At 38.1% G+C, this 72,089-nt stretch overlaps 2 protein-coding genes and 1 long non-coding RNA gene across 3 annotated transcripts; 2 read left to right on the top strand and 1 right to left on the bottom strand.

The window, feature by feature from the left end:
* Nucleotides 1-32,329: 32,329 nt before the first annotated feature.
* On the bottom strand, nt 32,330-33,374 carry LOC118486680. The gene is made up of 3 exons (XR_004879476.1): nt 33,173-33,374; nt 32,767-33,051; nt 32,330-32,434 (listed from the first exon to the last, which is right to left on the bottom strand). It is a non-coding gene; the product is annotated as an uncharacterized LOC118486680 (long non-coding RNA).
* A 3,935-nt stretch (nt 33,375-37,309) lies between these two features.
* LOC110886815 (hydroxyproline O-galactosyltransferase GALT3) lies at nt 37,310-42,156 on the top strand. The gene is made up of 7 exons (XM_022134668.2): nt 37,310-38,436; nt 39,010-39,209; nt 39,622-39,906; nt 40,473-40,601; nt 40,688-40,864; nt 40,949-41,056; nt 41,797-42,156. The coding sequence occupies exons 1-7, from the start codon at nt 37,680-37,682 to the stop codon at nt 42,001-42,003; spliced, it is 1,863 nt and encodes a 620-aa protein (XP_021990360.1). The 5' UTR covers nt 37,310-37,679; the 3' UTR covers nt 42,004-42,156.
* Nucleotides 42,157-51,634: 9,478 nt separating this feature from the next.
* On the top strand, nt 51,635-53,002 carry LOC110883669 (mediator of RNA polymerase II transcription subunit 28). Its single transcript, XM_022131370.1, has 3 exons — nt 51,635-51,822; nt 52,593-52,709; nt 52,811-53,002. The coding sequence occupies exons 1-3, from the start codon at nt 51,642-51,644 to the stop codon at nt 52,849-52,851; spliced, it is 339 nt and encodes a 112-aa protein (XP_021987062.1). The 5' UTR covers nt 51,635-51,641; the 3' UTR covers nt 52,852-53,002.
* Nucleotides 53,003-72,089: the final 19,087 nt, after the last annotated feature.

Genomic DNA, 72,089 nt, shown 5'->3' with positions numbered 1-72,089 from the left:
TTCCCTAAAGGAAGAAACAATCCACTCGAAAGGACCAGCCGATCGAGCCTACCGGCCGATCGAATGGGACTGTTCAAACGGACTTTCAAACCGAACGAACCGCCCGTTCGATCGAACCTGTTGTCCGATCGACCGGACTGATCGACCCAATATCACTCGTTTGCATTTCCGCGTTACTCATCGTATTACTATCGAACTACTCAGGCTAACCTACTCTCAGCGCTCCCTTCAATCCACAACCAATCACTGTGAGTATACTCGATCCCTTTTTGCTCTTAGCACTTTTGGGTGTTACATACGTTACCTATCAAATCACAATCAAACACAAACTATTTGAACGCTAACCGATTGCATGTGCTAATTGACTAAATGAATGCTGTTTATTATGTTTACACGTGGAGTGCTATCTACCTGCCTTAGCAACATAGTACTATAGTTTGGACTCAGCGCCCGTTCACACGGGGGTTGTTAAGGACAATTACTTGCATGGATTACGGTGGTATTCATGTATTGCGAACTGTCTCGGAGAGTCAACCCGCAGTCGTTGGTACCGATGGTCCCATGTCGATAATTAACATGCATCGTTTTCCTCTGTGTACGTGCCTGGTTATGCGTAAACTATTCAAACTTATTATGCTATTATCAAACTTGTGTGCTCACCTTTACATTATATGTATTGACTTTATTTTAACGTATGTGACAGGTGTTTAAGGTGTTAGCTTGCTAGGAAAGCGAGGCAATAACAAAGCTTTAGAGCCCAACAAATAGTTGTAGGTTACCTAGGGTTCTCTAAAAGCAAATAAACAACTGCCATGGAGCCGTTGGAGTTGTCTGATTAGGAGACTATGGCATTAGTTGTCTGTAGATCTTGTCCAGACGAGTCTTAATGACTCTAAAATAGTACTCTATTCATTTGGTTTGTAATAATTAAACCTGAGTTGTCGAAACAGTATTATTTGTTTAGTTGTTATCTATGATAACTTGTTTATTTATTTGGGATACGGTATGGGACGTATCACTTAACTGAATTTGTAATAATAGTTGTTGTGGAAACTTCTGGACAATCTGTTTCGCTCAGTGCCGCGCCCCGATGATTCCGCCATCGGTTGGGGTGTGACATCTGACTTGTCCTTGGCTTACCATCTTCGAGTTCAACTCTTTGTAGATCCCTACCCGCAAAATTCTTTTTCCAATCATGCTAATTTGTGTACCGGAACTTGCTGTCTTGAGGTTGATCTTGTATAGACGGTTCTCGGTTCTTGTCACCCTCATCATAAGCTTATCTGTATAATCATGAATGGTTAGCAAATCATGTTTCATGTGAATGTCGCATCCACCTTCCATTGCTTGACCAAGACTTATGATATTGCTTTGCAAACTCGGTATATAGTAAACATCGGTTAACAGGCGCTTCTCCCCCGTTTTCCCTTCAAGTAATACTGATCCCTTTTCCCGTATATCAATACAAGATCCATCTCCAAACTTCACATTTCCTGTGACACGCTCATTAAGTTCAAAGAAATAAGCTCGATTACCCGTCATGTGATTCGATGCTCCGTTGTTGAGATACCAAGTGTCTTTCTCCATTCTTCGTTTAGAAAAACTATCTCTTGATCACATCTCATAATGAATAATGATGGATCAAAATCATCGGATTTAGCTAAGTTAGCTTCATCTTGTTTCTTCATACAATCCGGACATCCTGACGCGAAGTGACCAAATTTATCACAACGGTAACACTGAACCTATGATCTATCTTTCCTTTCCCTTTGGAGATCATTGGTTCTTCTTTGACCCGTCTGCTTTGACCCATGATCTTGACTATCTTGGCTTTGACTTCCATCTTGGTCCTCATCATCCCGGTCTTGATGTCTGCCTCGGTAACTTGAATCGCCTCGCCCATGCCCACGCGTATTTTCATAGGATTTGGATTTCGAGGATGACTCACCATTGGAAAACATTAGATTACCTTGATTTTATGCTAAAGACTCGATGCTTTTAATCCTATCTTCGAACGTCTTCAGTCTACCGATTGCTTCCTGAAACGTCATGGCCTTCAAATCTGCGAATTGTTCAATTGAAGCTACAATTGGAACATACTTTGCTGGAATAGAGCCTAATAACTTTCTGGTTAGCTTTCTGTCTTCGTAATAACTTTCTGGTTAGCTTTCTGTCTTCGTAGGTGGTTCCCAAACTGGCTGCTTTGGTCACCAACTGACTTATTCTGCCCGCGAAAGAATCAATCGTCTCTGTTTCTTTCATCTTCAAGAATTCGAACTCATTTTCTAGTTTCTCGATCTTTGCCTCTTGAACTCGTTCAACCCCAACATACCGTGTCTTCAACGCTTCCCAGATTTCATTTGCAGTCTGAAACTGTGCTACTTGAAGCACAAGCTCTTCGGGTATTACCCGAAGTAGAAGTGCAACCGCCATGTCATTCTTTTTGGCTTCTACCTCTTCTTCACCTTGTTCTAAAGCTTTTTGTATTCCATAAACCTTGAATATCGTTTTGATACGAATCGCCCAAATATTGTAATTAGTTTATGTTATTATTGGACATTGTAAAGTTGTGGTACTTTGATCCTTAACCACAACCGGTGGTGGTCTGTTCCCATCCGCCAACTTACCTCGTCTCTTGTAAGTTAACGGTGTCCGTTGGAACAAATACAAACAAATCAGTCCCGAACAACTTTTCAAAACCGAACCCGCTTGCTTACAAAAACCTGGTCACGAATACCTGTCGAAAACCCGGATAAAACATAAAACCCAATTGTTCAACTCAAATCAACAGTTAACCTAAACTTGTTCAACTGAAAATAACACAACTTTGTATTCTCTTTATTGAGTTTCGATACAACCCAAATAAAATCACAACCTTGTATTTTGTTTATTCTTGTTCTTAGGTCAGCAGCAACAAAATAAAATTAAACACTTTTTTTTTCTTCTTGAATATGATCCCAAAAAGAATCAAGCTACCTTTTTGACTTATTGTTTATTATTATAAAAAGCTGTTACAAAAGACACTAACCCGTAAAACGATTTTTGCTAGTAACGTGAATTCCGTGACCAACGATACACCAAAAGAAATTAAATCAAACTTGTAACACAAGAACCAATATGTATTTAGTGGCGGAGTTTGACCAAATGTTTCGAGTGGGCATAAAGTGATGGGACCCAAATTTTTTTTTCCTATCGTTATGTTTTGGGTCGGGTCGGGTCGGGTCGGGTTGGCTATTCGATTCAAGTCGGGTCAAATAATAATAGTTTCAAATAAAACAAAGTGTATATTTACAAAACCACTCATCATTCATATACAAAGTTTATAAATATTTAAGATATACAATTTAGGAAAAATAATCGGGGGGCCGATCCTATATAATTTTAAAATTTTCAGACGAAAAATCAGAACTTATACACTTTTAACCGAAACATTGGGGTGGGCGGGTGCACCCCCGGGCACCCACAATACTTCGCTACTGTCTGTATTATTCCTTGTTCAATCATGAAAGAACCGGCAACGATAACGCGAATGGCTACGGTGATAACGATTGAACTCGACTTAGTTCAACACAACGTCGTTGACGATGTCGCGATCTTCCGGAAACGACGGCGGAGATGTATTCGGTTAGGGTTCTTGAACTTGGCGGATTCTTAAACTTGGCTCTGATAGCAATTCAAGTCCCAATCGACAATCAAACCGAATAGAAAAGTTGAAGAAAAGAATTTAGATCGAATAATTCTCAATCTTATTAATAAAAAAATACCTCAAAACTGTTTACAGACTCTTAAATCATAACTTGGTTTCTCTCTAGTATTGTCCCTTTTCTCCTAACTTAATAATGCCTAACCCTAACATGGTTTATATAGGCTAACCCTACCATGACATTATCAAATATAATTATAACATAATTAGGAAACTTAACCAATTAACCTACTTGTCAAACTTAGTACCTCAAGTTCACCGACTTGTGACTTGAACTCCTTTGTCACCCTTTCACATCATCGACTTGTGATGAGTCAAGAATTACCGCCAACATAGTTGAAATTGACAAGCTTGAGTACACATGATGTATTTAGGTGGTGTTTTAACTACTCGAGCTCGTCTCGTATTAAACTTGAATTAGCTTGAGCTCATACTAACTCGAGTTCAAGTCTAAGATAAAGTTTATTTAATAAAAGCCATCAAGTCCAAGATTTATATATGAAGTTTCGGTTTTCCTCGTGAGCCTAATTTAACTTATTATATTGATCATTACAAACTATGAAGTCTCCTTACAAAACAATATTCAACTTTGGGTTTCTAATGTGGCATTCACTAACCATTTTCTTCTATTTCTAAACACCACGTGTTATGTTCAGATGTCATATAAAATGGATTTTATCCCATTACTAGGTTAGAGCCCGCGAGCTTCGCGGGTAGGAAAATTCAATTTTAATTAATAGATTTATGTCGTAAAAAATAAAAATATGTTTTTACAAATGTTTTATTGAATTATGTATCATGAAAGACATAACATAAGACGCAAAACCAACAACAAAGGGTTTTTGTTATGGACTGAAAACTTTACCAAGGGTTTTTGTTATGGACTGAAATCACTGCTAGATATGGGACTTGTCCCACATCGGTTGTATGGACGACTAATGTGGGGTTTATATATCAAATGGGCTCTCACCCATATTAGTCTTTTGAATTGGGTTCTCTTGTTTGGTATGTTAAAAGAAAAATACTTATTTTTGAGTTGACGAACATATGATCTTTTACATTTTCTAGGTTAAAAAGAACAATGTCTACAAACAACACCATAATTTAAGTTCAGCATATGTCATTTAGAATGTTTGCATTGCATATTGCAAAACAATAAACAACTATCTTTATCAAGATACACAACCTGCATCCATATTGCAAAACAATAAACAACTAATTTTTTTTTTTAACAAAACCAACTCTTATTAAAATAGCACAAAACAATACAGTTGTTATCCAGCAAGATGTAGACTAAAATATGCATAACCAAGGCCAATATAGACATTTTACTACTTTAAAGTGTTCCAAGGCCAATATAGACATTGTACTTGCTACAAATACTATAGTGTTCCATAACCAAGGTCAATATAGACATTTTACTACTTTAAAGTTTAATCACTGTTTTGCCAAAAGTGAACAACCTGCAGATCTTGTCTTTATAGACACTATTGAACATAAAGGAAACAACCTGCAAATTTTCATAAACACCAATCTTGAACGTAAATTGAACAACCTACAATAAAATTAATTAAGAGAAACGTACCTTTGGGGGCGACGGTGACCAGAGACCAGGAAGGAGATGACGGCGACCGGCAATGGAGGGCAAGTAGGTGACGTATCACATTCCGATTGAAACAGCGAAGGGGATTAGGGACAGCCGGAACTAAAATTAGTAACTTACAAAATCCTAATTTTTGTGTGGTGTGTATACTGATTAGTGTATATATGGGATATATTATCTATATATATATTTTTTATTTTTTTTAAGTTTTCGGATATCGGATAATCCGATTATCCGAATTTTAAAAATAATCACATCCGAATCCGAATCCGAAACTTTGGATTATCCGATTTTCGGATATCCGAATTTTCGGATATCCAAAATTTTGGATATTTCGGATTCGGTTTTGGATTTTTTTGAACACCCCCATGTTTTGGGATATAACCTCACCAAATTTCAGAAAGAGTTGGGCATCTAAGGTGCTAATGGATGAGCAGTTGACGAGATGTGGCGTCTTGAGGTTGGCGTACTCGTCCATGTAGCTCGAGACTTTTGAAGACGGGAGTAGAACGGTGGGACCCATGGGGTTGTGTTTGGGTGCGGTGTAACACCCCGTGTTTTCCAAAAGTCAAAGTCAAATGTTGACTGTTATTGGAATTAAAGTTAATTTAAATTTCTATTTTATTTTATTATCGTATTATGTTGAGTAAGTGTTGTATAATCAAATTAATCGATCGATAATCTAATCGCGAATCAACGACCGACCTTGAATAATAGGAAGTAACAATGCGATAAAGTCAATCAATCAATAACCAAGCTAATCGAATCTATCATCAAGCTCGAATACGGAAATTTTGGTACTTTATACGTGTGTGTGTGCCTTATGTGTTACTTGTGCATGCTTATTTTACGTCGTTCTGTGTGGTGAATCAATCAAATCAAATCAAATCAAAACTCGAAAGATAATCGAACTCAATCGAAATCGAACCCGAATGGTGATGTAAGGATGATTGTATGTTAGATATAGTGGTTAGGATTAAAAGTAATTTGATTAGGAACTCTATCATACTCAAATCATCATTCATCGGAATCAAAATATCAAAAATCGCCGCAAAACACTCAAAAAGGAACATCCTGATCGAACAGGACCTCCGATCGAACAGGCTAGCCGATCGACCAGGCTGTTCGATCGAGCAGCCCATTCGACCAAGACCCTGTTCGAACGGTTGGGCCTTTCCTCTTTTGGAAGCCTATAAATAGGGCTGTCATTGTCACCCTTTCTACTTTTGGAAAGCTCTGACCGACCAGCCCCTTGTTCTTCACTATTTCTCAGATTTCTCTCCGTTTCGGTAAGTTTTCTCTCTAAATCTTGTACATTCTTGTTCATTTATCGATTCTACACCTTTCTATCTTTCAAAACTTGGATTTCAACCAAGAAATCACCAAGATCTAAGTGTTCTTGGGTGATGTCATCATGGTGTTCTTCAAGAACATCAAGTTTTGGCATCATTCCACCATGATTAACTTAGATCTAACCGATTTCCACATAAACAACCTAAAATCTACCAAAGATCTTAACATTTCACGGTGGAAAAGGATTGAAAGACGGATTTTCAACTATCTTTCAACTCTTTTACACTCAATCGGTGAAAACGGAGCTTGAACCGACTTACAAATCATCCTAAACAAACACATGGTTCAAGATTCGGATTCTACCTATGAGGTTCACCGATTCCGGGTTAAACGTTAAGCTAAGTTTCCAAACCGTTCACTGACCGGACTTGGGTGATTCCTGCCCGAACCAGTGAACTAAGTAAGGACTTAGGTTTTGTGGTTCAACTCGTTATCAAGCTACCTCGAGATCACATCAAGTTAACAAAAACAACCAAATGTTAGAAGATAGGCTAACCAGGTCAGAAATGCTGGCCGAACGGTTAGGCTGTTCGATCGAACAGCCCAACCGAACGGACAACCCAGCCGATCGACCGGGCCAGCCGATCGGCTAACACATGGACCCGCAATGCACAAAGTGTAGTATTGACGAAGTGATGTTCGAGCGATTACGCCACTCGATTGTAACATTACTCATCGAATCATGAGATATTACACTTCAACACTTAACCTTTTCGAAACATTGGAATGTCACCCGATCGAGCATGCCACCCGATCGAGTGGCACATTTTGATAACCATGAAGTTGCTAGCCGATCGGTTGGGCTAACCGATCGAACGGTCCGTTCGATCGACCAACTTGAAAGGTAATGCTGCAAAAACTTCAAAAGTACAAGCCATAATACACAAACACATCCTTTCCTAAAGGAAGAAACAATCCACTCGAAAGGACCAGCCGATCGAGCCTGCCGGCCGATCGAATGGGAAATGTTCAAACGGACTTTCAAGCCGAACGAACAGCCCGTCCGATCGAAGCAGCTGTCCGATCGAACGGCCCAATCGATCCATTATCACCTGTTGCATTTCCGCGTTACTCATCGTTATACTATCGAACTATTCAGGCTAACTTACTCTCAGCGCTCCCTTCAATCCATACCAAATCACAGTGAGTATACTCGAACCCTTTTTGCTTTTAACACTTTTGGGTGTTACATACGTTATCTATCAAAATTACAATCAAACATAAACTATTTGAATGCTAACCTAATCGCATGTGCTACTTGACTAAATGATTGTTGTTTATTATGTTTACACGTGGAGTGCTATCTACCTGCTTTAGCAACATAGTACTATAGTTTGAACTCAGCACCCGTTCACACGGGGGTTGCTAAGGACAATTACTTGCATGGATTACGGTGGTAATCATGTATTGCGAACTGTCTCGGACAGTCAACCCGCAGTCGTTGGTACCGATGGTCCCATGTTGATAATTTACATGCATCGTTTTCCTCTGTGTACGTGCCTGGTTATGCGTAAACTATTCGAACTCTATATGCTATATCAAACTTGTGTACTCACCTTTACATTATATGTATTGACTTTATTTTAACGTATGTGACAGGTGTTTAAGGTGTTAGCTTGCTAGGGAAGCGAGGCATAAATAAGTTTCTAGGAGTCCTCCACAGATAGTTGTCGGCCCTGAACAAGCTCCTGGGTCATAGTTATCTGTAGATTTGTCCACTGGCACTACAGCCAGGGGAGTCAACAGAATAGGGGTCTTAGAAACATCGAACTATATTTTATTTGGTTTGTAATATTTGAAATCTGAGTTGTCGGAACAGTGCTACTTGTTTAGTTGCTTTCTGTAATAATTAATTTGAATATTTGGGATACGGTATGGGACGTATCTATAACTAAATATTATAAATAGTTGTTGTGGAAACTTCTGAACAATCTGTTTCGCTCAGTGCCGCGCCCCGATGATTCCGCCATCGGTTGGGGTGTGACAGATTGGTATCAGAGCCATAACTATAGGGAATTAGGTTAGACACGACCTAGTCCGGGTCGCTGTCTTAGAGACCTAGACTATAGCTAAGAACCGAAAGACCAAGTTTAAATGCTTATTCATGCTATTCTCTGCTATCACTGTACTCGAACTCTAAATCAAAGTCTGCAATTTGGACAGGATTAGGTGTGAAAACCGTAAACTCCTGGCTAAGTTGTCTGACTTGTGCCGATTATTTATATGTATCTCATTATTTTCACCAGCAAACAGAGAGAATTATACCAAATCAGGGCTGAAACCCGTATTTTGATGCAAATTTTCCCTGGAATTTTCTTAAAACAAGGAAGAAATTGCTAAGCTAGGGGTGAAACCCTAACCTTGGCGATTGTTCCGAGTATTATTTTATCTCGCCAAGACATTTGACGGACTCCAACGACCTGAACTCATGAGTATGACCTAGGAAATGCGTGCGTAATGCCCGAGAACTGAGGCAGAAACACGATGCCTAGAGTCGAAAGTGACGACAAGTCCACTGTGAATAGTTGAATTGCCTTGGTTAGTCAATGTCTAGTAGCCGCAGACAATCTATCTCTTGATTTTTATGTGTTGCCTTGTTGATTTTATCTGTTTTTGCCTGTTTACGTGTTTATACTTCCGTTGTTTCTTCAATTTTGTTATCAATACCGTGCGACTCGATTTGATCCCCAGTTGACGCAATCTAGACGATACTATTATGCTATACGACTAAGATAGACGACACGATACGATGCTACTCGATATATTATACGAACGACACTCGATTTGGAAGTATAGGTTTCTGTTTTCTGACCGCCTCTGTGTTAATTGCGTATGTGTTTCGGTGTTCTGTGCTCTACTTGCTTATGTGCTTCTGTGATTATGTGCATTCTGTGTTTTGTGCTTAATTGTTATGTGTTATATGTTACGGCGTGATTCTAAGCTTTAGTAATTTAGACGTGTGAGGTGAGATTCGATTTCGTTGTGTTGAGCCCTGTGGCGATGTCTATTGCAGACCATGTCGTCATCATCTATGTCTCGCCAACGTCTTACTCGTCAGGAGAAGAGAGACCGACGTCTTGCTGCGATCATCTCCAAAACTGTAGCGAAAGCTGTAAGTGATGTGTACGAGAACGCAAGCAAATCGTCTGAGGAATCTCGAGCTGATGTTCCCAAAGATTCCAACAAAGCTGCTTTCAGCTTTAAGCAATTCAAAGCGTGTGGGCCAAAGGAGTTCAACGGTGAGGATGGCCCGACAACCATGTTTCACTGGTTTGACTCGGTGGAAGTCACCCTCCGACAAAGCGGATGCCCCGAACATCTCCGCACTCTCAACGCTACTGGCGTCTTCCAGTCTCGTGCTTTGGACTGGTGGACCGCGGAGCGAAACAAGCGCGGAAACGACGCAGCCTACGAGCTGACGTGGGAGGAACTGAAGGCAATCATGATCGACGAGTTCTGTCCTCCTCACGAACGTCAAAAGCTCGAGGATGAATTCTGGGTTATCAAGCAGAAGGAAGGAGACAATGCTGGTCTCACCGCCCGCTTCAAGCAGTTGAGCATCATCTGTCCCGACCAGGTCAAGACTCCTGATATGACCATCAAGAAATACATCCGCGCTCTTCCCGACTGTGTAGCAGATTTTGTTCACGCCTCCAAGCCCGCAACGATCGAGGAAACCTACCTGCTAGCCGCTGAGATTAATGACAAGCGGGTAAAGGCTGGTTTCTGGGATAAGCAAGCCAAGTCTCTGCATCAAGTCACAACAGCATCAACCGACAACACCACTGCTCAAACCTCCAAGTCTTCAAGGAGGAGGAAGAAGAACAAAAGTTGCGTTGCCGCAACCACTACTGCTCCTATTCAGTCTGTACCAGCTCAGCTGCAGCAACCACAGCGTTCAGCTCCAGTGATCAATGCACCGCCAGCGAAGCGTGCATATACCGGCCCCCATCCACTCTGCCCAACATGTTCTTATCACCATCCAGTGAGTGTGGCTTGCCGATTCTGCGCTCACTGCAACCTCTACGGGCATTTCACTGCGAACTGTCGCTATGGTCCCCGTCAAGCTCAAGCTCAAGCCGCTGTCAATCAAGCTCTACTCCCTGCCCCACAAGGTCAACCAGCAGCTCAAGCCCCAGCTGCCAATGTTCGGACCTGCTTTGCATGTGGTGACCCTAACCACTTTGCAAACCGGTGCCCGAACAGGGTAGTTAAGCAAGAGACCCAACAGCCCCAGCAGCAGCAACAACAACAGCAGCCTCAGCAACAACAGCAAGCAGCCCATGCCAGAACCTTCAACATCAACGCACGTCAGGCTCAAGCTGGCAACAACGTGGTCAATGGTACGTTCCTTGTGAATGGTATATATGCATCATGTTTGTTTGATACTGGAGCCGATAACTGCTTTGTGTCGTTTGAATTCGAGAAGCTCCGTAGTCGTAAGCGCTCTTATCTTTCGTCGTCATTCGAAGTCGAAGTCGCTACTGGAAGAACCATCGCTGTTAATTCCGTGCTCCGTGATTGTACTCTTGAACTCAACAATCACATCTTCCCCATCAACCTCATCCCGATGCAACTCGGAAGTTTCGACGTCATAGTAGGCATGGACTTTCTTCGCGAAAACCATGCTGAAGTTGTGTGTTTCGATAAGATGATTCGATTTGTGCTCGCTAGTGGTGATATTCTATGCGTTTATGGTGAAACTGCTACGAAAGGTCTCAAGCTCATGTCGTGTCTCCAAGCCAGCAAGTATCTTCGCAAGGAATATCGAGCCTTCTTGGCTAATATTGTAGTAGCGGAGGAGGGAAAGAAAAAGAAAGTTGAAGTCAAAGATGTTCCAGTGGTCCGAGAGTTTCCTCAGGTGTTCCCTGATGATCTCCCTGGATTACCTCCAAGTCGTGATATCGACTTTCGAATCGACCTTATTCCTGGAGCTAACCCTGTTGCCAAAGCCCCTTACCGACTTGCTCCATCCGAAATGCGCGAATTATCAAACCAACTCTAGGAATTACTTGAAAAAGGCTTTATTCGCCCGAGAACCTCTCCTTGGGGCGCGCCAGTCCTTTTCGTTAAAAAGAAGGATGGGTCGTTCCGGATGTGCATCGACTATCGGGAGCTGAATAAGCTAACCATCAAGAACCGATACCCATTGCCCCGAATCGACGATTTGTTTGATCAGCTGCAAGGTGCTCAGTGTTTCTCCAAGATCGATCTACGCTCAGGCTATCACCAGTTGCGGATTCAGGAGGAATACATACCTAAAACCGCTTTTCGAACCCGTTATGGCCATTACGAATTCGTTGTTATGCCTTTTGGTTTGACGAACGCACCCGCGGTTTTCATGGATCTGATGAATCGCGTGTGTAAGCCCTTCCTAGACCGTTTTGTCATCGTATTCATCGATGATGTCTTGATCTATTCCAAATCGAAGGCCGAACATGCGCAACATCTACATTTGGTACTCGAGTTGCTTCAGGGAAACCAACTCTACGCCAAGTTCTCCAAGTGTGAATTTTGGCTAGAGGAGGTTCAATTTCTGGGTCACATCGTGAATAGTCAGGGCATACACGTCGATCCCGCGAAGATTGAAGCAGTTAAAGGTTGGATTACACCTAAGAACCCGTCCGAAGTTCGCTCTTTTCTCGGATTAGCGGGTTACTATCGACGATTTATCGAAGGATTCTCCAAAATCGCTGTGCCGCTTACCACTCTCACTCATAAAGACAAGCCTTTTGTGTGGGGAACCGCGCAGGAGACTGCCTTTCAAACCCTCAAACATATGCTGTGCAATGCACCAATTCTTACACTGCCCGACGGAAGCAATGACTTCGTTGTCTACTGTGATGCTTCAAACCTTGGCCTTGGCTGTGTTCTCATGCGACGAGACAAGGTTATAGCTTACGCATCTCGACAGCTCAAAATCCACGAGAAGAACTATACAACCCATGACCTCGAGCTAGGCGCAGTTGTCTTTGCATTGAAGATTTGGCGACACTACCTATATGGTACCAAGTGTACGATCTTCACCGATCACAGGAGTTTACAGCATATCTTCGATCAGAGGGAACTCAACATGCGTCAACGCCGATGGGTAGAACTTCTCAACGATTACGACTGTGAGATTCGTTATCACCCAGGCAAGGCGAATGTAGTTGCTGACGCGCTCAGCAGGAAGAATTATGTGCTAGGTGTTCGGAACATCCAAGCGCAGTATAACCTCGAAGCTCTCATCCATGAAGCCCAGCATGCTTGCTTTAATGAGCGTACATTGAAGAGAGAGAGGATCTATCACGATGGAACTCATCTTATAAGCAAAGCCAATGGGATATTCTACTATCTAGACCGAATCTGGGTTCCGAGGAGGACAGATTTGCGAAAGATTATCATGAATGAAGCCCACAAATCCCGATACTCTATTCATCCCGGTGCCGACAAGATGTACCAGGACCTTCATTACAAGTACTGGTGGCCAGGGATGAAATGGGATATCGCCCTCTACGTTGGTAGCTGCTTAACTTGTGCAAGAGTTAAGGCTGAACACCAAAGACCTTCTGGCTTACTCGAACAACCGCCGATACGTATATGGAAGTGGGAGAGCATAGCTATGGACTTCATAACTAAGCTTCCGACCACGCCATCAGGTCACGACAGTATTTGGGTTATAGTCGACCGTCTAATCAAATCAGCCCACTTTCTGCCGATACGAGAAGACTATAAGGTGACTAAACTAGCCCAAATCTACACCGACGAGATCATTCGAAATCATGGTACGCCTCGAGACATCATCTCTGACCGTGACGCTCGGTTTACTTCGAGATTGTGGGAAACATTTCAAGCGGCTCTTGGAACGACGCTGAATTTGAGTACCGTATTCCACCCACAAACCGACGGGCAGACTGAAAGAACGATCCGTACTCTTGAAGACATGCTCCGTGCGTGTGTTATTGATTTTGGTGGTAGTTGGAGCAAACACCTGCCATTGGTCGAATTCTCATACAACAATAGCTACCACTCTAGCATCCAAATGGCACCATTCGAAGCCTTATATGGCAGGAGATGTCGTTCGCCTATTGTATGGCACGAGATCGGTCATTCCCAATTAACCGGTCCTGAGATTCTACAAGAAACGACTGACAAAATCCACCAAATAAGGGAAAACTTGGTAAAGGCTCGGGAAAGACAGAAAAGTTACGCCGATAACAGACGCAAGCCCCTTGAATTTGAAGTTGGTGACTACGTACTCCTAAAGGTATCCCCTTGGAAGGGTGTAGTCCGATTCGGCAAGAGAGGGAAACTTGCGCCTCGATATGTTGGACCTTTTAGGATCCTGGAAAGGATCGGAAAAGTGGCTTATAGACTCGAATTACCGGAGGAACTCAGTAACGTCCACCCAACTTTCCATGTGTCAAACCTTCGGAAGTGCATAGCTGATCCCGATACAGTCATACCACTTGACGATCTTCAGGTCAACGAAACATTACACTTCGTGGAAAAGCCAGTCGAAATCATGGATCGCCAAACCAAGCAACTTAGACGCTCTCGCATTCCAATCGTGAAAGTCCGATGGGAAGGCAAGCGAGGCGCGGAGTTCACTTGGGAACTCGAAAGCGACATGAAGGCCAAGTACCCGCAGTTGTTCAGATAGATCTGAAGCATCAAATTGGTAAAATCACGGCGATGTACGACTCTCAGCCTAATTTTGGGACGAAATCCCTAAAGGAGGGGAGGCTGTAACACCCCGTGTTTTCCAAAAGTCAAAGTCAAAGTCAAATGTTGACTGTTATTGGAATTAAAGTTAATTTAAATTTCTATTTTATTTTATTATCATAATATGTTGAGTAAGTGTTGTATAATCAAATTAATCGATCGATAATCTAATCACGAATCAACGACCGACCTTGAATAATAGGAAGTAACAATGCGATAAAGTCAATCAATCAATAACCAAGCTAATCGAATCTATCATCGAGCTCGAATACGGAAATTTTGGTACTTTATACGTGTGTGTGTGCCTTATGTGTTACTTGTGCATGCTTATTTTACGTCGTTCTGTGTGGTGAATCAATAAAATCAAATCAAAACTCGAAGGATAATCGAACTCAATCGAAATCGAACCCGAATGGTGATGTAAGGATGATTGTATGTTAGATATAGTGGTTAGGATTAAAAGTAATTTGATTAGGAACTCTATTATACTCAAATCATCATTCATCGGAATCAAAATATCAAAAATCGCCGCAAAACACTCAAAAAGGAGCATCCTGATCGAACAGGCTAGCCGATCGAACAGGCTGTTCGATCGAGCAGCCCATTCGACCAAGACCCTGTTCGAACGGTTGGGCCTTTCCTCTTTTGGAAGCCTATAAATAGGGCTGTCATTGTCACCCTTTCTACTTCTGGAAAGCTCTGACCGACAAGCCCCTTGTTCTTCACTATTTCTCAGATTTCTCTCCGATTCTGTCACACCCCTAATTTCCACGTGTCACCGGTGGGCCCGGTGGGGGAGTATCGTGACGTAGTTGATATCATCATTTGTCAAACAACACAAATTATAATGCACAGCGGAAGCAAATGAAAATAGATTTATTTCAACTATTGAGTGTAATATCAAGTATCACAACCAGTCGAAATAGATCCACAGGCGGATCGAAAATGAAAAGAAAGAAATTGTTCAACAGATAAATGCATCCCAAAGCTTGCGAGACTCTATGATGCTAAGGAGAAACCAGCCTATTGCATATAGCACCTGCACTTAATCTTTTTGGGAAAATACGTCAGTTTGCACTGGTAAATACAATTTAACTAACTCATTTTGAAAACATTTGAAAATTTGTTTTAAATGCACAAGGCACAAAACATTTTATAACTTGGGAATAATTAATCAAAGTTAAACTTGTAAAAGATTTACATGTTTGTTGTGCGTTCAGTCGCCCGAGTCGTGTCGGGTTTAAGATTAAATGACACACCACATAGTATAAGTCCGCGGCGGGAAGCCAACGTTAATACCTTAAAAAAATAATGGACATAATACCGGGTGTACGCCTACACCCGGGTGTCAAGGTCGTGGCCAAAAATGATGCCAAGGATATCCGGGACATGGTCATTAAGCTCCCAAACGCGTAAAAACAAACAACACCAAGTTTTCAAACGGGTTACATTGATAATACCCAACTACTAATGAGTTGGGGTCAATTGCCCGACCAAGCGGTATTTTATATACCGTACCCCCAAGCCCGTATAAGGGAAAATAAGTTAAATGTATTTACCTGAGCAAGTATGACCACAAATTCAAAAATGCACGTGTCTTTTACTGGGCTCCTATTGTGGAACGAAGGTTATAATAACCTATTAGAATCCTAACGGGTCTTTAATATAGCCTAGGCCAAGACCGGTTAGTTTCGAAGATTAATTATGGTTTAATCGCGAGAAATGCGAAAACCGGGACGGAATGTGATTTAGACCCTACAAGCTTGGATACTTGCATAATATGGGTAAACTAAATACATTCTGAATTTAGAGACTAAGATGATACGGTTTGACCCGTTTCGGCTAATACGCGTGAACTAGTCACATAAGCCGATCCGAACGCGAAAGTGCGTAACGAGTAACCATATAAGTCATATGCAAGTTTCCTGAGATTGTATGCACCAAAATATGTTGTAATATCAGTAAGGTATGTCTAATTATGCCTCAAATGACTCTAAACGCCAATTACGCCTCATAAGGGCATTTTGGTAATTTTACATAGGCTAAAAGGGTAAAAACGGAAAGATCTGGGTTTCCAGCTTTAGTTTACTGTTATAACATAAATTTTTATTAATTTCATCAGTAGGTATTAGACCTTTTATATAAAACTAGTTTTGACATATACTATGTCGTAAAAATGCCTAAAAAGGCGATTTGGAGCCATTTCCGGGTTTTAAAAGAAAAGCTGATATTTTATATTTCCAGAAGGCTTAAAATATTATATTTAACATAATAAATCAGTAGAAAAAGGTTTGGGGTCAAAAGGTTTTGTAAAACTCATTTTATGACCGAAAAGGGCAAAACCGGCATAAGCCGAATTAAGCTTAGAACCTCAAGCTATGCTTAGCCTAAAAATAAATAAAAATCTTTAAAATTCCCAATATAACAGTGGGTATAAGATTTTGATATAAAATTCGGGTTTAGATAGGTTATGCGTTAAATACGCTAATTATTTACTAAGAAGGCTTCTAATTACGCTAATGAGCATAACTCTTAATCTAGACCTCAAACTGATGTCAAATTTTGGGGACAAGTTTATATTTTAGTAACAAATATTTCTACCCTTTTACATCTTCAAAAATTATGATTTTTAGACATTTGGGCATAATGGTCAACATATGGGCATTTAACGGAATCATGCATATGAACAAGATATCCAATGAACCATGTTGTATAATCACATGAGGATATACTAACATGTTATTACGTCCATATGAAGCTCTAAGGCAATCTTAATCTTGACTAAAACGGGTCAGAACTGAAAGTCAAAGCGAAAGTCAAACTATGCGACTTTCGGTTCCGAACCGGGTCTAAACAGAAAATTGTCGAGTTGAACATGTTGGAACATGTTCTTATACTTATTACCAAGTTATATTAATGTTCAAACAGGTTACATGCAACCTACATTGCTAATTATGCGTTAATTTGAGATTAAGCATTCTGTTGACTTTTTATGATTAGCTTTGACTCGACAATTGACCTGCTTAGAGTGGGAATCTGGAAACACCCTTTTAAGGGTTTGTTACCCACTTAATTACCTTCCTAGAGGTATCTTAAATCCGCGATTTGACAGAGCACATTATGCTTAATCACGAAGTCAAACCTTAATTACGACGGTTTGACTTTTACTTAATTAACTAAGCTAGAAAGGATTAAAGGAGGTTAAGGACACTTACAAGAGTCCTAAGAAAGATTAGAGAGCCTAAGAAAATGTGTTGGTGACCAGAGGAGCTCCAGAGAGTCTTGAGCCAATGTTCCAAGTGAGTAAGTGTAAAATGATCAAACTCAAGCTCCTTATATAGTGAATTAGGATGCTTAGGATCTTGCCAAGATAGTCTAGGATAGTTAGGAGATGTTCCCAAGTGTCCCTAAAGAGCTATTTACTGCCTAGCAAGCCCATAGATTCACCAATTTACGTTTTAAGTCGGTTAAACAGGTTAAACAGGCAGCTGTCCAAAAGCTACTGCCAGCGACGGTCTTACGGACCGTAAGCTTGGGGCCTTACGGTCCGTAAGGACCTCTTGCGGACCGTAAGCTACAGGGGTTACGGTCCGTAACCGACCTTACTGAAACATGGTTCAGGTGCCCTTCTTACGGACCGTAAGCCTAAGGCTTTGCGGTCCGTAACCGATCCTTGCGGGACATGTCCAGGTGCCCTGCTTACGGACCGTAAGCCAGGGGCCTTGCGGTCCGTAAGCGATGGCCAGAAGACAAAAGTTTGAAAACTTTTAAGTCTTGACCATGCATTCCAACTATTCCGAATTCAGACCTTCTTTTGCAGATGTGGGCCACCTTGACCAGCCATTGCATGGCTAACTTGATCTTACATGTTCCCTATACAATCTAACTTATGAGGGTCTTAAAAATTTGACGGAGATTACCAAGAATGAGTCTTGGATTCTCATAGAAGTTGGCCAAGGAATTTTTAACTTATAAATTCTTATTTACAAGAATTTTATTTAGATTAAAAGTAGTAACAACCTATAATTCCGAAGTCCTTGATAAAGATGTAACTTTATTTATTTGAGAGCAACCGGTTATCATACGCGATGATCATTAATTGATTTAAGGATCTTGGGATTTGTAAAAAATTTGGGTCGCTCAGAGGTGATTTAATAACGTGTCGCCCTTGGGTCGTTCAGAGGTATTTTAAATAACATGGCGCCCTTTTTATTAGGAATCCTACCACACATCTTTTTGTTTAATCCGGTTTCTCTGACACGTCTGTCACACATGACACGTGTCTTTATTCTAATGGACAGGAATTTTTGAGGTGTTACATCCTCACCCCCTTAAAAGAAATCTCGACCTCGAGATTTACTGAAACAACTGAGGGTATTTCTCCTTCATCGTGGATTCTAATTCCCACGTATAATCAGGACCTCTGCGGCCCTCCCATTTGACCTTGACAATGGGTACATGCTTTCTCTGAAGCTTCTTTACCTGTCGGTCCTCAATCGACACAGGTTTTTCTATGAACTTCAAGCTTTCATCGATATGCACATCTGTATGCGGTATGACTAGCGATTCATCAGCTAGGCATTTCTTCAGATTGCAGATGTGGAACACATTGTGAATACCACTAAGCTCCTCCGGTAAGTTCAACTTATAAGCCACTGATCCTACACATTCGATGATCTCGAATGGTCCAATGTATCTTGGGCTTAACTTACCTTTCTTGCCAAATCTCATTACCCCTTTCCAAGGTGATACTTTGAGCAAAACTTTATCACCAACCTCGAACTTGAGGGATTTTCGCTTACCATCAGCATAGCTCCTCTGCCTATCACGGGCAGCTTTTATGTGTTCAGTAATTTGGGTAACCTTATCCGTGGTCTCCAGAACTAATTCTGGTCCTGACACTTGAACTTCTCCTACCTCTGCCCAACAAATGGGTGTTCTGCACTTTCTACCGTATAATGCCTCAAAAGGCGCAACTTTAATGCTGGTGTGGTAGCTATTATTGTATGAGAACTCGATCAGAGGCAGGTGCCTATCCCAACTTCCTCCTAGGTCAATCACGCATGCACGAAGCATGTCCTCCAAGGTTTGAATAGTACGCTCACTTTGCCCATCCGTCTGAGGATGATAAGCTGTATTAAAATTCAGCTGTGTACCCAGGGACTTTTGGAAACTTCTCCAGAAGTGAGACGTATATCTGGTATCCCGATCGGAGATAATAAATACTGGTACGCCATGCAGGGATACAATCTTATCCACGTACAGTTGAGCTAGCATGTCAGAGCTGTAAGTCTCTTTAATGGGTAGGAAATGTGCTGACTTAGTCAGTCTATCAACTATCACCCAAATAGTGTCATTTCCTTTCGGCGTCTTAGGCAACTTGGTAATGAAATCCATCGTTACCATTTCCCATTTCCAGGTGGGAATCTCAGGCTGTTGCAGCAAACCTGACGGTTTCTGATGCTCAACTTTAACTTGAGCGCACGTCAGACATTTAGCCACATGGGTGGCTATAGACTTTTTCAAGCCTATCCACCAATAGTTTGCCTTTACATCCTGGTACATCTTGTCCGCTCCAGGATGGACGGAATATTTGGAACTGTGGGCTTCCTTAAGGATGACGTCACGAAGACCTCCAAAAACAGGAACCCATATTCTTCCATTTAGCCTCAGGATTCCGTCCTTGCCATAGGATAACTGTTCTTCAGTCACTCCTAGCTTCTCATTAGGGTAGTTAGCTTCTTGCACTGCTTCCTTTTGTGCAGCTAACAACCTTTCCTGAAGACTGTTCCTCACCTCAATGCTTTTGACATTGATTCTGATTGGCTTTATCCTTTCCTTCCTGCTCAGGGCATCTGCGACTACATTGGCCTTGCCTGGATGGTATCTTATTTCACAATCATAGTCATTTAGAGTTTCCATCCAACGTCGCTGTCTCATGTTCAATTCCTTCTGGTTGAACAGGTGTTGAAGGCTTTTATGATCAGAATAGATCACGCATTTAGTGCCATACAAATAGTGCCTCCACAACTTTAGTGCAAATACAACGGCACCCAATTCTAAATCATGAGTGGTGTAATTCTTCTCATGCACCTTTAATTGTCGTGAAGCGTAGGCGATAACCTTGCCTTTCTGCATTAACACACAACCCATCTCGGTGTGTGATGCATCACAATAGACTACAAATTCATCAATTCCGTCAGGTAACGTCAACACGGGAGCGTTACTTAATTTCTGCTTCAAAGTATCGAATGACTCTTGCTGCTTAGGTCCCCAATTGAACTTGCTATTCTTGCGAGTCAGCAAAGTTAGGGGTGCTGCAATTCTTGAGAAATTTTCGATGAATCTCCTGTAGTATCCTGCCAAACCTAGGAAACTGCGGATTTCCGTAGGTGTCTTCGGCTCCTGCCAATTCATGACAGCTTCAACTTTAGCGGGATCCACTTGAATACCACGCTCACTGACCACATGTCCAAGAAATTGGACTTCTCTCAACCAAAACTCACATTTGGAAAACTTCGCATATAGCTTTTCTTGATGAAGCAACTTCAGAATACAACGGAGGTGCTTCTCGTGATCAGCTTGATTCTTGGAATAAATGAGAATGTCATCGATGAAGACGATGACAAATTTATCCAAATAAGGCTTGCAAACGCGATTCATGAGATCCATGAATGCGGCAGGTGCGTTTGTGAGCCCGAAAGGCATCACTAGGAACTCGTAGTGACCATAACGAGTCCTAAACGCAGTCTTGTGCACATCTTCATCCTTAACTTTCAACTGATGATATCCCGATCTCAGGTCTATCTTGGAGAAATAGCTCGCCCCTTGAAGTTGATCGAATAGATCGTCGATCCTGGGTAGAGGATACCTATTCTTAATGGTAACCTTGTTAAGCTCTCGGTAATCGATACATAGACGCATCGAACCATCTTTCTTTTTGACAAATAGAATCGGTGCTCCCCAAGGAGACGAACTAGGTCTAATGAAACCTTTGGCTAGCAAATCGTCTAGCTGCGTTCTTAATTCCTTCATCTCCGTTGGCGCTAGCCTATAAGGCGCTCTAGCAATAGGTGCAGCTCCAGGAACGATATCGATTTTGAATTCCACTTGCCTGTCTGGTGGCAAACCAGGCAGTTCTTCTGGAAAGACTTCAGGGTATTCTGATATAACGGGAATGTCTTCAATTTTGGGCTTTTGCTCATCAATGGTTACCTGTGCCATATAGATGACACAACCATTCTTCAAACATTGGGACGCCTTGAGCATAGACATCTGCTCAGGCAATCCATGACGCGTATCTCCCTGAATGTTGAGAGACTCACCAGATGGAGTCTTGATTATTACTTGCCTTCTACTGCATACAATCTGGGCTTGGTTATGCGATAACCAATCCATACCCAAAACCACATCGAAACCAGCTAACTTAAAGGGTAGCAGGGATAGAGGAAAAGAGTGGTTCCTAATGGATATAGCACATCCATCTAACACAGTCGAGACGGTTTCTAAGGTACCATCTGCTAACTCTACCTCATACTTTGCACTAAGGGTTTTAACAGGCAATTCTAACAGCTCACAGAATTTACTATCCACAAAAGATTTATCTGCCCCAGAATCAAATAATACTCTTGCGAAAACGTCGTTAATGAGAAACGTACCAGTTATGACGTTATCGTTCTGGATGGCCTCTTGAACATTCATTTGAAAGACCCTGGCGTTGGTCTTCTTCCCATCTTCAGCCTTCTTGGCACTCTTCGGGCAGTTGGTCTTGATGTGCCCCTTTTCATTACAACTGAAGCAAGTTGCATCCTTCAATTTCTTGCACTCAAGAGTTCTGTGCTCAGATGACTTACATATCCCACACATCTTGGGCTGGGATTTTTGTTCGAACCTGCATGGTGCTTCCCACAAACCTTGCATTTGGGCCTATCGCCCGACCGATGCTCGCTCCTTCTGGCCTCATATCCTTTCTTACCGTCATGGTTTCCCCTATGCTTCTTGTTCGATCGACGTGAATTATCATCTTCACGTTTTCTCTTGTCAGATTCCGCACTTCTTAGAGCTCTCTGTCTCGCTGCATCTTGAGTGAGAGACAGGGATAAGTCGGTGACAGATCGGAATGTGACAGGTCGCGAGGCCTTCACGCTGGCCTTGATTTCTGGGGCCAAACCCCCAATAAAGCGCGCGATCCTCTTAGGTTCAGGGGTCACTAGGTAAGGTACCAATCTGGATAAAGTGTTGAAACTGGTGAGGTATGCCTGGCAATCTAAGTTCTTCATAACCAAAGATAGGAATTCGGACTCTATACGCTCAACCTCATGCTGAGGGCAGTAGTTTTCCTTGATAAGAGCAACAAACTGCTCCTAAGACATACTATACAGGGCAGCCTTTCCAGAAGCCTGGATCAATGCTCCCCACCAGGCTAGAGCCTCACCCTTAAAGGATTGGGATGCGAACTTAACCATATCCCTTTCAGCACAACCACTGATGTCTACCACCGTCTCAATCTCATCAAGCCATGTCATACACTCAACTGCCCCTTTCGCCCCAGTAAACTCCCGAGGTTTACATGACACAAAATATTTATACGTGCAACCCTTAGCACGTGGGGTTTCATCAACCACAAGCTTCTTGGGGTGAACACTGTTTTCATTTGAGGAATGACGATCCTCATCTTTCTTAGGTTTGGGAGGAGTAGGTGGCGGTTTGTTGCGAATCTCAGAATGATTCTTTGGTTTAGCATGCGGTGTAGATAGAGTTCTACTGCGGGTTTCACTGTACTCGCTGTACTGTCGCGCTAAGGCTTTCGCAACCGCATCATTCACGATTGCTTTTAACTCGGCACTAGTCACTAGGAACTTTGCATCATCACGGTTCTCTACCGGATGGCTATTGGCTTCTTCTGACCTGGCCATGTAGCTTCAACGCTACATATAATTGATAGACAAAGTTTTCACTTTAAGGCTCTTATAGTATTTTATGTTTTATTAACCAAGGTTTTAAATTGCCATTTTAGGTTAATTTATCATAACATTAGGATGTTGTTATTATCCTATAATACTCTTATTATTAGCACATAAGGCCTAGTCACAGGGACAATTAAGATATTTAATAACAAAGATTTTATAGTATCTAGGTGTTTTAGGTCGAATCATAGTTCGTTACCATCTATTAACAGGGAGTCGTAAGCTACCACTGTCCTTAGTCACGGAGGACATTAAATTATTGCCCACAGGCACTTCACTTCAAAGAAGTGGTTAAATAATTTAAGGGAATTTTAAAATTAACCCTTTATGAAAGATGGCCTGTGTGACTTTACTGATTCACAGTTTGCCAAGAGCATTAACATACTAACAGATGTTAATAATTAGAATCTATTATGTGGGTTATACCATCTTGGCCAGGTTTGTAATAACACAAAGGCTAGGTTTTACCTCTAAGATTCTTTAATAATTAACGCAGGATAGTCCTAAATTGAGATGTTAATTATGGATTCTTAACCTAATTATGGAACTACCATCTTGGCCTTGTTTTATAAATTATAAGGCTTGGTCTTGGTTCACTTTAGGTTTTACCAATAATTACAATGGCAGATCCTTTTAAATATTTCATTTATCTTCATAATTTATGCATGCAATAAAATGAAAACTTAATTAAAACATCCCACAAATTGTTTTAAATCAGTACAATAATTGCCCAAACGCGACTTCTACTAAAAATAAATGAAAATGCCCACACAGGGGCGGGAAACAAGAACAAACCCACGCAGGGGTCGACTAACCAAACTTGCTCACGCAGGAGCAGAGTACAAAATGACAAGCTCACGCAGGAGCTGAATACTGAAACAACAAGTCCACGCAGGGACTGAATTACAACATAAATAAAATAACAAGGGTTTTCAATGACCCCTCCTCTTCGACTTCCCCTTAAGCAAGTCTGACAGCCCTTTGAAGAAACCTTGCCGCTCTCTGCGGTCTTCACGAACCTTCAGTCTTTCAAGAACCTCCTGCTGAATCTGTGGCTGAGGCGGTTGATACACTGGTGGAGGAGGCGGCTGATGCTGGTACCCATAAGTCGGGTAACCAGTAGTCCATGGCCCTCCGTATGGTCCTTCAGGTGAAGGGCATTGTAATCTCGAGCTACTTGATACGGATCTACCTCTGCCTAACCGTAGTTGTAGTTGTAGTGGGTGTGCGCCGGCTGCTCGAATGGGTTGTATGTCGCTGACCCAGCATACGCAGGAATCGGGTTATCGAAACCCAAAGGTGGTACCACAGGTACTGAGTTGACATCTGGTATAGGGCTTGTTGGACCACCCATCTGCGGGTCCTCTTCCTCCTGAAGTGGCGGGTAATGGCTGCCACTTGATGGCTGGGGAGTACTAATTCGAACTCCACCTCGCACGGACATCCGTGCATTTGACCTTCTCCGCCTCGGTGGCTCCGGAGGCGGTTGCTGTTCCACAGGTGGTGGCAGCGGTGGCGTGACTGCCACGAACTGTTGACCAACCGAAGGATCCTGTTGCTGCTGATGATGCGAGTGTTCAGACGGGGTGAAGTACCAATCATACTGGTTGAACTTCTCCATAAAACTGTCCGGTCCGCTATATGGCGATCCATGGAATGATGACCCATCTGAGATCTCAATGGGATGGTTCGGCGTTCCTGATGCAGGCTCCATGGGGTCAGTATCCTCATCCATGTCGTTTTCCCCTGAAAAGTGGTCTTCCGGCCCAAGTGGGTTAAAACCCACGGGTTCTGGCAGAAGGTTAGCCGGGTTAAATCGGCTTTGGAAAACGGGTGTTGGGTCGCCAAAAGAGTGATGAGAGTTGGATCTCTGTAGAGGTATGAAAGCTGGCGGCTGGTTGTTGGGCTCGTTTTCTGAATGGGGCTCAAAAGAGTGTTGGTAAGAAGGTGAAGAGCTAAGGGATACAGATCGCCTTCCAGGTTCAACATAGAGCCTCCATGTCTCTTGCGGGCTCGTGCTCATAGTAATGGATGGAGTACGCCGGTGCGAAGGCCCGGCTTCGTGATCATGGCCTGTCACGGGTCCTTTGCCTCTACCGCGAAGGAATCTGGGTGGCATGTTGACCTGCATACAATATTTAGATAACACAACAATATAATAAAAGACTCAAAATAAAACAAAGCAGAGTTTGTCCTATGTTCAATGTCTAGACTTGGAACTCGAAGAATGTGCAATTTGTGCACTGAGATTAAACACAAAAGGCTAGTGTTTAATTCACTCAGTGTTGGCTCTGATACCAACCTGTCACACCCCTAATTTCCACGTGTCACCGGTGGGCCCGGTGGGGGAGTATCGTGACGTAGTTGATATCATCATTTGTCAAACAACACAAATTATAATGCACAGCGGAAGCAAATGAAAATAGATTTATTTCAACTATTAAGTGTAATATCAAGTATCACAACCAGTCGAAATAGATCCACAGGCGGATCGAAAATGAAAAGAAAGAAATTGTTCAACAGATAAATGCATCCCAAAGCTTGCGAGACTCTATGATGCTAAGGAGAAACCAGCCTATTGCGTATAGCACCTGCACTTAATCTTTTTGGGGAAAATACGTCAGTTTGCACTGGTAAATACAATTTAACTGACTCATTTTGAAAACATTTGAAAATTTGTTTTAAATGCACAAGGCACAAAACATTTTATAACTTGGGAATAATTAATCAAAGTTAAACTTGTAAAAGATTTACATGTTTGTTGTGCGTTCAGTCGCCCGAGTCGTGTCGGGTTTAAGATTAAATGACGCACCACATAGTATAAGTCCGCGGCGGGAAGCCAACGTTAATACCTTAAAAAAATAATGGACATAATACCGGGTGTACGCCTACACCCGGGTGTCAAGGTCGTGGCCAAAAATGATGCCAAGGATATCCGGGACATGGTCATTAAGCTCCCAAAGGCGTAAAAACAAACAACACCAAGTTTTCAAACGGGTCACATTGATAATACCCAACTACTAATGAGTTGGGGTCAATTGCCCGACCAAGCGGTATTTTATATACCGTACCCCCAAGCCCGTACAAGGGAAAATAAGTTAAAAGTATTTACCTGAGCAAGTATGACCACAAATTCAAAAATGCACGTGTCTTTTACTGGGCTCCTATTCTGGAACGAAGGTTATAATAACCTATTAGAATCCTAACGGGTCTTTAATATAGCCTAGGCCAAGACCGGTTAGTTTCGAAGATTAATTATGGTTTAATCGCGAGAAATGCGAAAACCGGGACGGAATGTGATTTAGACCCTACAAGCTTGGATACTTGCATAATATGGGTAAACTAAATACATTCTGAATTTAGAGACTAAGATGATACGGTTTGACCCGTTTCGGCTAATACGCGTGAACTAGTCACATAAGCCGATCCGAACGCGAAAGTGCGTAACGAGTAACCATATAAGTCATATGCAAGTTTCCTGAGATTATATGCACCAAAATATGTTGTAATATCAGTAAGGTATGTCTAATTATGCCCCAAATGACTCTAAACGCCAATTACGCCTCATAAGGGCATTTTGGTAATTTTACATAGGCTAAAAGGGTAAAAACGGAAAAATCTGGGTTTCCAGCTTTAGTTTACTGTTATAACATAAATTTTTATTAATTTCATCAGTAGGTATTAGACCTTTTATATAAAACTAGTTTTGACATATACTATGTCGTAAAAATGCCTAAAAAGGCGATTTGGAGCCATTTCCGGGTTTTAAAAGAAAAGCTGATATTTTATATTTCCAGAAGGCTTAAAATATTATATTTAAAATAATAAATCAGTAGAAAAAGGTTTGGGGTCAAAAGGTTTTGTAAAACTCATTTTATGACCGAAAAGGGCAAAATCGGCATAAGCCGAATTAAGCTTAGAACCTCAAGCTATGCTTAGCCTAAAAATAAATAAAAATCTTTAAAATTCCCAAAATGTTATTATATAACAGTGGGTATAAGATTTTGATATAAAATTCGGGTTTAGATAGGTTATGCGTTAAATACGCTAATTATTTACTAAGAAGGCTTCTAATTACGCTAATGAGCATAACTCTTAATCTAGACCTCAAACTGATGTCAAATTTTGGGGACAAGTTTATATTTTAGTAACTAATATGTCTACCCTTTTAAATCTTCAAAAATTATGATTTTTAGACATTTGGGCATAATGGTCAACATATGGGCATTTAACGGAATCATGCATATGAACAAGATATCCAATGAACCATGTTGTATAATCACATGAGGATATACTAACATGTTATTACGTCCATATGAAGCTCTAAGGCAATCTTAATCTTGACTAAAACGGGTCAGAACTGAAAGTCAAAGCGAAAGTCAAACTATGCGACTTTCGGTTCCGAACCGGGTCTAAACAGAAAATTGTCGAGTTGAACATGTTGGAACATGTTCTTATACTTATTACCAAGTTATATTAATGTTCAAACAGGTTACATGCAACCTACATTGCTAATTATGCGTTAATTTGAGATTAAGCATTCTGTTGACTTTTTATGATTAGCTTTGACTCGACAATTGACCTGCTTAGAGTGGGAATCTGGAAACACCCTTTTAAGGGTTTGTTACCCACTTAATTACCTTCCTAGAGGTATCTTAAATCCGCGATTTGACAGAGCACATTATGCTTAATCACGAAGTCAAACCTTAATTACGACGGTTTGACTTTTACTTAATTAACTAAGCTAGAAAGGATTAAAGGAGGTTAAGGACACTTACAAGAGTCCTAAGAAAGATTAGAGAGCCTAAGAAAATGTGTTGGTGACCAGAGGAGCTCCAGAGAGTCTTGAGCCAATGTTCCAAGTGAGTAAGTGTAAAATGATCAAACTCAAGCTCCTTATATAGTGAATTAGGATGCTTAGGATCTTGCCAAGATAGTCTAGGATAGTTAGGAGATGTTCCCAAGTGTCCCTAAAGAGCTATTTACTGCCTAGCAAGCCCATAGATTCACCAATTTACGTTTTAAGTCGGTTAAACAGGTTAAACAGGCAGCTGTCCAAAAGCTACTGCCAGCGACGGTCTTACGGACCGTAAGCTTGGGGCCTTACGGTCCGTAAGGACCTCTTGCGGACCGTAAGCTACAGGGGTTACGGTCCGTAACCGACCTTACTGAAACATGGTTCAGGTGCCCTTCTTACGGACCGTAAGCCTAAGGCTTTGCGGTCCGTAACCGATCCTTGCGGGACATGTCCAGGTGCCCTGCTTACGGACCGTAAGCGATGGCCAGAAGACAAAAGTTTGAAAACTTTTAAGTCTTGACCATGCATTCCAACTATTCCGAATTCAGACTTTCTTTTGCAGATGTGGGCCACCTTGACCAGCCATTGCATGGCTAACTTGATCTTACATGTTCCCTATACAATCTAACTTATGAGGGTCTTAAAAATTTGACGGAGATTACCAAGAATGAGTCTTGGATTCTCATAGAAGTTGGCCAAGGAATTTTTAACTTATAAATTCTTATTTACAAGAATTTTATTTAGATTAAAAGTAGTAACAACCTATAATTCCGAAGTCCTTGATAAAGATGTAACTTTATTTATTTGAGAGCAACCGGTTATCATACGCGATGATCATTAATTGATTTAAGGATCTTGGGATTTATAAAAAATCTGGGTCGCTCAGAGGTGATTTAATAACGTGTCGCCCTTGGGTCGTTCAGAGGTATTTTAAATAATATGACGCCCTTTTTATTAGGAATCCTACCACATATCTTTTTGTTTAATCCGGTTTCTCTGACACGTCTGTCACACATGACACGTGTCTTTATTCTAATGGACAGGAATTTTTGAGGTGTTACAGATTCGGTAAGTTTTCACTCTAAATCTTGTACATTCTTGTTCATTTATCGATTCTACACCTTTCTATCTTTCAAAACTTGGATTTCAACCAAGAAATCACCAAGATCTAAGTGTTCTTGGGTGATGTCATCATGGTGTTCTTCAAGAACATCAAGTTTTGGCATCATTCCACCATGATTAACTTAGATCTAACCGATTCCACATAAACAACCTAAAATCTACCAAAGATCTTAACATTTCACGGTGGAAAAGTTTTGAAAGACGGATTTTCAACTATCTTTCAACTCTTTTACACTCAATCGGTGAAAACGGAGCTTGAACCGACTTACAAATCATCCTAAACAAACACATGGTTCAAGATTCGGATTCTACCTATGAGGTTCACCGATTCCGGGTTAAACGTTAAGCTAAGGTTCCAAACCGTTCACTGACCGGACTTGGGTGATTCCTGCCCGAACCAGTGAACTAAGTAAGGACTTAGGTTTTGTGGTTCAACTCGTTATCAAGCTACCTCGAGATCACATCAAGTTAACAAAAACAACCAAATGTTAGAAGATAGGCTAACCAGGTCAGAAATGCTGGCCGAACGGTTAGGCTGTTCGATCGAACAGCCCAACCGAACGGACAACCCAGCCGATCGACCGGGCCAGCCGATCGGCTAACACATGGACCCGCAATGCACAAAGTGTAGTATTGACGAAGTGATGTTCGAGCGATTACGCCACTCGATTGTAACATTACTCATCGAATCATGAGATATTACACTTCAACACTTAACCTTTTTGAAACATTGGAATGTCACCCGATCGAGCATGCCACCCGATCGAGTGGCACATTTTGATAACCATGAAGTTGCTAGCCGATCGGTTGGGCTAACCGATCGAACGGTCCGTTCGATCGACCAACTTGAAAGGTAATGCTGCAAAAACTTCAAAAGTACAAGCCATCATACACAAACACATCCTTTCCTAAAGGAAGAAACAATCCACTCGAAAGGACCAGCCGATCGAGCCTGCCGGCCGATCGAATGGGAAATGTTCAAACGGACTTTCAAGCCGAACGAACAGCCCGTCCGATCGAACCAGCTGTCCGATCGAACGGCCCAATCGATCCATTATCACCTGTTGCATTTCCGCGTTACTCATCGTTATACTATCGAACTATTCAGGCTAACTTACTCTCAGCGGTCCCTTCAATCCATACCAAATCACAGTGAGTATACTCGAACCCTTTTTGCTTTTAACACTTTTGGGTGTTACATACGTTATCTATCAAAATCACAATCAAACACAAACTATTTGAACGCTAACCTAATCGCATGTGCTACTTGACTAAATGATTGTTGTTTATTATGTTTACACGTGGAGTGCTATCTACCTGCTTTAGCAACATAGTACTATAGTTTGGACTCAGCACCCGTTCACACGGGGGTTGCTAAGGACAATTACTTGCATAGATTACGGTGGTAATCATGTATTGCGAACTGTCTCGGACAGTCAACCCGCAGTCGTTGGTACCGATGGTCCCATGTTGATAATTTACATGCATCATTTTCCTCTGTGTACGTGCCTGGTTATGCGTAAACTATTCGAACTCTATATGCTATATCAAACTTGTGTACTCACCTTTACATTATATGTATTGACTTTATTTTAACGTATGTGACAGGTGTTTAAGGTGTTAGCTTGCTAGGGAAGCGAGGCATAAATAAGTTTCTAGGAGTCCTCCACAGATAGTTGTCGGCCCTGAACAAGCTCCTGGGTCATAGTTATCTGTAGATTTGTCCACTGGCACTACAGCCAGGGGAGTCAACAGAATAGGGGTCTTAGAAACATCGAACTATATTTTATTTGGTTTGTAATATTTGAAATCTGAGTTGTCGGAACAGTGCTACTTGTTTAGTTGCTTTCTGTAATAATTAATTTGAATATTTGGGATACGGTATGGGACGTATCTATAACTAAATATTATAAATAGTTGTTGTGGAAACTTCTGAACAATCTGTTTCGCTCAGTGCCGCGCCCCGATGATTCTGCCATCGGTTGGGGTGTGACATGCGGGGAGTATGCTGCTGAGGACGCAAACTACTTCGTGCATTGTTGGTCGCTCGGATGGTTGACGCTTGGTGCACAAGAGCGCGAGTTGGAATACCTTTTTACTTCCGCGAGGTCTTTGCACGTTGCGGATATTTCCGGATCCACGGTTTCCATGACGGAGTTGCTTGCTGTCTTTGACAAAATCTGAAAATATAAAAAGTAAAATGAAATAAAAATGAGTAGAAAATGACCCCTTACCCAACAAATTAAAATCTGCAATATGGTCCATTCCATTCCATTACTGCATAACAATAACTCAATATGCTTTTTTTAAGGGAGTTGATAAAACCAAACCCTAAAATCTTATTTTTCTCTTCGACCGGAGGTTCGGTAGCAACAGGGAGACGTCATCGCCCTTTCTCATTGTAGCTTTTTGTGAAGAACTGAGAGAAACAGAAATACGGTAATCAGAACCGGAGAGTCATCGCCCTTTCTCAACTTGATTGTACATGTCCATTACAAACTGTAACACATAAGGAATCAACTTTAGTGAAGCAAGAAAAACATTTGAATACATTGCAACATACCATGCATATTTAGTAGATATTTAATTACGAATGTGCACCACAAGTAACTTCTTAACTGTGAGTCACTAAGCTACACATTATTATACAACTACTGGATACACATTCAAATTAACAAAATAACATAAAACCTTAATTTAAGCAGGCATTATATCAGATCTAAATAAAAAACATTTTACTTAAAATAAAGAGGCAAAAAAAAAAAGGTAACCTGTGTAAACTTTGAAAAAAGTTGACTGAATTTTGTGTCTCCGGCATCATAGTTGTAGAAATCATACAATATAGGGGTAAAAATAAGCTGGTGCAGAACCTGTAGACAGATTAAAGAAATAAAGAGTGAAAAGTTATATGAATTGTTAATAAGCCATTTCAATAACACAAAAATATCGTTACTTACCAGCAAAACGGCACCAAGATAGCTACCATATATGAACCAACACCACCAGAGCCTTGAAGAACAATCATTGATACGACAACATGTTAGTTGCATTAACTAATTACATATTATATTATAATCTGAATGTAAATGAAAACAGACTCATAGAATGCATATGAGGACGTGTAAACCGCTAATGTCTACCGCATCTTCATTTGTATCTACAACAACCGGCTACAACCAGATCTGTAAACCACCACCACAAAAACCATCAGATTTGCCTTTTTATCTTACAGATTTGTCAAGTGTATTTGATTTCGCATACTGGACTGTTCATTTTTACACTATTGTAACTTTATCAATATTGCAGGTTTAACACCAACCCAGCAAATTTAACCAACAAATTTTCACTTTTAGAATCACTATCCTAGGGTTTCGTTTCATTCATGATGGATTGGATAAAAACAAACAAATAGATCCAAAATTAAACTTCAAACTCTTAACTAAAGGACTTCACATGAAAACCTAAATTAGGGCACATAAATCACGATAAATGATGTAAGACTCAAGATTAATACCTTTACAAACAGAAAATCACAAAACGGTTCCAACATTAGGGTCAACGACTACACCATGTATGCTTGATTGTAACAATTCAGATGTAATTTTCACTGATTTCGGCTTGAAACCTCAATTGCAGAACAAAAAACCCCAAATGAAAATCATAAGAGCCTAACCCTAGGATTCCAGATCCGAACACCTTGAGTTATTACCGCCATCGTTCAACCTCGTTGTATCTTGACTCTCCTTCTCGTCTCTATCTCTCTCTCCCCCCCCCCTCTCTCTCTTCTCGGTTATTCCCTCTGCAAATGAAAAGAAAAGCAGATAATGGGTGTTTGGGGATATGTGTAGGAATTCAAATTTTGAATTAAACAAAACCCTAGGTACAGGGAATCATATAATCTTGAGAAAAAAATTACTAACCGATTTCTTGAGAGCAAGGCAAGCCCATCACACAATTGCTCTCATCATCAAAACCCTCAAAACCCTAGATGAAGAACAAACTCAGATCCCACACCGGCTCTTTATCAAGTCGGAAGATGAAGATGAGGATTTCGATTCCACTCTGATATTGTAGATCAACAACACATCTCTACATTCTTTTTCCTTTTGAATCCACAGATCCAAATCATCTTTGGGGAGAGAGAGAACGAAAATGAAAAGAGGTAGTAATTTGAAATTAGAAAAGGGCTCACGTGATGAGTGACAGAGCAGTGTTCAGACTTTTTGTCTCAAGCCTGTTCTCAACAGTTTGACTTTGAAATTTATTAAAAAAAGAAAAATTCTGAAAATTTGACACGTAAGGAGAAACAAATGTGGATAGCCTGGTTTGTTGACACCTCAGAAAAAACAAACGTGGATGCTTTGTTATGTTGACACCTAGGATTTCTAAGGTTGATTTATTATATTAGTAAGATTAGCTAGCTTGTGGTTTACCTGAGTTACGAATACGCTTACAGGTCCACCGCAACGTGCGCCTCCTCAAGAAATATCAATTTTACTATTAATTGTAGTTTGTTTAGCTTCGGTTTTATGGTACCGCCTTTCGGATTTTTGAAATTTCGTTTTGTATCGGTTTAAATTTTGCGAGTTAACACACACCTCACGTGCGTAGTTCAACGCTTTTACGTCCATTTTCTGTTTGGCTTAACGATCCGGCCGCAACGCACGAATCCTAAATATTCATTTATTTATATAAACTAAGTAAGTTTATTTAATATAACTAAATAATAAATGTTATTTTATATTAACACACACACACACATATATATATATATTTATTATATAATATAGGAAATGGTAAAATGAGAACGATCTTGAGTCGTGAGAACTATGAGAATTAGGCCTTCCAAAAGGTTTTTCCAATTTTTTTTTTCAAAAATCTTAAAAAAAATCACTTGTTCCAGCCAAAAAAAAAAAGAGTAAATTTTTTTTGTGAGTCCCTGTGTTTTACTGGTTTTAACCACTTGAGTACAAAATCAAAATTTTTTTGCCCTGAGTCCTTAATCGCTCATTTTATAACGTTTTGAGTCAAAGTTTATTCATTTTATAACGTTTTGAGCCCAATTTTGTTAAAAAAAACTTGGACTCAAAAGGTTAAAAGTTGGATTCAAAAGGACTCAAAAAGTTATAAAAAAGCATCTAGAGACTCAGGGCGTTTAACATTTTGAATTTGAACTCAAATGATTAAAACCAATAAAACACAAGGACTCAAAAAGTAATTTACTCAAAAATAAAAAATTAAAAAAGTGTCGCATGCAAAAATTTACATTAGGTGAAAAAAATTTCATCACGGTAACAAAATTTACATTAGGCGTAAACAAAACTTACATCAGACGTAAACACAACTTACATCAGACGTAACTACCGACTTGACAAATTTTTTTTTGTTTTTTGTTTTTACAGATGTGTTTGTCTATGTTTGTGCAAGAGTTAGGAGTCCAACTTGTGCGAGAAATAGGAGTTCTTATGGTTCTTACAACTCGTAGTGATTCTTAATTGAACCGAAGCCTATATAATTATATGAGTTAAATGCTTGGTTGGTCCCTGTGGTTTTCAAAAATTGCAGACTTGGTCCTAGTGGTTTACAAATTACACGCGTGGTCCCAAAACTTGTCAAAAATGCACTCGGTTGGTCCCAGCCCTAACATCAGTTAAATTTCTCAGTTAAGTACATATTAAATGACCAAAATATCCTTCATTATTAACAAAATCACTGCATCTTCATCACTATCATCATCTTCATCACCTACTATAAATTCATTTTATAACCCTAAGGCGGGCAACAGACCAACCGCACACACACAAACCAGACACCCCACTCTCTCTGATGAGCTTCACCGGCACTGGCCGTATTCCGGCGAGCTGTCGCACACCCCTTTAACTCCGAAAAGCACCTCCTCCTCCCTATAACACACCCCTGTTTCCATCTGTCTCTACGGCAGTCACGAGCCCGGCTCCGGCCATATTTCCAGCTGATTGGTCGACGGGTTTCTCCGGTGAGACACCCCCACCCGTTCATCTTAAATTCACCACCCTAACCCTATTCTCCCTCGATTTATAACGGCTGGCCACTACTATTTGGTGGTGGCGTACGGCGGCGACGGATCAGAGAGACGGAGAGGGACATAGAGAGAGAGAGAGAGAGAGAGAGAGAGAGAGAGAGAGAGAGAGAGAGAGACTGAAGTGAGAGAAAGAGAAAGACAGACGGAGCTCGGTGATCGACGGCGGGGGATACTCGCTGATGTCTGGTTGGTCGGAACCAGACACGGGTGTTCATGGATGGTCACAGAGATTCGGACCTGAATCAACGGCGTGGTGATTCCGTTTGAGTGGCGGCGACTATGGTTGTTTGAGTGGGAGCAGCTGAGGGTGATGCAGATGCAAATGATGATGGTGATGAAGATGATGCAGTGGGTTTTGTTAATAAGAAATCGTATTTTGGTCATTTAACATGGACTTAACTGAGAAATTTAACTGATGTTAGGGCTGGCGACCAACCGAGTGCATTCTTGACAAATTTTGGGATCACACGTGTAATTAGTAAACCACTAGGACCGAGTCTGAAATTTTTGAAAACCACAGAAACCAACCAAGCATTTAACTATAATTATATCTGTATCCTTATATAAATAGAATAGTTAATAGTTAATAAATACTAAATGAGTAGTTTGATCAACACATCGGAGTTGAGCTTTAGATAAAGAAATCCTTTGTCCAGACGAGCTCGAGTTCTTTGAAGGTCAATGAGTCGGGTTGGAGCATAGACGAGCACATTCTCAACTAGACTTGTTTACAACCCAAGTTTTGTAAACTTCAATACAAACCTTGCATTTATTTGTGTTTTATATTCGTGTTTTATATTCATGTAACTCATTTATCTAAAATCGGTTTTTTTGTTACAAGTTGGTTATAACTAAATCGTAAGCGAGATGCGGTTATAAGGAGATGTAATCCGATTGAACAAGACATGCTATTTTAATTTGTTTAAAAGCTCAACCCATTTTGGTGTCCCAACCTGCTTACCACATAAACAGGTTATATGTATCCAAAACGTTAGCTTACTATAGGCCGAGTGTTGCGTAAATTTTGCCCACTCAACTTGGTATGTATATATGTAAGTGGCACATGGCACTATGGCAGTGGTGAAAAAAATAACGATTTGTAACCCGAACCTGTGTTTTAGCCCGAACCGAAACCAGTTCCAAATCGATTGACACTCAAACTGGTTCCATCCCGATTTAACACGCACGTTTGGGATAAGTTTGTAATCCTCTTCTTTGAAATAGGTTTGAACCCGAAATGAACCGATAAAATACCAATCAACACTAATAAGAAACCGTTTTGAACCCGAACCTAAACCAGTCAAAGCTGGTCAACAAACCGACACAACCCGGACCGGTTTCAACCTTTTGTTGACCAACCCATACCCGATTTGTGCATATCCGATTGTTCATTTCCATCTTAGATCTAGTTCTTTATTGACCAAACTAGTTTAGAGTTTGAACCCAATCTTTTTCTATCTTCGTGTATCCATCATTGACTTCTGATTTGACTCGTTGCAGTTGGTGAACAAGCCGAGAGCAAGTTTAAGTTTAAGTTTCCACCCCATCAAAAGGATTCGAGCCGAGCCAAGCTAGCTCGTGAATAACCTCAACATGTTGCACCATGAAGGATTAATCTTGATATAGGAAGGAGTAATTAAATAGTTAGAGATAATTATTAGTTTAAAGTATTATGTTTATCTAGTTACTTTATTAATTGGTTATTAAGTATTAGAGTTGGTATTGGTTTAGGATAGTTTGTTTAGCAAGTAATTAGTTTAGTATAAATAGATGGGTTAGGTTATGTAATTACTTGGATGTTTTGCTTTGTTCTTTATTAATATATAAAAGAGTCGTGAGGAGTTCTCACAAAATCGTTGTGTTGCTGCGTTTTTGATCCAGTTGATTCCAACACACCAAATAAAGAAAGTACCAAGACTGGCAAGTGGAAAAATAAGTGGTTAAAAGTGTAATTTACTAATTTACATAAAAAAAAAAAGAAAAAAGAAGAAGATCTGTGACCATCTTCCGACATACGAGAGAGACAGAGTAACAGGTTTCTTTCAAGTTCTAAGTGAAAAGATTCATTTGACTAAAACACAAACCCTAGATCCAAGGTACCCATTAGTTTGATCCAACTTCCAATTCATTACAATTTTCAAAACCCCTTTTAGTTTAACAATTTACACTGTATAAGAAGCATAAAGTCTGCATCTTGTGTGTGTTTGGTGTCTGTATTCTTCTTCTTAACCTATTATCTTCATAGGTTGTTTTGCTAATACGAACACTTAAGGTACAATTCTTGTTCTTTTATTTTGTCGGTGACACTTACTAGTTGAAGTGATTCAAGATTCATGTAACATTTGGTTTAGAATGTGATTTACGCAATGAAGAAGTGGACTGGAGGTGTATTAATCATAGGGCTTACTTGTGTTTTGCTTTTTAGCTATAGCTTTATACAACAAAAACAACCACAAAAGCAATCTGCATATCAATTCTTTCATCCCGATGACGACAAAATCGCCAATTTTAGTAAACCCGTAGGAGAAAAGTTAGAAACTTTAACTATTAAACCGCACCTAGTTGATGTCGATGGACTCGATTACCTGTTTAACTCGACTCACACGCTTAAACGAGAGGAATTAAAGCCATTGTTGGCGTGGGGGCAAATGCGTCTTTTACTGTCGAGATCCGATTCTCTGCCCGAAACAGCTCAAGGAATTAAGGAAGCTGCTGCGGCATGGAAAGTGCTAAAATCTGAAATTGATGAAACGCGAGTGTCTAAATTCGATCATAGTACAATGGATAAGAATTGTAGTTTTTCGGTTAGTGCCGTGAATGGTAGTAGTTTGGTTGCTAGCAATGATACGGTTATTCTTGCGATACCTTGCGGGCTTATTGTGGATTCTTCGGTTACGCTTATTGCTATCCCTGATGGGAATCAAGATGGGTTTCAAATAGAGTTTGTGGGGTCACAAGGCAAAGATGAGACGGACCCACCTGTCGTTTTGCATTACAATGTGGTTTTACCGGGAGATAACTTCACAAAGGAGCCGGTTATTGTTCAAAATACGTGGACGTATGAGTCTGGATGGGGCAAAGAGGAAAGATGCCCCAATCACGGGTCTTCAAACAATGTAAAAGGTATATATACTATTCCAAAATGTGTAATTATATGTTCTATCATAACTGATGCTATTAGTGTTGCTTAAACTTTGCAATTCTTACTCGTTTACGTTGTGTTATATCTCTTAAACGTCATACTTTAAAAATAAAAACATTCACAGTTCAGGAAACACGTTGACGGTTGCCCGAAATGTGATGATAAATTTCGTCATGTATCACTTTATTCATAACATTAGGATATATACACATTCCATAATATATCAGTTTTGTTTATCTTTTTTCCATTAAGACTTCCCATTATTAATGGAAAAAGTTCCATACTCGATCTGTTGCCTCCACATACATTATCTCTTGAAATAATGTAATTTTTGTACATATTTAATAAATAATTATTTGTAAAATTTTTATAAAATCTGAATAAAAAGTGGAAAAGGCCAAGGCAACTTGTTACTCCTATATAAAAATGACCGGTTTTGACCTATGACCCGCCAATTTTTCCATCTAAACTTATGTTGCTTTTTTTGAAAACTTCTTTTTATTGCTCTTTATTTTTTTTTAGTTTCACTTCTTGGATGTATGCTTGTATTGCAGTTGACGGGCTTGTAAAATGCAACGAGCAACTTACTAGAACCTCAACGGAAGAAAAATCGAACGTTTCAGATCATAATCACATGGGTTCAAACTTTCCATTTTCGGATGGAAGTTTGTTCGCTGCAACAATTTGGGCAGGTAAAGAGGGATTTTATGCAACCATAAATGGAAGGCATGAAACATCTTTCGCGTATAGAGAGGTAAGGTATGATGATTTTTACACTTTCTTACATTTAAAATATTTTTAGAAAATATTAAACCATCTTACTGTATACAAAAGCATCATTATGAATGCAAAACTCTTGTTTATAGACCCTAATATAATATAAGATAATGTTTCATGCTAAGCAGTTAATGTGGTACAAAAATGGATATCGGTCAAGGACTGATATTCCAGATATAGGTTATCGCAGTGAGATATCGGTAATTTTATTATCTTGTAGAATTTATATATATAGCAATTTAACACTAACAATTCAGTATACATCCAATTAACAAATTAAGCTTTTGGAACTTGCAAAACACTAACAATTGTATGTTATGTGTTTTGACATTAGTTCGGTTTTTTTGCCGTTAATTCGGTTATGTGGCTCACCTAGTAATGTGGTGCAGAAACTTGAACCATGGTTGGTGAGCGGGGTGAGAGTGAAAGGCGGCTTGCGTATCATATCCACATTAGCTACAGGCTTGCCAGTGTCGGAAGACATTGACATGGTTATGAATGTTGAATCCCTCAAAGCTCCATTGATACCTAAACAAAGCAAGAGGCTCTTACTACTCATCGGGGTTTTCTCTTCTGGAAATAATTTTAAGCGCCGTATGGCTTTGAGGAGATCTTGGATGCAATATGATGCCGTTCGTTCCGGGGTGGTTGCTGTCCGTTTTTTTATTGGTCTTGTAAGTAACACATCGTAATCTTTTATGTCCTATAAAATTTTCTGAAACTTGTTTTTTTTGGAGTAAACTGCCATTTTCGTCCTTGAGGTTTGGCCAGTTTTGCGCCTTTGTTTTTTTTAGCATTTGGATCCAAAAGGTTTGAAATCTTGCCATTTTCATTAGGCTCGTTAACCCCATCCATTCTTCTCTATTAAGTCAGGGGTATTTCTGTCTTTTTTGTTAACTTAAAAGGCAATTCGGTATTTTTCACACATCTCCAGCGAGTTTACATTGAGTGAATAAGATCGAATTGCCCTTTAAGTTAACAAAATAGACGGAAATACCCCCCCGACTCAACGAAGAAAAATGGATGGAGTTAATGTGCCGGATGAAAATAGCAATATTTTATAAACCTTTTGGATTCAGATGCGGAAAAACAAACCTTTGGACAAAAGTCGCAAAATTGGCCAAACCTCAAGGACGAAAATGGCTATTTACCTTTTTTTTGTATTTAGCATATTTGTCATATTTAGGTAGAAATTGTTTTCATTGGGTCATTCTTTGATTTGTTTATTTTCAAATTGCAGCACAAGAACAAGCAAGTTAACTATGAGTTGTGGAAAGAAGCCCAAGCTTATGAAGATGTTCAGTTGATGCCTTTTGTAGATTACTATAGTCTACTAACTTTGAAGACCATTGCAATATGCATTATGGGGGTATGTATTATGTAACTCTCTAATACGAAAAGTAGCCATTAACATATGAAAAAAAAAAACTTGATTTATTATTTTGTTATTTGCAGACGAAGATCTTGCCTGCAAAATACATAATGAAAACCGACGATGATGCTTTTGTGAGAGTGGATGAAATCCTTGCTAGCCTCAAGACCAAGAATCCCGACGGGCTCTTGTACGGTCAAGTATCCCTCGACTCTAAACCACAACGGGACAAAGACAACAAATGGTATATTAGTACAGAGGTATTTCTCTACTTCACATGCTCGCCCAGTCGCCCTTAAAGATGCATGAATGTCGTTATGTTTATTTTTCGCTTCTTTGGGCAGGAATGGCCAGAAGATTCATACCCACCATGGGCACACGGTCCAGGTTACGTGATTTCCCGAGATATCGCGAAGTTTATTGTCCAAGGTCATCAACAAAGAAATTTGAAGGTAAGATGTTTCAGTTTCTTCGGCTTTGGCCAGATGACTCATTACACCTTAAATTGGTCAAATAAGATCATATAATCTTTTTTTGTGCAAAAAAGGTTAATGCCACCTCATCAAGTTTTGACCAATTTAAGGTGTAACATGTCATTATTTTAAATATTATTTACACAAGTAGACCTAAATATAACAAAATTTGGTTACCGAGACTTTTTTGTGTTTTTGTGTATTTTATGGACTTTATTATGCCAAAATATTATGTTGAGAGACTCTTTTTAAGAAAATATGTTAGGTTTTTATTTATTTATGAATTATGAGTAAACTTCCATTTTGCTCCCTGTGGTTTTGTCGTTTTAACGGTTTTGCCCCATTCCTTTAAAAATAGCCATTTTACTCCCTGATCTATGAAGCCAATCACAATTTCACTCCTCGCCCCAAACGGAATCTATTTTAAATGTTAAATACTGTCATGTTTCAGTCTAGGTTTTGGTCTAGTTATGGTCAAAATTGCCCATCATGTGTTATGCACGTGTCACTTTTTAACGTTTAAAATGGATGTCGTTTGGGGCAGGGAGTGAAATCGTGATGAGCTTCATAGATCATGGAGTAAAATGGCCATTTTTAACGGACTGGGGCAAAACCGTTAAAACGACCAAACTACAGGGAGCAAAATAGAAGTTTACTCTTTATTTATTTATTTTTTTAATGATATTAACCCTTATAAATATATGTATGCATGTGTTCAGCTTTTCAAACTAGAAGATGTTGCTGTGGGGATTTGGATCCAACAGTTCAAGAAACAGATTCGTGAAGTTCAATACGTAAACGATGAGAGGTTTCACAACTCCGGGTGTGAGCCAAATTACATACTTGCCCATTACCAGAATCCGAGAATGGTTTTGTGTTTGTGGGAAAAGTTGCAGAAAGAACATAAGCCTGATTGCTGTGATTGAGATTTTTGTTACATCTTTCACACATTCATCAATTTTTAGTGTTTTTTATTATTGCATTCTATGCTATGCAACATGTTATGAGTTGGGTGTGTTTTTATAAGCTTGTTTAAGTTTTGACCCGGTCGATTGATTCAAGACGGATGGGTTTAACAACTCCAACCAAACATCAGTTATCAATTAAGTAATGGCAATTCGTTGTGTTACAAGGAGCAAGTCTCCCTTCATGATAGTCGTTCGATCGGATGGTCCTCCGATCGGTTGACCGTTCGATTAGGGAACCTGACATTCCTTGATTTGCAAAATTGGTTAAGTGTTGAAGAAACATGTCACCTATCGAATGGTCATTCAATCAGAGGGTCCTCCGATCGGATGGCCCTTCGATTGGGGTAACTGTTTTGTTTGAAAATCCGTTAAAGTTTTAGAGTTTGCAATTTGACGGAGACGGTATGATGATGTGTTAAACAACGAAAGTCACATCAAGTCCAACTCATCCGATCGGACGGGAATCACCCCGTTCGATCAGCCTAAACTGTTCTTTGACGGAGCTTCTTGTTCAATCAGTGAATCGTTTCTCTTCGTTAGAAATCCATTCTCAGCCCGGGTCTTTACTAGAGAATGAGTAGAGAACCCGAACAAGTCCAGATTCTAACGATTTTTGAGTGAAAAGTTAAGAATGTTGAAGAAAAGTATGAAATGCTTGAAAGATGTTTAAAGGGTTCAATGTTCGAAAAGCTCCTGGATTAACTGAAAAGATTTCCGATCATATCTAATCTATGTAATACTAGGTTATAACCCGGAAACTTTCCGGGTAGGAAAATTTAATTTACAATACATAAAAGTATATAAATAACATTTTTAACCTCTAAAATATTCTCTTTCCCTCATCTCCACCACAAATTTTTAATTCGGTTTCTTAAAGTATTCTAGTTGTAAGGAGCCATAAAAACATACAAAAGCAAGATGAGCATATGTAATGCTTTCTTTTGTATATATAAAGGATAGGTTATTATAACCCGGGGCACCCACGGGTTGTTTTATTTTATTAGTTATTAACCATGTATATTTTTTTAAATATAACCGCTTATTTTTTTAAAAATTTGTGAGAACATTCACTAATAATCCTAAATAAATTAGGACACGTGATTATTGATTTACTGTTTGAGGATATAATCTTTGATTTTAAAATAAATAACATGTGGCTATTGAAACAGCCGGTATAATTACTTAGCATACCAACTTCAACATAATAAAGTAGTCAATATAAGACACAATAATGTAGTCAATACAATTTACAAAAATTTATTTCAAACCAAAAAAACTTAAAGGAAAACTTCAAATACATCAAACTAAAAGTGAAAATTACATCATAAGTTACTAAATATCTCCTCTAAAACTATTGCCACCACTATCAAAAGAAAATTTTGTTTGTTCCATAAAAAATGTAAATGAAAAGTTGACAAAATAAAATTTGATATGCCTATACCGGACATTATTCAAGAATTGTTGGAAGTCCCTTTCATTCTCAGTATTCACCATCTTCTACTATATCCAACAGATATGCAATAAAGACCAACTTGAGTGCATTCCATATTTCCATCAAAGAGGTGGAAATTTCGACCCGTTTACTTAAAAATTAATTAGTTTTATTTGTTTTTTATCATCAAAACAAATTGTAATCACAAAACATGAAAAGAAATGAAATTGTTTGAAGAGAGGTGATTACCAAATGAGAGGAAGAAGCGTAACGCAAAATCTTAATGGAGGAAGTTATTTTGTGATTACAATTTGTTTTGATGATAAAAACAAATAAAAATAATTAATTGTTAAGTAAATGGGTCGAAATTTCCACCTCTTTGATGATACATGAAAAGAAATGAAATTGTTTGAAGAGAGGTGATTACCAAATGAGAGGAAGAAGCGTAACGCAAAATCTTAATGGAGGAAGTTATTTTTAAAAATCATGAATAACTACCACTATGATAAGCATACATAATAATGAAATATAAAAGATAAATCTGGGTTGTTGTTGTTTATATGTGATTCGGATTGTTTATATAAGTTGTAAGTAAGATGTACTACAAATGTAATGTAACAAAATAAGCTGAAGTAAAAAGTAAGGATGAATATCGGAAAAAAAAGCAAGGAATAAAAATACAGTTGGAAAGTAATATTAAAGTAGTAAAGAAGCTATACCACTTGAAGCAACATTTAAAACAATTTCAGACTTACTCCGAATTGCTACCGACAATGTCTTCCAAAGGAAGGTCTTACTGGTGCCACCATATCCGTAAAGCAAAAACACATCGCCTTTGTTCGTTCTAACAGATTCCATAATCTGATAAAAAAACATGACGTTGCTTATCTGTTAAAAGTACTAACATACTATTCAACTCATCTTCGATAGTATTTTGGTCATAAGATAACTCCTCGTTGATCAATCGATTGTTAGAGGAAGAAATAGAGTCATTATCAGGGCAAGGCATAGTTGAATAGTTCCTCAGCTATGAGTTATTACGAAGTAAGATTTTCTCAATCTCTAACAATGCCAAATTCTTTATTTCTTCGTCAGAGTAATGTAAATCTGCATAAAAAATACATAGAAGATGTATATAATAATACCATAAGTTGGACATTTGAGTATTAAAATATACTTTAGTAAATCTGATATAAATGAATTTGCAAGGAAAATAATCTATTTAAGGAATAAATAGTAGAAATAATTACAAATCAGTTACAATCAAATTAATGAGCTTAATTATAGAAAGGATGTTTAATTTAGAAATAATGAGAAATTTTGTAAATCAGTCAATACTACAATCTAATGTCTATAATCATGATGTTTTATAACCGAAATTTAAAATTGTAACTTATTTGTTTAGCAAGAATTTAAAATAAATGATTAGTCTTACTTTCATGCAAAATAAACTATGGATTATGTGTTTGATGTTTAGTATTACTTGTTTGTATTTTCGTTGCTTTTAATCATATGATTAGATTATTAAATAAATAATGTAATCTAATACAATAAGAAACATAAGTAAACATCATTATAAACCAAACGACACAACAGATAAATAAAAATGTCATATCAATTAGGGAAACCATATAAATGTTTTAAAGCACCACAAAAAAAAAAAAATAAAATAAAAAAAAATCTAATCAAACACTCCAACATCAAACCAAATTTTTCTTATTGTAACAATCACTTCTCTCGTTTATCAATTTTCACAACGTCTTCATCAAAACAAATGCTATCACCGCTTATGCGATGTTTACAATCTAATATCCCAATTCCTCTTCAACCGCATACATATCACCAAGGTTACGCTTCAAATCGGCTGATGATTGCTTCAAGATGTACATAAAATAATTACATTGAAGTTTTATTTTATTTCATTCAGATAATAAATTTATAGACATAAAATAATTAAATTGATAAGTATATTAACTGAATAATAGATAACATGCGATCATTAAAAAAAGACATACCATCAACATGTAAATGCTTTTTCTTGTCTATATAAAATGGCATCCGATAAATACGTCCATGTCTTCTCCCAAACAAAATCTGGTCTAGACAAACTACCAGACATCAGCATTGTTCCAAATAACGTCCGTAAATAAGAAGCGCTTCCATACACATTCGCTTCTTTAAAGGAAATTCGATGTTTAAACATTTAATACTGGAAATAAAAAAATATATGTTGGTTGTAATATGAAAAACATTAGAAGTCACACTTACCTGCATAACCCAACTTTCATCAACACAAAACCTCATTTTCATATAGAAAACTGTGAAAATTAAAAAAAAAAAGAAAAAACATGTTATTATTATTCAACAAATGATCGTTAAATAGTTTATTAAAATTCTGCCACCATAAAACACACAAATCTATATATGAATTGTCATTCTATTGTAGTTTCCACTTTAGTTAAATATGATTGTATAATAATTAAGAAACAAATTTATCTATAATAACTTTTCTATGCTATTGCATTATTACTGGAAATAATACTTTACAAAACTATTAAATTACCAATAGACATATTCGACCAAATAATTTAACATAAATCAATTATCATTGTTTTCTTAATTGTTATAAATATGTATAAATTTGATAAAATCAATAATAAGTTAATAAAAATAAAAATATAAGATATACATCTATAAATAAGTGAACATAAAAATTGAAACATCAACTTAATTTGTAATTTCACTGTTAGGTTTTCACATCTATATCATATTTTAACTCACACTATAAACAAAACTAATAATTATACACTAACTATCTATCAAACTAACATTCGTATTGAAAACCATAATATATTGGTATTAAAATAATATATTTAGAGGTTTGGATGTTTGCGTTAGAAATGAAAAGAAAAATGGTAAAGCAATTCAATTAGTTACAAACGCCTATAATTTAGTAAATGAACACAAACCTTTGAACTTTGATTTTCATCACAAAGAACACTTGTTTTCCCTTTCGGTTCAGTTTTCTTATCCCAATCATCTTTGAACTACATATAAGGGGAAAAATGTTTAACATTCTAATACGAATAATAATTAAATTTAATAAAATAAGAAAAAAAAAACATTAACAAAAATTTACCTTCTTCTTAAGGTCTTCCATTTCAAGCAGAGATGAGAAAAACTTATCAAACTTGGAGTCATCAATATCCTACAAAATTAACGATAGACAAATAAAATGTATAAATAAACAACAAATATATCTATGATAACTTTTGTTAAAGTAGATTAAAATATAAGAATTTACATTGAAGACAGACTCAAAAGTTGCAAGCTGAAATTTGTCGTCTTCACATTCCACAACAACACCTTCCTCGACATCAGTTCCGGCAGTACTACACTTTTCCTTATGTTCCGACTACAAAAATAATCACAAATACCAACGTGTTAAATTTAAGATCTACTTGTAAGCTCGCGTTAATAAGTAAATAATAGTGTAAGATTGTCATTTTTTGTTATACGACTGTCCCAAACAACTTTGGTGAAGCCATCACCAAGTATAGGGCCCAAATCAGATTTTTCAGTCTTACAAACCATAACTTGTTGCCATCAACAATGTTAACAGATTCTTTGTAAGGTGGTTGCTATCCCCACATCATTGAAGCAAAGTCATTAGGTATTTCCTATGAGTTTAGAACAAACTAAAAAAAAAGATAAACATCATTTTAATTAAAATATGATTAGTAATTACAAAACCAATAAACATACCAAAAATAATGGGTTATCTTCCTCAATCAACTTTAAAAATTAAGGACTGTTGTTACTCTGATCCATATCTGCAAATTAAATATGAACGCTTTTAAAAAAATAAAACGGTAAAGTATTTATAGAAACAAAGTAAAAATAACGGGAGAAACTTATAAAACAAAAAAAGGAACGGTTTCAAAAAAGTTTAAAAACTACTTATTTTTAGAAACACAATCAATATTCCGGAAAAACATATCAGACACTAAAAATTTACATAATCTTTACAAAATTATAGACATTACCATAAACATCTGTTCCTACCATTATACCAGCTCAAAAAAACACAAAAACAACAATAACTTTAAACTCAACTATTGCTGTTAGAGAAAGATTCAAACTCGTGCAGATGAATAAAATTTAGGGTTTTCTATTAAAAAAGAAATAAGTAACAACAAAACGTTTGAAGACACCAACGAATAGATCCATTCATAAAGATTACAATCGTACAATTTAAACAATCACCAACAACACAAAAAATACTCATAAATGATAAAAAAAATAAGTGCGATTAAAGATTTAACTACCTGCAGAGTAAGTGGAACGATCCAATCTGGTTTACGTACCTGCAGAATAAGTGGAACGATCTACAAAAAACAATAAAAAAATAATTATGAAAATCAGCCGAATGCTTTTTGAACAAAATGACGCTCCTAAACAATCTAACAACATAAGTAAAGAGTATCGGTATAAACATATCACACACTAAAAATTTACATAATCTTTAATCGATTCAAAATTAATACAATAGAAAATTTATTACTAACAAAAAAAGACTGTAAAAAACCGAGAATAAACAATGAAACCTAACATTATAAGGGATGATCATAAACGATGAAACAAAACATTTTACCGGATCAAAAAATAGCAAAACAACAATAAAATTAAACTTACCTATATCATCATCAACACACATACAAAAAAAAAAAAAAAAAAAGAAACAGAAAAATCATCAAAAATTGACATTAAACATTTACAATACATAACAATCTAATATACTTTACATACCTGCAAAGTATGTGGAATGATCTACAAACTATTTATAAAACAAAAAATATAAAACGGTAAACTATTTATAGAAACAAACTCATAATAAGGGGAGAAACTTATTCCATAAAAACATATCAGCCACTAAAAATATACAAAATCTTTAATTGATTGATAATTAATAGAATACAAAATTTATTGCTAACAAAAAAAGACTGTAAAAAAACCGAGCATAAACGATGAAACCTAACATTATAAGGGATCAAAAATTAGGAAAAAAACAATCAAAAGAAAATTACCTGTTACATGTTCGACGAAGATTGATAGTCCGGCAGTGGCATAACATTCAGGGTTATTCATGAAAAAGTTAAAACCAAAACAAAAGAATCAGTAAGAACATCACTAAATAAAGATATCAACAAAAAATAATCCACTCATAACATTCAAATCGGATAATGTAAATCATAAACAACAACACAAAAAACAGGATTTTTTTTTAAATTGAAATAAAATACTTAAAACACCTAACAATCTAATATTGTTTACATACCTTCTCTATATGTCTAATGATCTAAAAAAAACAATAGATCCATTCATAAGATTAGATTCGGAGATTTTAAATCATCACCAACAACACAAAAAATACAGAAAAATGATTAAAAAAAAATAAGTGCGATTAAGCATTTAAAATACATAACAATCTAATCTAGTTTACATACCTGCAAAATAAGTGAAATGATCTACAAAAAAAGAAACACAACAAAAATCATTAGCATCTGCGAAAAAGGTTTTGAACAAAAAATAAGTTCCTACAGGATCGAAGAACATAAATAAAGAGTATTTCACTTGGATCATGTAGTTTACCTTTGATTTGTGAAGGATTTCTTGATTTAAGATTATAATCGGAGAAGGTAGGTAGAAGAGAGAGAACAGAGAGAAAGAAGGTGTCGATTGAAGGATGGTTATGCACAATAATTGAGTCAAAAGAATTTAAAGGATCCGTATTCAAATTGGGTTATTTGGAAAACCCGAAAACCGACCCTAACTTTCCCGGATCCCGCATGGTTGTATGGTTTTGGTTTGTGTTTTGTGAAATTTTGTTTGTTTATAAAGAATTAGATGATTTCCCTCCCAAAATCACCATCTACTCAACAAATGAATGCCACATAAGCAAAATAGCTCCACCATACAATGACAAATAGCCCAAATCATCTCATTTATTAATATATATAGATATAAAAAATTATAGTGCCTGGAAAATTGGGCTCGTCAGGTGGGTTGGGGTGGCCGGTCAGAATGGGTTCGGGTTAAAACGGGTTATGAGCAAAATGAGTTCAGGTCAAAACTGAACAATTTAAAAAACGATTGTTTGGTTCGGGTCAAACGGGTCTCGCGAAAATAGAGCGTGGTTGAATTGAGTCGTTTTGGAAAAAAGTACCAAAAGAAATTCACCGGTTGTATTTTTTTAATGGCGGCTGTTGGTGTTTTAGGGGTGAAAAACGGTCAAAAACAACACCCAACGGCCTCAAGACCATTTTCTAACAGTCAGATTCTGCCAAACGGTCCAAATTGTTTTTTTGGATTGGTTTGGGAACCGGTTTCTGGCCAAACCGGTTCGGGCTTATTGTTGTGGTGAGGGTGTGGAAGTGGTGGTTTGGATTTCGAACTGAACTGGTGTATATATTTTCGGTTCCAAACCGGTTTCGGTTCGGGTCGGGTTGGACGAACCGGTTCGGTTAACCAGTTTGGTGTTCATCTTCCGTGGTGGACCCAAGAATTATTCTCAGGAAAGAGGGGTTTAACCAAATTTTTAAAGGCTGTGATCGGGATTTTACCCTATAAAATAGATTAATATTTTTTTCAGGTCTTCATCTCTATATTACATATAGGTAAAAGATCAAATACAAATAAAGTTAACATACAAAACGTACGAACTGAAGGAAAAGACAAAAAAAACGCGGTGACATTTTTGTAATTATCAGTAACTATCAAAATTACTCTACAAATGATCCTGTAGAGTAATTTTGATCTTTTGTAGAGTAATTTTGTAAAATGTTCTTGTAGAGTAATTTCGTTCTTGTAGGGTAATTATCAAAATTACTCTACAAGTGTATCAAAATTACTCTGCATCAAAATTACTTTACAAGTGAATCAAAATTACCCTACAAGTTTATCAAAATTACTTTACAATTATGGCATCAAAATTACTTTACAATTATCTGCTTGTAAAGTAATTTTGATAATTACCCTACAAGCAGATAATCACAAAAATGTCACTTATGCTTTTTGCTTTTTCATGCTATTCGTGCGATTAGTACGTTAAGTTTATTTGTATAGTAACTTTCCCGTTACATATATAGTCATTTAATACTTTTCCATTACATATATAGTCATTTGATGTTTGGGCTTCTCACATATCTGGGCCATTGGACACTTGTGAGTTATTAGTAAATCTCTTATGGGCTCAAAATGATCAAACAGACGTTTCTCAAATCTGAAGTCTCGATTCGTCACTTTCATCGGTTGATCTGCGAACCCTGTAGCTACAAATCGGTCTCTACGATCTGGTAATATTTGCACCAAATACCATCAACAATATCATATATCTATTCCAACTTAGGCTTCACGGTTATTAATTTCAAAAGGAAATTTGTTTTTGTTCTCATTAACATCAAATTTGTTTTAATTTTTGGTCATAGGTAACTGGACATACATGAGCAATTTAAAAGGGTGCAGTCAGCAACTTTAATGATAAAAAAAAGAGTTAATTACTGTTTTCGTCCATGTGGTTTGTCAAAAATCACTATTTCAGTCCACTAGTTTAAAAATTGAGATTTCTTGTGGTTTCACTTTCGTAACCATTTCAGTCCATGTGGTTTCACTTTCGTAACCATTTCAATCCATTTATTCTGTTAAGTACAGGGACTGAAATGGTTACGAGGTGGACTGAAATGGTTACGAAAGTGAAACCACATAGACTGAAATCACTGAAATCACAATTTTTAAACTAATGGACTGAAATAGTGATTTTTGACAAACCACAGGACGAAAACAATAATTAACTCTAAAAAAATGTTGATACTTTAGTCAACAAGTCATAACAAATTTTACAACTATAGTAACCAAACACATACTTTTCCTTTGATGAGTCGATTTTATAGGATTAAGTTGACACTCTTGAATACAATGATAGAGAAACTTTTTTAAAAACATAACATCAATAAAATCTTTTTAGGAGACTCATGAAACTGATTATTCCAGAATTGTGTGATTGGTGTCAAGTCAAGACCATTATTTGACCAGTTTATGATAATTCTCTTACAATGTTGTATGGTGTCTTTTATTGTAACTAGCTTACTAAAGGCAGGCTGTAAATATGGCCGAGAGACAATCGAGTGATCAACCACATTCACATGATACTCGAACACATTCTCCTCAACCGCCCACTAAGGATGATATGATCGGATATGTTATGGCATTGGAGGCTGCTTTACTCCCATGTCTTCCTGCACAAGAGCTTCAAGCTATCGATCGATCTCCCCACCCTTCACATCAGAGTAAGTAACCTCTTTATCTTTCATTTAAGGCTGCTGATGTTTTAGATTCTTTTTTGCATAACTAAAGAATCAACAATGCTATATAGACCGACAGAAAATAAATAGGCACTCAAAACAGGTACATGCTCGAGCATCATTAACCAACTCCTTATCAATCTCGATTCATTTCAATATGAACAACAATTTAACCAATCGGATTGACTAGAATATAACGAGTAATGGAATAAAGGAATATATTGGGAATAGATCGAAGTACTAAAGAATTGAAATTTTATATACAAAGTTAAATAGAAAAAAGGAAATACATGTGATAGCTCATAACAAGGGTTTTCCAGTTCTAAAGAGTTATTATTGACGAGCTACAGCAATTGCGCCGATTAACGCAACCAAAAGAATTATTGAAATGAATTCAAACGGAATAAAAAAATCTGTTGATAAATGAATCCCGATTTATTGACTATTACTTATCAGATCTTGCTCTATAATCTGGTTTGCTTTAGTAGTCCAAATAATCCCGTACCATGACGTATCTGGAATAGTAGTAATTAGTGAAAAAAAAAACTTGTACAGACCACGGAAGTTACTCCATCTCCCACGGTCCAAAGATGGAAATCTTTGGAATATTCTGAACCATTTATGAACATCACAGCAAAAATGATTAAAACATTTATGGCTCCTACATAAATAAGGAGCTGCGCGGCAGCTACAAAATGGGAGTCACGCATTCATGTGGTTTCTTCGCAAGTTTATATGAACTTTTTTTTTCTCAGTTGATGTGGAGAGGCATGCTAGAGATTTCATGGAGGCTGCTAAAAAACTCCAACTTTATTTTATCGGTTTGCAGCGTGAAGATCAATCAACCAACCAAAGAAGAAATCTCGCGAAAGGTAATCAACACCTGTTTAAATCAGCTGACTGATCCACACCCCAAGGAAGTCGCTATTCTATGATGTTAGTCCGGGTCTGTAATTCCGAATAAATATTGCAGGATATTGCGATGATGGAGGAAGAACTGAGGACAAAGACTGATCTTATAAAGAAACAGGAAAGATTGATTCAGGGATGGAGAGAAGAGTTTAAAGACCAATTAGAGAAACATAATGCTGAGTTGGAGAGGGTTTGAATGTATGATCACAATACAATCTATTGATTAATTTACATAAGGAGCTTCTAAATGTTTGGTAGCATTTCTTGAAATTTTTATTGATGTTAATATTGTTTATTTAGTTATAAATTTTATACATGTCTTTAGAAACATAAACAAAAGACTAAATTGCAGAAATCAACCTTTATGTTATACACAAACTGCACTTTGTACCTTTCACTATGAAATTGGCAAAAACCGACCTTTATGTTCATGTTTTGCTACAAAGTATAACCTTTAACACAGACGATGTTAGTTTTCTTGGTTAACTGTAGGGCTGTTCACGAGCCAAGCCGAACCGAGCAGACCTTTGCTCGTGCTTGGCTCGTTTACAAACCGAACCGAGCGGAGCGGCTCATTTAGAACCGAGCCTCAAATCAAGCGAGGATTTTTCAAGCGGTAAAAATTCCCAGCGAGCGTCGAGCGAAGTTCGAGCGATTTGGACAACCATGTCGCCCAATTTAAATTTTATGAGAGTGGTAGTGACAATGTTGGGTAGCAAGTTTTTATGTCTTTTAAAAGATGCACATTTTATGGCATAATATTTTTCTTATGAATAACAATGTTGTGGCCGACGAGCCGATAATTATATTGCACGAACAATTACGTTGAGAGCAGGAGACGATTGACATAAGGTAACGACATGAAACATTGAGGGATGAGCAGACTATCCTTTAACGGTTTATGGTTTAACTTTTAGATTTGATATTAATTTTTTTAACGGCGTGATTGGGCTACTACGTATAGATATCGTTGTAAATTTGTATATAGTGGACCAAAATCTAATAGAGTGGTACATATAAAACTCTAAATTTAATTTATATTTAAGTATATATGTATGTGTAATGTGTATATATATTTAGGTGTGTGTATATATATGTATAATTTATATTTGTGTGTATATATATGTGTGTGTGTATACATGTTTATTATATATGTAAGTGTATATGTATATATACTAATTAAAAATAATAATTCGAGTCGAACCGAGCCGAGCGGACCTTTGCTCATGCTTGGCTCGTTTACAAACCGAACCGATCAGAGCGGCTCATTTACTACCGAGCGTCAAATCGAACGAGCATTTTCCGAGCAATTTCCGAACGAGCGTCGAGCGAGCGACGAGCGGCGAGCAATTTGAACGGCCCTAGTTAACTGCCCTCACATGCAATGCATGTGAGGGTAAAGAGATGTGAGAGAGAGAGAGAGAGAGAGAGAGAGAGAGAGAGGGGGTAGGTGATAATATATTTTTTTCTTTTAATATATATTAAAAGATTAACTGAAATGACAATAATACCCTCACATGCATTGCATGTGAAGTTAACCAAGAAAACTAATATCGTTTGTGTTAAAGGTTATAATTTGTAGCAAAACATGAACATAAAGGTTGGTTTTTGCCGATTTCATATTGAAAGGTACGAAGTGTAGTTTGGGTATAACATAAAGGTTGATTTCTGTAATTTAGTCTAAAGAAAAAGACGTTTTTAATCAAGAAAATTACATGAGTGTCTTGTGTGTATCGTATTTGAAGCAATATTTACATGTGTTTATGCGAGCGGCCCTCTAAGTTAGTTACACAGATCTAAATAACTCAATCTTGAACCAAAACATATTGAACATCTCACACTGATTTAGCATTAAATCACAGAGAAAAAGAAGCAAATCTAAATGTACTACTACTTCTTAGCATAGATGATCAACATAGGATTCTTTGGATTAATCTTAAATTTTTAAAGGATCATGCTAATCACACACAGCCAAAATAATTTTCACACCCCTAAGCGCTCCGCTTTGGCCATAGCGCGGCGCTTAGGGCGACAAAAGGTGATACGAGGTTTCGAATGACTGACTGAGTGACAGACTGACAGACATAAAGCTTCCTAGGTTTCAGTCGCCCCGTGAACCCTAAGCGCCGCGCTTTGGCCATAGCGCGGCGCTTCGATCCCAAATTCTGGCTTTAAATCACTGGCCAGACAACAGATTCATCACTCGAATTGTTTTCTGTCGATCTTCTTTGCTCTATTAGTTAAATTTTTTGAAAAAAACGATGTCGTGGTTCAGTAACTATCTTTTCGGTGATTATTCTGACGAGTCGGTTGTTCCTGATTCTTACGAGGGGACCGCTATTTCTGACTCGTTTGAGAAACCGGTGTCGTCCAACTTGAGGGAGACAGAGGTTGTATCTGGCATTCGTTATCGTGATAACACGGTGCAGCTGGATTTGAATACCCCTGTGGAGGACCCTTACGCACAACAAGGTTATTCGAATTTCGGTTACGGTGGCGAGTATAGCTTTGTACAGCAGGAGTGTTATCCAAACGACAGTTACGGTTGTCAACAAGGTTATTCGAATTTCGGTTACGGTGGCGAGCAAAGCTTTGTACAGCAGGAGTGTTATCCAAACCAGAGTTACGGTTGTGAACAAAGCTTTGAACATCAAGTCTATTCAAATCTCGGTGACGATGGTGAGCCGGAGGATGTGTCTGTTGACGAGGAAGGTTGTTACCCGGTTACATTTTCGTTTGATACAACGCAGACCTTTTCGTCACGTAAAGAGTTGGTGCGTTGGGTACAAGACACGGCAAAAGACAATGGTTACCTCATTGTGACAAAGAGGTCGAATAAAAGAGGAGAGAATTACAAGATTTGGTTTCAATGTACTTTTGGTGGGGAGCATAAGAGTGTAGCTACACAGAGGAAAACGGGTAGCAAGAAAATAGGCTGCCCGTTCGAGATGATCGGGTTTTCGGAATCATCCGGAAGTGTTTGGAGGATCGAGGTGACGAAGGCGAAGCATTACCACACTCCTATTGAAAACTTCGAGGGTCACGCGTATGCGAGAAGGCTTTCTTCGGAGGACAAAAAACTGGTTAAGGAGTTGGCAGAGCAAGATATTCGCAACCAAAGTATTTGGCGAACGCTGACAAAAAACAATCCGGCTAGAAAGCTTATTCCGAAAGATATACACAACGCTGTTCAGAAGATCAACGCCGAAAAAAATGTCGGTAAGTCTCCGATGCAAAAACTTGAAAACATTCTTATCGAAAAAAATTACACTTATTACATGCGCACGAATGAGATATCGAACGAAGTTGAAGACGTCTTCTTTGTTCACGAAAAATCATTCACTATGTGGTGTGCCTTCCCGCATGTGCTAATGATTGATGCCACATACAAAACGAACATGTACAACCTGCCATTTGTTCAGGTCGTAGGCATGACGTCGACAAACAAATCGTTTACGGCTGCATGTGCTGTAATTTCCGCCGAGAAGTCAGAGAACTACCTATGGGTGTTGCAGAGGATCAAGTCTATGCTGGCAGGATGTATGGAACCGCGCGTGATTTTAACAGACAGGGATTTTGCGCTAATGAACGCGTGTGAACAAGTTTTTCCAAAAGCGTATAAGTATCTTTGTCGGTTCCATATTCAACAAAATATTAATAAGAACAACAAGAAGAAATTCTCTGACAAGGAGTGGAAAGAATTCGTACGTACATTTTGGACATTGTGCGAGTCTACGACCGAGGAAATATACATGTATAACTTGGAAAACTTTGAAGCACAGCTGAAAGAAGCTGACCGTGAACGTGAGTATTTCTTACATAATTATGTTCAAATTTTATATAATAACAAAAACTGACTATTTACGTTTTTTAATTTTAGAGGTTTATGATTATATGAAGAAATCCTGGTTGGATCCGTACCGTGAAAAGTTTGTATCTTGCTGGATTAACCGAACTATCAACTTTCACCAGACTACGACCAACAGGGTTGAGAGCATGCATGCAACATTAAAAAGTCACTTTCCAAGTCATCGCAACACACTGGATAAACTTGTACTGTATGTTGATCATGTTGTTGCTAAACAATACACCGAGATTAGAAGTACCTTTGAAACAAGCCTCCGAAAAGTGATGACGCACCACAAGAATCAGCCCATGCTTGCATATATTCTCAGAAAGGTTTCAATATATGCGATTGAGCTTTTGAGTATCGAACTAAAACGTAAGGAAGACGGGTTGAGAGCCTACGGTGCAAGCTGTGGTTGCCAACTTTTTACCAGCTGTGGTTTGCCATGTGCCTGTCGTTTGGAAAAGTTGGAAAATAAAGGTAATTATTATTTTTGAACTTTCTCGTTATGATTTTGCCACCTAATTTGTTTTCATCCACAGGTCAGCAAATCCGGATCACATACATAGACGTGTTTTGGAAGAAGCTTGACTTCAAGCCTGCAAGGAATAAAATAGAGGATATTGATGTAGACGCGGAATTTGAAAAATTGAAAAAACAGATCGATCCAACACCCCCTCAAGTGAAAAGGAGCTTCTTTGAAAAGTTTCAGCAAATCCTCAATCCAGGGAACAGTAACAAAAAACCTCCTGCTGTTCTGAAGAAAACTCGTGGTCGACCAACATTGAAAACGCAGGAAGAAAGAAGGGTTGAAGCTGCTAGACAAAGCTCTTACATTCCGTCAGAAGAAACTTGGGTCGATGCCTCAGACGATCTTCCCCGTCACAGCTCGTACATATCAGCCGAAGATTCTTGCAGAGGAAAGAATACCAAACCGCTCAACCTACACCCTGATTTCCCGAATATCAAGCTCGGTCCTAAGACGGATATAGCGATCCGCAACTACGCATCTCAGATTCCCAAAGTGATCCATCCATACATCGTTAAAATAAAGGACGTGAAACCAGATGGTCATTGTGGATTTAGATCGGTGGCTGTTGGGTTAGGAGTGAAACAAAATTCATATTTGAAGATCCGGGAACAGCTTCTAAAGGAGTTACGTATGAACGAATCGCTTTGGAGGCAGGTTTTCGATCCGGAAAATGTAGGACATTATGATGCGCTGGTTAAACGGATCGATTTCAAGGGGGTGGGACGAGCAGGTATCGAAAATTACATGTCGATGCCTGAGACGGGGTTTCTTATTGCCCAACGATACGGTGTGATTGTTCACACCTTCGACATTCGTGGGAGCGATACAATTTTCCCTATGCTGGGCGGCCCAAACGAAGCTGAGGAACCTCACCTGGTAGTTGCGGTTGTGTTCGTCGACAAGGGGCATTTCATACATGTAGAGCTTGGAGGTTGTTATTCAATGCCTCCCCCAAACCTACTCTGGACAGCGAACAGAACAGAGCGCGCAGCAGCCTGGCATACATTATACATGGATCAGATCAACACGTACGAAATGCTTACGTATCGTGCCCCTGACCTTAATGCAACCCCATATGTTCACGATGTATCTTAAATGTGTTTAATAATAATCACGTTTGTGTTTGTGTATCTTAAATGTGTTTAATAATAACCACGTTTGTGTTTGTTCAATATACGCGTTACATCACGTTAAAAACCGAATGTCACCGACACGACCCAATCGGATTCAATACGCACTTGTACGACCCGAAATGACAATATACATCATAATACTGCAATTAATGAAAAAATACATCATGTTCATGTACGGTAGGCGGCTGATACACATAACACTTCTCACAGGAGTACTTGTGATTTCAAACCTAAATGATACGAGATAACGGAATAAGACATCACACGTAACCGATTTGATCTGGAACTTGCCGTATAGTCCATATATATTAAAAAATGATGTATAAAGGAAAAAACGGCAAATTTAGACTATTTATTGATCCGTTTGTTAATTAAATACAATTTTAAAAAATTTAAAAAAACCCCAAAACGCCCCGCTATGCTCATAACGCGGCGTTTTGGTCCCAAAGCGCCGCGCTATGGCCATAGCGGGGCGCTTTGGACCCTCGTTATACACTGAAGCGGGGCATCTTCCCCCCCACTTCACCCAAACAACCAAACACACACACAAGGTGCGATTCACACACACTCGAGCCAATTTCGAAGATTATTTGAGCTTTCAACCGCATAAAGGTTAGATCTAAACCCCAGTCACTTTCCTTTATCTTTGCATTCAAAATACATGGTTGATTGTTGTTGATTTTGACCGGATCAGCTGCTGTTTGGCTTCTGTTCTTCAGAATGAAGAACCAAAGCGCTGCGCCGAGGCCATAGCGGGGCGCTTTGGTTCATGTTTATTTTTTTTTAATTTAATTTGTTTATTAAATAATTTGTTTAATTATTATTATTTGTTTATTTATTATTAGTTTATTAATATTTGTTTAATTATTATTATTTGTTTAATTATTATTAGTTAATTATTATTTGTTTAATTATTATTATTTGTTTAATTATTATTTGTTTAATTATTATTAGTTAATTATTATTAGTTAATTATTATTTGTTTAATTATTATTATTTGTTCAATTATTATTATTTGTTTAATTATTATTTGTTTTATTTATTATTATTTGTTTAATTATTATTTGTTTAATTATTATTATTTGTTTAATTATTATTAGTTAATTATTATTAGTTAATTATTATTTGTTTAATTATTATTATTTGTTTAATTATTATTATTTGTTTATTTATTATTATTTGTTTAATTATTATTTGTTTTAATTATTATTATTTGTTTAATTATTATTTGTTTTAATTATTATTATTTGTTTAATTATTATTTGTTTATTAATATTTGTTTATTTATTATTATTTGTTTATTTATTATTATTTGTTTATTTATTAATATTTGTTTAATTATTATTATTTGTTTAATAATATTTGATCAACGTGCAGGGATGGATTTATCCGATGAGGAGATTGAGCATATGGATGAGGGTTTGGTGGGGGACGAGGAGGAGCCGGCATGTCCGTATCTTCAGTTTCCGGTGGGGTCGCAGGCGAGGGGGAGATGCGCTAGGTTGCGCACCATACCGATTGGGGAGCACGTAGGCATAGACTGGGAGCTGCTATCTACCGTGGGGGAGATCGAGCGGGCGCGTGACATAGTTGGGCTAGATACTCCTTGGTCGCGCCTATTTGAGTTAGCGATGGAGGACTCGTACCCTGAGCTTACGGTCGAGTTTTGCTCTACGTTTACATACGCGCCGCATCCGACGGATTACGTGGAGGACCCTTTATTTCCGGTACACGAGGTTACATTCCGTCTGGCCGGTCAGCAGTTTGAGATGAGTGTGCGGGAGTTTGCTGTCCACACAGGTTTGTACACTGAGCCTGAGCTTGATACTGATTTATATACGCAGGCTGTTACGATGATGGACAAGCAGACGCTTATTAGTTTCTGGAGGGCCATTTCCAGGGTTCCCTTTGGGAAATCCTGGCAAAAGGCCACCACCATTATAGATCCCTTGTACCGATACCTGCACCAGGTGATTGCGTCGACTATCGTGCCGCGGGGTTCCAGCAAGGAGAAGGTCAACCTTAGTGACCTTTTCTTTCTTTACTGCCTACTACGCCGCCAGCCCTGCGATCTAGCAGCCAGCCTGGCAGAGTACTTTGCTACTGCATACCACCGGCAGCTCCGCGGGTATCTTCACACTGGCTCGTTTATCACCGCCATTGCACGATCGCTAGGGATCGTGCCCGAGCTTGATCCGCTGCTGTCCGATCCGGTCCCGTCATCCAGGTTGGGCCGCGCGTCAGTAGCCGCTATGCAGATCACCCGTACCTTTGATGTCGGTCTGCGGTTCAGGGGTGCTGACGGGCTGATTTTTCAGCCAGTGGTGTTGCCGGAGGTCATCCCGGTTGTTATTGAGGTGAGGCCTGGGATCTTAGCCCCTGCTGATGTTCAGCAGGCCGCTCGGCGGGCTCAGCGACAGGCTCTGGGCATCGATGAGCCTGAGGATCAGCCTGAGGGTCAGGCTCAGGCTCAGGCTCAGGCTCAGGATGATCCGGCGCAGGAGGACCGGGTCGAGGAGGTCCACGTACCACCAGTTCAGCCAGCTCCTGAGCCTCCACAGTACCCGCAGCACGTTTACGCTGACCTACCTCCGGTAGCGCGTGAGGTGGCTCGGGACTTCGACCGGCGCCTCAGACGTTAGGGCGCACTCATTGACTGGATGGTCCAGACGCTCGTTGAGCTACGAGAGCTCGCTGAGTTGCCTCCACGTCCCCTCCCACCGTCCCCACCGTACGAGGATTAGTACATTAGTTTGTTTGTTTAGTGTTTTGTTATGTATTATGTACTCAGTTGTACCTTTTTGTTGTGTATTGTATGTACAAACTGATATATATATATATATTGCAGTTAATCTTCTATTTATATCACGTTTAATTCTTATGGCTTTCTGTATATTTTATTTAACGTGTTCGTTTTATTTAACGCTCGTTGAACTTATGTTATACACCTTCTATAAAAATAATGACGTAACGACGTAATTATAACGGCAAATTTAATAAAATAAAATAAACAACGTTTTAATTCAAAAAAGGCAACATTCAATCATTGAAAAACAAATTCCCATTCACAACGGCAAATCTCACATAAAAATTTTTTACTACAAAAATCTCTACCATACTAATTCAACCAAAAATCCCTACCAAACTAACCCACATCAACCCAAATAAACCCCAACCAAGCCAGTTGTCTTTTTTGCACATCCAAAGCGCCTCGCTATGGCCAAAGCGGGGCGCTTTGGCTTTGGTCAACAGACAAGGACTGACAGAAGTCAGTCCTTGTCTGTTGACCAAAGCCAAAGCGCCCCGCTTTGACCATAGCGAGGCGCTTTGGATGTGCAAAAAGACAAACAGCGTGTGCGAATAGACCCAGCCTTTTTAAATCCTTAAAGGCTATGCATAGCAACAATTGCCTGCATCTCAAGTCCATATTATAACTGGTTGGTAAGATACTAACAGGCAGATATAAAAGGACTGGACAACTGAAACACATAGATAAAAAAAATTACAAAAAGAACTTGATACCTTATACTTCACCAATAAACACCCAATGGGTTATGTTTTATCTTCGGCGCGTCAGATGGGTTGAATAAATAACTTAAAAAGAAATGCGTCAAAATAATTTTGAAAAATTTAAATTATGATGTAAATTTTGTAATCACATCTGATACGCTAACTATTTATAATAAAAGAATGAACTTTCTTATTAATCAAAAAGTCTAGAACCCTCAATCACTCGGGGAGAATTGAAACCAGGGGCGGACCTGTAGTGTAAACGGGTGTAGCCCGGGCTACGGCTCAACTTTTTACCAGTAGTGTAAAATTTTTTTTTTCCGATTTTTATACACAGGACACCCCTGAACAAGTACGAGGACACCCCTAAAAAATTTTGGGATACCCCTGAGTTGAAGGTCTAGTTCCGCCACTAATTGAAACACCTGTGCTACATACTTTAATACGACTGGCATGTTTGTTTTTTTTCTTTTTTCAGAAAATGCTTTTTGATTCGGTAAAGTTGAGCCTATAAAACAACTTATGAAGTTAATCTCTACATTCGACAGCAGAACAAGTATATGCACATTGAGAACACATATTACCTGCCTAACTAAAATTGGGATTTTTTTATGGTGACCAGAGGCGTCTCTGAGAATTCACGCACATTGTTCGAGCTCGAAAAAATGTGCCCTTCCATAATATTTTATTAGTATTTAAAAAAAAAATCAAATTAGTATTGGACTCAATAAACCTAATACCAAGTGGGCTAAATTCTAAACCATAAAAAATGATTTGTAAATGGGTCTATATTGGAATTGGTATGTGTTTGTTTACTATTTAAAAAAAATAACAAATATACATCGGATTTTTTTTAAATTGCGTGCCCTTCGAAATCACGGGCCTTGTGTGGAGGTCCTCCCCACACACCATCATAGCCGACCTGGCGACTAGGTGCCAACTTGGGCGCTTATCTATCGGTGGCCAATTTTTTTACCATATGAAAGATCTAGAGGTGACAATTCCAAATCATATACTTAAAGTTGGGTGATTTGGGTCGTATCCTTTTCTCATATGGTAATAAATTTGTATAACTTATCCAGAATGAACATGTCAAATGGGTTGACCAGGTCAAACATATTAAAAGTCTTGCAAGGTGTTCTCTAAATAGTAAAGCCTTCTAAATTGTTGTCATTTTTTATAATTTTATATTTTTATTCATATTGAATTTTACAGAATCCAAAAGATGGACAGAAAAAGCGACCATGGCCCAAACCGTTTGGACTAGTATTTATATGTTACCCATCCCACCCAGGCACCCAACAACTTTCCTTGAGAAAATCAAACCAGGGGCCTCTATGGTATTTTGTTTTTTGATTTCCATGACCTCTTGACCCTTTCTTAGTAGATCAAGAACAGATTTAATGTAACATCTAGCGTCTCGAATCATCAATATTGTCTGTTTTGCCTCTGATGAATTGGCTATCCATGAGCTTACATATTTGTTTTGGTTGCCCAGTGGAGACTTCCTAGGAGACCACAAATCTTAATACTACTTGTCCCAGTGAAGACTTCCTAGAGTCACCCATCTTAATACTACTCTCACCTGAGCATGCTTAACTGAGGACAGTGGCGAAGCTTGAAAATTTCCACCGGGGGGTCGGAAGTCACCGGACCTAAAAATTCTATATAAGTAAATTTTTTTTATAAAACCGGGGGATCGAAAACGTATATACCTAATAAATTCTATACGAAACGTATATACATAACACTATTGAGCGAAAAGTTCGGAGGGTCGGGCGGTAAAAAGGTTTAAAATTTCAACTTTTACCTAATGCGTAAGAAATATTATCTCAGAGGGATTCTAAACATTTGTGTAGGGTATGTTATAATGAGAAGTAATCCCATACAAGACAAATCTTCCATACGAAGTGTACGTGATATGGAGGGGGGGGGGGACAAGTGGCATTGGCTTGAAGGGTAATTTAGTCCTTTCTCACTTGAAACAACTTTCTCTATTGATTTTCAAACGGTTATAACTTTTTCATACGTTAATATTTTTTTTTAAATAAAACAAAAAAATACGCTGATGGGGGACGAGCATACTATGTGTAATGCTTCACTCATTTACGATAAATAATAAATTACACTGTATTAACGAACATTTCATTCTCTTTAATTCGAGCAGCCTATTGCTATAGAGTTCTTAAAAAAATTACATGATTTTGAATACACATTAGTTCATTAATTGATTATGTGATTTTAAATATCCAACACATGACTACGTGATTTTGAATACACATTACGTGATTACACATTCTACATAAACCACTACGTGATTACACATTCAATATAAATCTATTACGTGATTACTCATTCAATATGATTTGTTATAACTAATGTTATTGCAATTATAGTTATAACGTAATCACTCAGTGTAGCTTCACATAAAATATAGTATAATGAAATCACGTAATCATGAAATGGATATTCAAAATCACGTAGTCACGTAATAATACATAGTTAACTATTGTTACGTAATTACGTAATCACTTAGTGTGGTTTCACCTACTATAATGAAATCACGTAATGAGTATTCAAAATCACGTAGTCATGTGTTGGGTATTCAAAATCACGTAATCACGTAATGGGAATTAAAAATCATGTAAATGAATTTTAAGAAAACTATAGCAATAGGCTGCTTGAATTAAAGAGAATGAAATGCTCGTTAATACGGTGTAATTTAAAAAAAAATTCATATTAAAAAGTTATAGCCGTTTGAAAATCAGGGGGGAGTACAAGTGAGAAAGGACCAAAATACATTTTTTCTATTTATTTCTTCAACTGCTTGAACCTTATATTTACAAAAATGCCACCATCTAGTTTTGAGCCATTGATCTTGGGAGATTAATGGTTGAGCTTGTCTCTGACACTTCGTACAATAATTCTCTCTTGTACATAATCTCTAATTATGTTATAATACACCTTTTTGAGTAAAGATCCAATACAAAATGTCCTTAACCTAATAAGTGTAGGGAAACGGGTCAGATGAACTCCAATTGAGCTCATTCCAGCGGCGTTGGAACCAGATCGTTAAAACCTAACTAGAAACCCTAGCCCCTTAACCTTAAAGCTGAAGCCTAAATCCTAATTCTAAACCCTAAAGCTAAACCCTAAGGCTAAACAATCTGCTAAACCCTAAAGGCTAAAACCTAAGCTAAACCCTAAATACTAATGCTAAACCCTAAAGCTAAAATATAAAGTTAAACCCTAAAAGTTAAACTCTAAACTATATATATTTGAATAGGATTTGATGAGACAGTTCCAGCGCCGCTGGAATGAGGTAAATCAGAGTTCGTTTGACTAGGTTTTATATAGTTGTCTCGAGTTTTCTCATGATCCTCTCTCTCTCCCTCTCTATATATATATATATATAGGGAGGGGCTCATGCGAGAACTCCATTTATTGCGAGAACCGCGAGAACCAATGTGAACACAACCTAAAATAGCTAAAAAAACTAACCCCCACCCCCCCCCCCCCCCAAAAAAAAAAAAAACCCTTACCCCCCCAAGCTAAATGCTAAAAACTAAAACCCCCAAAAAACCTAACCCCCCCCTCAAAAACCTAAACCCCCCTCCCCCACCCCCCAAGCTAAAATGCTAAAAACTAAACCCCCAAAAAACCTAAAAAAATCTAAAAAAATAAAAAAAAAAATCTAAATTTTTTTTTAATATTTTTATGCTCAAATCGCTACTTTTAGTGGCCAAAAATTTTTTTTTTAATTTTTTTTTTGCTTCGAAAAGTAGCGATTTTTATATAAAAAATATTAAAAAAAAATTTTTGTGTGATTTTTAGCTATTTTTAGGCATTTTTGGTTGTGTTCACATTGGTTCTCGCGGTTCTCGCAATAAGAGGTGGTTCTCGCATGATCTTCTCCCTATATATATATATATATATATATATATATATATATATATATATATATATATATATATATATATATATATATATATAAGGTTAGTGTAACGCCCTGCGTTTTCATACTTACTATATTTAGAAACCATTGCTTGAAATTCTATTTTTGGAAAACTTGCATTCTCGTAATCATCCTTTCTTCTTAATCAAATGTAAAATACGGGACTTGATTCATAAATGAAACTCGTACTTTGTTAATTACATGTTATACCTACTTTATACATAATCATACGTTTAATTGTGAAACAATTAGTTACATATCCCTAACACTTGCAAACGTGTAATAAACCTACTAATACGTAACATACATGCTTCGTGCGATACTTACATACGAGTCTTATACTTAATGTTATTCATTTGATATTTGTGTTACCTTTAGTACATGTTAAGTATGCCTAAATACCCTAAAATGATCATAAAATACGTAATATATAACATCTAGACATGTTGCAAATCATTAAAATCAAAGAAATAAAGATTTTTGTTCCTGAAAAAGGCTTACGGACCGTAAGCCTCATCCCTTACGGTCCGTAAGGGGGTCTGGCGGGTAGATTGTTTTTCAGCTCGCGAATTTTGCACGAATCCCACCAAAACTCATCTCCCCAATCACTCTAAACCCCATTAAAACCCTCCTAACCACTCCCTAACTTCTCCCTATAAATACACACCTTCTCCAAGCTCAAAACACTTTACAAACACTCCCAAATCTCTCTCAATCACTCTCAAGTTCTTTCAAAATTCAGAAATTCGGACAGACTCATACCTTCATACAAAAGTGAGCATAACTTGCTCAAAACTCAACCAAATTACTTGATTCTTCTTCCTACTTGCTTGGATAATAATGGGGTTTGATTCCTTGATCTCTCCTTGGAGAAATCAGACCTGGAATTGCCTAAAAATGTCGATAAACTTTCTGTTTTGTTTTAAGTTCTTTCAAAACTTGTTTAAACTTATCAAACTTGAGTCTAACTCCTCTCAAACCTATGTCCTAATGCTTACAACATTTCTTATGGTTGGTTAAGCTTAAAAATAAGGTTGAGACATACAAAATCAGAGGTTAAACCTCAAATAAATTCTGTTTTAATTAGGGTTTTTAACCCACAAGTCATGTTCAAGCTTCAACTTGATGTAGGAGTGATTATGGAACAACTTGGGTTTTTCCAACATAAAATCCCCACATGATTTGATGATTTCTCATAGCTTAGATTGTTTATATTATTGTACTAATCTTAGTTCTTGACCCTCCTTGTTTGTTCTTACAACAAGTGTAGTGGTGAACGCATACGAGGTGCCTAAATGGAAGCTTGTTCTTCCTACCTCCTACTGACTTCTATGACACATTTTGAGGTACCTAAATGAAGATGTAATCTTCTACCTCATGCTTGAAAGACTTGAACATTTGGACTTAATAATATATACTATATAACCTAAATAATATCTATGTACATTCGAACCTTTGATGTTGAATTCATATTCATATGTCAAAGTAGTAGAACATCATCTAAGGCTAATCCTTGTTATGATTCTTATGAGTGTTCAACTCATGAAATCATTACAACCCTTGTGGTTACCAAGTGTCATACAAGTGTTATGTGTTGAAGATGAATATGTTGATATAATACTTTCATGTTGTTTTATTCCGAATCTCGACTCTAAGCATACTTGAACTTTAACCCTTACACATTCAACCTTCTAACCTCATCAACTTCGTCACATTGGATAATCGGAAAGCATATGCAATAGTGTGAGTATACTTGAACCCCTTTTTCGTTTACCACTTTTTGGGGTGTAACATGTTATTTACAAACTTACACACAAACTTTATCATAATACATAAACATTCCTATTACACGCATGCTTATTTGATTACTTGATACTTTAAATTTGGGTTGAGGACATTATGTGTTAGACTTATCATTAACTTCGTACGAGCCAAACCATGACATATGTAGCGCTATAGGATTAACGACCCGCCCGTAGACTTGTGGTTATGTCATGAGCATATTCCGTTTCATTATTGGTTTGATATGTTTGACACATGCCAATTTTATAGTTTATCTCATATCAAGAGCTTGCCACATGGAATTGTTTAAACTTATCTTTTGTTACGTATGTACCAAATTGTATACTCGCCTCTGCTTTTGCATTGAACTTTATTTTAAACATGTTATAGGTTGAGGATGATGATGCTATGAAATGAAGTAGCGTTGATGCCTAGATACACATATAGACGTTAGATTTAAATGTTGTATAAATTTTGATTATGTTGTCATGTGCTTCCTTTGAACTTGATGTTATTTGATTTCCTTGTAATGTTGACAATTGAATTATGAAATGAAATCGGTTTATTAAATATTGTCACAAATAGCGTTATGATGTCTCTAGCAATCTTCACACTTCGTCTCATCCCGATGTTTCCGCCATTGGTTGGGGTGTGACAGTTAGCTTCACTTGTGAACAACCCCCTTGATTGTGAATACTAGTGAACTAATTCTAGCCCTTGATTATCAATACATAAGTGTAAATCAATGGCCATGATTTGATCATGAAAATACACTATTGTATTTCACGATTTGGTGACATAAATCAATGGCCAAGATATGTTCACTTAGTTCACAAATACACTAGTTTTTTGTTTTTCTACTAATATATAATGTAATGCTTTATTAAATTTTGAGCATACCACTTTGACAAGCCTATGTTTATAAATAAGTTTTCTTCAAAATCTAACGGCTCAGCAAAAACAAGTTATCAAAGCGAGTAGTTTGTTTGTATAACTTGCATCGTTTACCTTTTACATTTTTAATAATATAATATAATGCTTCATAAAATTTTGAATATACCACTGTGACAATGTTTATTTTATTTATGTTTCGATGTAAGTTTTTTTTTTCAAAATCAAACGAGTCAAATATAGTTATTTTTTTGTTTTTTTACCGATATGAACCGAACCGATACCGTATGAACAACTTCGGTACCGGTAACAATAATCGTTTTTACAACATCTGGTATAAATTTCGTTGAAACGAAGTTGCATTTGCAATTAGGGATGGCAAAAATGTTAGAAGCTGAGTTTCTTTGTTTGTAAACAAATATTGGTTATCACAATAATATTCACAAACTAGGAGTTATCACAACAAATTGTTTTAAAATAAATTGTGGAAGATTCAAATGTTTTACAACTCGATTGACTCTACAAACTCCCCCTCAGCTGATCACACAAATAGATCAGTTTGTACAAGAGAAAATGTGAAGGTGTGTGATAAATAGACCACTAACAGGTGTGATCTATTTATACAAGTACCAAAGCTCTGCTATGAGATCAGCTGTGGTCACTGTGATAGTGACATCTAACATTCCTAACAGAAAAGATTTTTAAATGTTTGCGAACATCTGTGCAATCTTATCATCTGAATAAAGCTATACTAAACACTATTGAAATAAAGTAATGTTACATTGAATAAACACTGTCTAAGCTAACCACTGATGCAGTTGTCCAAACATATGTTTGGCCTAATAGATGTTTGGTCTTCTTCATCCGACCTTTGCTTGATCAGGGCTTTGGTCTTCAACAGATGCTAGCCTTCAACAGTTGTTATACTCTTGAACATCGGTTCCAAGTCTTCATCAGATGTTAGCCAAGCTCTTGAACAAATATTTTGAATAGGTGTTCAAGATTCACTATCTTTGGGGAAAGTTTGGTTCAATCTATTATTTATTTCTTGATCAGTGGATCATGTTATGACTTTTGAATATCATCTGTTCTTTTGTAGGTCCAACAATCTCCCCCTAGAACAGATGATGCCATAACAGACTTTTATTAGATTGTCTTTTATTTATCTTCTTCAACCTACCCTTGACTTGAGCTTTGAAGCTTTTCTCAAATCTTTTGGATAGTGAATCATCAACATCCGTTTCGAGTGGAAGATCCAGTAGATCTTGCAGATCTTCAATTTTAAAGCTCATGATGTTGTTCATTGAGTTCTTTTGCACTTCCCCATTAGCTCTGACCAGAGTCAATTCATGACTGGCTTTATCAGCAGACCATTTTTTAATTTTTGAAGCAAAGGGGTTTGCTAGGAGTGATGTTGTTAGTGCAGTTGTCTGTCGACTACATCTTAGTTCGAGTCTTACGGCAGAGCTAATTGTATAGGAATAGGAGAGTAAGAAAGTTTGTATAGAATTAAAGTAATTGGACCGCTCATTAGTCCAATTAGAGGTTAGGGTCGCTTGTGTGTCAATTAGATTAGGACCGCTCGAGGGGCAAATGGTATGGACCGCTTATGTGGTCATCATAGTGAACCGCTTATATGGTAGTCATGTGGATCGCTCATATGGACATGTCCATATGAGCGGCCCATAACTTCTATATAAGTGGTCCCAATGAGCGGTTCCAGGAAGTGGCAGATTACGTATGTGTGTGTAAAAAGGCGAAGCTCTGTCCGTTTGTCTCCATAATCTTGTAACTTGTTAGCGGATCAATAAAGGAGACAGTTAAATAGTGAAATCAAGCTTTACGAAGACTAATTCAATGAATTCCGCCTCTGAACTAGTCTAAGTGCTCTTCTGATCGACTCATCGGGTCAGCAAACGATTCTACATGTGGTATCAGAGCTCAGGAGGAAGAGTTCTTGCTGTTTAGCTCGATTTTCACTCGATATTCTCACTTCTACACCTTCTTATCTGATTCGAAGAGATTTCACGGTGAAAAATCATTCAAAATCTCAGGGATTGTGCGCAATAGTACCGTGACAAACCCTGGAAAGTTTCAAATCAAAACTCGAAGTTTAAGTGGGTTAAAATTGGAATTGATTGTGGACCGTTCGTTCGAATGACCTTGGACCGCTAATTCGGACAGTTCTGAACCGCTCATTCATACATTGTTGAACCGCTTATCCGGACGGATCTAGAACCGTTTATTCGGTCGAAGTGTTCTTGGACTGCCCATTCATACATCTTTGGATCGCTAATCTGTACATCAGGAACCGCTTATCCGATTGGTTGACTTGGACCGCTCCAAAAGGATATTAGTTAAACCGCTCGAACGAACAATCACTTCTGGACCGCTTATTTGAACAACTTGGAACCGCTCGAACGAACAAGCTCAGATCGCTCGAACGAACAGCTTGGACCGCTTATACAAACGGTTGAATTCGCTTATTTGGATTAGTGATTTGAACCGCTTATTGGACAAACTTGTTTGGACCGCTTATTTGATTGAGTAATCTGGATCGTTCTTTCGGTAGATTGAGTTTCGGTCTGCTCATTCAGTTCGCTTGTTGATCAGATTGTTTGATTGCTTATTGGACATCCGTTTATTCGAACAGTATTTTTGAAAACATGAAAAGAATTCCGATATTTCCAGATCTCGGAAGTGATGTTAATACGGATGATGAGGAAGAGTATCTCAACAAATGCAGAAAAACCACTGATCCTGACAGTTTTAATTTTTTCTATGCAGATAAAGTTGAGATGCTGAATCTAAAGAAGATTGCTAGGTTGCAGAGATAGCTTGATGCAGCAAAGTCACTGGCTGATGAAAAGGTGAAAACTGAAGCTGTAGAAAAAGTAGTGGAGAAAATTGTTGAAATAGAGAAACTAGTGGAAGTTGAAAAAATAGTTGAAAAAGTAATTGAAGTTGCTAAGCCTTGCGAGAAATGCTTCGAATCTTGCAAAGAATGTGATGAGAAAGACAAAAGAATTGCTGAGTTAAAGAAAGCTGAAGGACAGAAAACAGAAAAAGAATCTGTGAAGAATGACTCTTCAAGTTCTGCCTCAGTGTGTTTCGAATGTGACAACTTGAAGACCGACAATGACAAACTTGTCAAAGATGCGGAGAGTTTGGCACTGGAGATCGAGAAGTTGAGAAATGAGAAACAGACTGATGATAAACAGATTCGTATTCTGAAGGAAAATAGTGCGAAGTTGAAAGCTGATAATGACAAACTGTTGGATGGTTTGAGCAGTTTGACTTCAGAAAACAAAGTTTTGATAGAAAATATAAATGGTTTTGAAAACAAACAGAAGTCATCAGAAAATGAAGATTTCTGGATAAAATTGGAAAACAAAAATCTGAAAACAAATGAATCAAAGCTTCAGGAACAGATAAAAGTTCTGACGAATGAAAAGTCTGTTCTTGAAATTTTGAAAAATGAAAATGAAAATTCAATCAAGTCTCATCTTGAGAGAATATCTAAGCTTGAGGAAGAAGCTAAGAATTCGAGGATCAAGATTGATGAACTTGAAAAGAAGTTGATCGGTTTTGTGAATTCATCTGACAAGCTGAATATTCCTTGTCCAAAACCAATCAACTCAGTTCCAATAAGTGACGATGTCACAAACTTTGACACTGTCAAAGTTGAAG

The sequence above is a fragment of the Helianthus annuus genome, chromosome 2 (genome assembly GCF_002127325.2).
Source record: "Helianthus annuus cultivar XRQ/B chromosome 2, HanXRQr2.0-SUNRISE, whole genome shotgun sequence".
NCBI classification, from domain to species: domain Eukaryota; kingdom Viridiplantae; phylum Streptophyta; class Magnoliopsida; order Asterales; family Asteraceae; genus Helianthus; species Helianthus annuus.
The sequence above is the reverse complement of the archived record's forward strand: the minus strand, read 5'-3'. Positions and strand labels throughout refer to the sequence as shown.

Excerpts from the sequence above, each read along its gene's own strand:
- LOC110886815 (XM_022134668.2), top strand. The coding sequence starts at position 37,680 with ATGAAGAAGTGGACTGGAGGTGTATTAATCATAGGGCTTACTTGTGTT. Across the intron at positions 38,437-39,009 it reads GTCTTCAAACAATGTAAAAG|TTGACGGGCTTGTAAAATGC; the intron begins GTATATATACTA and ends CTTGTATTGCAG. Across the intron at positions 40,865-40,948 it reads AATGGTATATTAGTACAGAG|GAATGGCCAGAAGATTCATA; the intron begins GTATTTCTCTAC and ends TTCTTTGGGCAG.
- LOC110883669 (XM_022131370.1), top strand. The coding sequence starts at position 51,642 with ATGGCCGAGAGACAATCGAGTGATCAACCACATTCACATGATACTCGA. Across the intron at positions 51,823-52,592 it reads TCCCCACCCTTCACATCAGA|TTGATGTGGAGAGGCATGCT; the intron begins GTAAGTAACCTC and ends TTTTTTTCTCAG. Across the intron at positions 52,710-52,810 it reads AAGAAGAAATCTCGCGAAAG|GATATTGCGATGATGGAGGA; the intron begins GTAATCAACACC and ends TAAATATTGCAG.